The 72,089-nt window shown below is 33.8% G+C and overlaps 1 pseudogene; it reads right to left on the bottom strand.

Annotated features, from left to right (window-relative positions):
• Positions 1–28,505: 28,505 nt before the first annotated feature.
• Positions 28,506–30,299, bottom strand: LOC120138393 (annotated as a pseudogene).
• Between the last annotated feature and the right edge of the window lie 41,790 nt (positions 30,300–72,089).

The following is a 72,089-nucleotide window of genomic DNA, read 5'->3' as shown; positions in this document are numbered from 1 at the left end:
ATGAAACAAAATAAAGAAACAGAGATCAAGTTCAAATAAATCAAAGCAAACAAGTGATGACTAAATTGAAACACATAAGAATAATGAGTCAAAACCAAAATACACCAACAAAACGAGACCCTGTGACCAAAACGTAAGAACACGACAAAGCTAAAATGACCTGAAAGCAAATAAACCAAATGTTAATACTGAGAACTAACAATGGAAAATAACAAGATAAAGACATTCATTTCAAAATAAAAATGAAAAGAACATATCATAGTTACCAAAATGCAAACTGATGAAACTTGGTATGGTTGCGGACATGATCTGACCTCTAGGGACCAAAACGCACGGGTATAGTTCAGAACGACGCCGTTTTATTTTTGGGTATAAACACCCTTATATTTTCTCATTTTCTTCATTATTCTCTCGTTCTTTTTTGTTTTTTTAGAGAGAGAATCTCTCTCATCTCTCTAAATCATGACCGTCTGTTGCGTAACCACCGTCTCAGGTGGTCGTTCGGCCCAAAATTACACCGGCGGCTTCGTCTCGACATAAGGAACATAGATCGGGGCTCGGTTTTGCATGAAATAGCCTCTAATGCCGTGAAATAGGGTCGAAGCTCATCGCTTTCGGTGCTTCGATCTACCTTCCCCATTGTCGGATCGAGTCGATCTTGAAGTATGTTGCTCCCCTCTTCCATATGCTTCCCCTCACCGCTCGGATTTGGCGATGGAGACTCCGAACGCAGGCGATATTCTGATCAAGAGGTAAAATCCCTCTATTTTCTCTTCATTTTTTTCTTGCTTCGAAAATAATATAAAATAAAAAATGCTTATGCTATTGATTGTTTCGAATACGAGAAAAGATTACATTGTTTTTTAAAATTGGGGGAACCCCATTTTACATTCTCTTTTTTTTCGAGTGAGGAGCCTCCTCTTTACATCTTTTGTTTTTGGGTTTTATACCCAGCCTTTACAGAGATATGAAAAATATTTACAAAAGAACCTAATCTCTACTGCCTTATGATATTCACTGTGCATAGTGACAGGGAATGACCTCCCAATCGAGTAGGTGAACTGCATTGATTTTCTGTTAATTTTTTTAGATTTGTCACTGTTAAACTCATTTTTGATGGGAAATAATGGTGACCGGGGTTGTTGGCTTCTTGGCAGGGGCTGTCACGATGGTCGGAGTAATTATCGGTGACGGCAGTAAAGATCCTCGCTGGCGGCGACGGACATGGAACCCTAGGGTTTCAGAAAACCCTTACTCAGTAGTCCTAGGCTTGTTTTATAATTTGGGTATTGGGGCTTTAATATTGGGCCCGAGTTAGTAATAAATAATAATAATATTATTATTGTTGTTGTTGTTATTATTGGTTGAAAAATGGTCGTAAAACACAATTGCTCGAATTCATGACCTCTAGAGAGAACAACACTTCCTTTAATCACTGAGGTCAGAGTTTTGATAAAGAGTAATTTTTGCAAAAGTATGAATTGTTTTTATTTATGCCAACATTCCTAATGATATATAGCTTGCCGTTTCGAACCTATTTCATCTGTAACCTACAAATGACCTAGAATGTTATATTGGATTCCTATCTTTTGCTGGTTGTAATCGTTGTCATACTTTATGTTTTTGAAAGAAGGAATGTTGACTTGTATAATTTGTGCCAATGTTCGGCATCTCTCTCAAGGCGTGAAGTTGGTCTTCATTAAACCTTTCCTTCAAGCCTTACCAACTTATCAGATGTGTAAACATATTCGACGAACAGGTAATGATGTTGCTCACGTTAAATATAAATAAATCATTGATTAATACCAAAATATTAATCTTCCTAAAAACCGTTAAATATCCTTACAAAATCGGAACTTATTATACATAATGTAAATCTACATATAAAAAGCGTATCATTTGCTCATTTATAAGAGATCATCTTTTTTGTAGGTTGTAGGGTATTTCGATTATAATTTTTGTTTAATGCCAAGATAGCAAGAAATTTATATCAGATTATATTCACATGCTAGGTGGAGGATCTATATCTTAAATAAAGTGTCAAAAAAACACTTGTAACTTCTTCCATTAGGACAAAAGAGTTTATAGCATGCTATGAGACTCAACATAAAATATGACAATGAAACTTTGTCATTGGGCTGTGTACTTTGGAGAATATAGAGAGACCACTCTGTTGGAATGGTACTTAAGTTTTTTGGGCTATACCGGGGAGCGATCCAACTTAATTTTGGAAAGGGTTGGGTTTTAAAATAAATGTATAAATAAATAAATTTAGAGTTGCTATCGACCTTTGAGTTAGGTAGGTCGAATACCTAAAAGTATCTTTTTAAATAATTTTAAAAGATAAAAAATGATATGCGTTTAACCAAAAATTCGTTTTGAAAAAGGGTTCAGGAGTCGATTACGTGTGGGGAAGGATTAGCACCCCCACAACGCCCGAAATTGGTACCTAAGAGATTATACGTCATCTAAATATCAAAATTGGCATATTCGAATATACATTTAAATTATGATCCTTTTTCAGAAAAATAAAAGGGTTGTTATTTTGCATTAACAATTCTTGAAATACCTTCATTGTCAGTTAAGGGGGCATTTCCATGGATTCCCCATACAAAATAATATTGCCCAAATTTTTAGATAATATATATATTATATAAAAAAATTCATTCGAATATATAAAAGGTATTATTTTGTTCGAACATTTCTTGGAAACACACTCCTTGTCAGTTAAGACGCATTTCTATAAATTGTTCGAGTAAAATAACATTTGAAAATATTACAAATAGAAAGAAATTAACAAAAATGTAAATGATGAGTCAAAATAATAAAGATGGTGACTTTAGGGATTAAACTATACAACCAACAAGAAATCAAGGCAACCATTGCAAATATTTCACAAATTAGGCGTTGCAATCATAAATAAACAAACTTTAATCATTCATGACCAAAATAGAAATTATTAAAATAAGGCGCTCAAATTAAAATAATCATAAAGATAAAATAACAAGTAGAAAAGGACTAAAATGAAATAAAAATAAAAATAATAGCCAAATCATAATCATTCGGTGACTAAAATGAATAAATTGAAGATATCGTATCTAAATTATAATAAAATAATAAACATAATCTAAACATTGGCCAAAATGAAAATAATATAAAAAAATGGCTAATTTCGAATAAACTAAGACAATAAAAATGACTAAATTAAAACAAGCACAAATTATAGAAAAAATTATATAAATAAAATAAATAGAGGACCGGTGAATGAAATGGAAAAATGCGCGTAAAGTAGAGGGACCTGGAAGAAAATAAATCAAAAAGTTAATACCGAGAAATAAAAAGGGGAAACCACTAAATCAATCCATAAGTATTTTAAAAAAAATTAAACATTCACTACACATGACCAAAATGCAAAACACGCATAAATATACAGGGACTAAATAATAATGAAACCAAAAATATATAACATGCATTAAAAATGGGTAAATTATAAAATCGGTCCTTACAAGTGACCATTTTGCAAAAACACGTATAACTTAGGGGGACCTAAGTGTAATTTTCCTCTAAAGTTTTCTATAAATAAAAAATCAGTTATCGCCGGCAGCTTACCCTCGTCTACCGTCGTTCCATTTGTCGCGCCGCCGCTGTCGTCGGTGGCCGTTGGCCACCAAATTACACCGGAAGACTCGTCTCGACGAGGGTGGTTCGGATCCGGGGTTTGTTTCTCTAAGGGATGCTTCGAACGTCGCTAAATGGCCAAAGATCTTTCGACTTTCCCGGACTTCGATCTCTACTGTCTGCCGTCGGATCATCACAATTTCAGAGTATGTTGGTCACCAACTCCTTTTATCTCTTCTCACTGTTCAGATTGGGTAACGGAGACCCCAACTGTCGGTGAGGCTTCAGCCAAATGTAAGGTTCCCTCTTTTCTTCTTGGTTTTTATCCTGTGTTTATTTTGCTTAATTTCGAATGAAAATTGAAATGAGAGAAAACAATGATATTTTTGTTCTATGTTAAGTTAAAAAAATAAAAATAAATCCGTTGGAAATTATTTTTATTTCTTCCAAAAATGGAGGAGAGTCCCATTCTTACAATATTGGTTTTTTCGAATCCGGGAGCTTTCTCCTTCCCTCATATTACAATATATTTTTCCTGAATCAAGGGTCCCCTCCTCACTGCTTTTTTCTTGGGCTTTATATCCCATTACATGATAGAATAAAAAATACATTTTCTGCTGATTTTGTTGCATAGAACGTTGGGATGATAGAGAATGGTTGCTGCAGGTGGTTGGTGGTGCAATTGTCGTTGTTGATGCTGATGTGGAGGCATGGGGCAAGGGATGGTGGCACAGTGATGACAGAAAGCTGTATGGTGTTGGCAGTGGGTGACCAAATCGGGTTGGATCCTAGGCTTCGGGTCAACAAGATCTGGGTTGTAACCGGGTTGGATTTGGGCTTTTGGGCCTTTAGTTGGTTGATGTAATTTGGGCTTCTAAGAAATAAATAATAATAATAATAATAATAATAATAATAATAATAATAATAACGTTCCAGGCGAAAATGAGTGTCGACAGCTGCCCCTCCTTACCCATTCTTCTGTTAACAAGGATAGGGCAAAGAAGAAGAGACATTGAGTTTTCGTTCGGCCAAATATGTGCTTTAAAATCTGCTAAGGGGTCTGCTCTACTATTTCTTCAGGGTATATCAGATCGAGAAATGTTGATTCATTTCACTGTTCTTCAGGGAAGATTGAATCGAGTTAGATTTGTTCCACTGTCACTTAGGGAATATCAAATCTTGAAAAAGAGAGATATGTTCCGCTTCTTTTTGAGGGAAAATTAGATCTGGGGATGTTGATTCATTCCAATGTTACTCAGGGAAGATTGAATCAAGGCAGATTTTTTTCGCTGTTACTCAGAGATTATCAAATCTGAAAAGAGGGGGATCTATTTCGCTTCTTCCTGAGGGAAAATCAAATATGGGGATGTTGATTTATTCCACTGTTGCTCAGGGAAGATTAAATCAAGGCAAACTTATTCAGTTGTTACTCAAGGAATATAAAATCTGAAAAGAGAAGGATTTGTTCCGCTCCTTCATGAGGGTAAATTAGATTTGGGTACGTTGATTCATTCCACTATTCCTCAGGGAAGATTGAATCGTGGTAGACTTGTTCCACTATTTCTCAGAGAATATCAAATCTTGAAAGAGAGGGATATGTTCTGCTTCTTCTTGAGGGAAAATTAGATATTAGGACATTGATTCATTCCGATGTTCCTTAGGGAATATTGAATAGAGGCAAACTTGTTCCACTATTACTCAGGGAATATCAAATCTTGAAAGAGAGTGATCTGTTCCGCTTCTTCTTGAGGGAAAATCAGATCTGGAAATGTTGATTCATTCCACTGTTCCTCAGGGAAGATTGAATCGAGTTCGATTTGCTTCTTTTGTCTTCAAGAATATCAAATCTGAAAATTAAACATTAACTTTTGTTAGTATGTGTTTGAGACTTTGAAACATCATACCTGAAAATCTTGGGATGATAATCTTTGGAAAGTGATTTCTCTTGTGGGAGCTTGTCTTACCGCCACCAAACATGGAAATTTGAATTGGTTATTTTTCAAAAGTTCCATTTTCAGGAGAGACTTAAATGAGAAACTTTGGGAATTATTTTCTCATTTTTTGAAAAAAAACATGTGAAAACATCCTGCCCGAATGTCTTATGGATAGCTCGAAGGACTTATTATCTTGTTCGAAAGACTTACAGATGACTCGAATGATTTAAGCATCATGCTTGAAAGACTTACTTATGGCCCGAAGGACTTACCAATTTTAGAAATTTTTGCAAATCAAGCTTGGTTTTTTAAAAAATCTATCATGTCCAGAAACCTCTGAAAAGCATACTTAGCTTCTTTGAAAACTCATTTAAAATACATTGTTAGGAAATCTCTGAAAATTAGACTTAATTTCCAAAAAAACGCATTAATTGGATAACCTGTCCCACTTAAAAAACGATGATTGTCATGTGCATTGGGTTCCTCAATTATTGGGTTTCCACCACTCTTAATGCAATTCCCTCCATTTAAAGCTTGAATTCTAATTTTTATTCTCTTCTTTTCTTGAAGAATCTATAAGAAACATGTATACATGTATAACAAGATGAATGCACTTAAATATCTCTAAATGTAATGCATGAATTTCTTGTATGCAGAAATGTTGATCAATCTTTTTCTCGCATCAAAGTGGAGACCTCAGTCTTCCTTCACTTGGTCATTTTTGCATAGAATCTGTAACTATTCTTCAACTCACGTTTACAATCTTCTGGGAATCAGCTTGATCCTCATGTGATCTTTTTTTTGTCTCAAATTTTTGAGGAAATGTTTTCTCTCTTTAATTCTTGCTGCGGTCAATAATATGATCTTGATGCCTCTTTCTATCCTTTTCTCAATTACGCTTTCAGATTTGTTTTTCTGAAACTCTACAGTTAATTGATGCTCGAATGGTTTTCTTTACCTGGTAAGCTCTGCTCAAACTCATAGTCTGCTCCTAACACTCCAAATCGTGAGACTCATTATCAATGCCTTTTCGGTCTGAACCTTGTTATCTTAACATGATATGGGGGTTTTTAGTCATGCCCCAATGTGCGTGTTTTTGTGGCTCTTCCCTACTTGGGGACCAAAATTCATCCTTGACTAGTCACACTCTTGCATTATTGGCTTGTGCAATTTCTTTTTACCCCAACAAATTTGTGCTCCTGATAAGATTGGCTTTCTCTGCTTGAACTTATGTAGAAATCCAATAGAGCTTTTATATTTGGAAAGAGGATCCACCATTTCAAGCTTTGGAAACTGTGTATGCCGTTATTGCCCTGTAGCGGGAAATAAAAGGCCACTTCCTGGAGCTAATCATTGCAATAATTCATAAAATATCATACTACCTAGGAGAGCCATAAAACACATCCATACCAAGGATGATGGTTTGAACCTTAAAAATAAATGGAATTGAAGGTGTTTGCTCAATTGCTAACCTCAAACTTAGTTCTCTTAGTTTTGCATTATTTTTAGAATAAAACTCGTAAGGTACTGCCATACACTTGTGTGACTATACCAAACTGTAAAGATCATAATTTTTCTTATCAAGTAAAACAAAAAGAAGGAACTGTGGAGCTCCAGGAAGTTTAGATTGGATGTCCTCAACCATTTTATCCACTATATTTTCAAAAGAACAACGTCTATTCTGATTTGACTTTTGAAATACATAAAATGGAGGGTCTATCCTAATTCCCTTCATGTCTCCAAATCTAATCAAATCTTGATCAAGCTATTTGTTTCACATCATGCCGAGAAATTTAACATATCATCGTTCAATCTTAGTTGGCTCTAATTGTTTCTGGCTATTAACATTCCATCACCCATTTCATAGAAAGAAATCTTCACCATTTCTCATTTTTAACCTCGGGGTTGTAGAAGACAACCTTCATCTTGAGAAAATTAGAATTTATGGAAACACCACATGATCGCAACATTGGTTCAGCGCCATAGTTACTGGTTCGTAAAACATTTGACAACACATTCATAATTTCCTGTGGCTTCTGCCTAGATTTTTCAACCAGGGAAGCTCTTTGCATGGTGTTCAAAGCTTTTGTATAGTATTGAAAGGACACCAAATAAAAAAGCTCAGTGGGATGCTTTGGCTTACTAACATTAATGCATGCGAAATTATCCAAAATAATGCAACTGTATGTTGTGATGATGGACAAACAATCATATACAATAAGCTCCACTATCTTATTAAAAGTAAATGTCTGCTCAATTCAATGATCTTGTATTCCTGGATGATATGGGCCTTCAAAAAAATGACCCAACATTTATTATTTCCTTGCTCCATCATTGATTCTAATGAACTCTGTGTCTGAGAGACACGTTTTGACTACCAAGATTTACTCTAAAAAGATTGTCTTGTTTGATATTTTTTTCTTATTCTTTTTTATTTCCAAAAATTAAAAAAATCAATTAAAAGAATTTTGAAAAATGTTTAATCAGTAAATTTGAATGAACATTGTCCCTTTCTAGGTTTCACAATCGAGACAAATAATAAAACATGAGTTTAATGAATATCAAACAAGTCAAATACTCTTTTAATCTTTCAAAAAATCATATCTCATTGGCAAGTGTCAAAATTATTGACAAATTTAAGGTATGGGTTGATTATGAGAAGGTAAGGTCTCTCAAGTTGTCCTTTTTTTTATTATTATAGCATATTTCGCTCTTTAGGCATCTACTGACTTGGGGAAGTGGTTGTTATGATCGTCTTCTAGAGATACTCACTGGTTCCAAACTTTCAGGGACATATTTGGGATGTACAGTGCTTCATCAAGAAGTTTGTAAGACCGCCTCTTATTTCATAGTTGCACAATTTAATATTCAAGCTGCCCTTTTAGGTTTTCAACTCGAATCCTCCTTTGGTTTCAAGACGTTATTCAAAATTTTACGTCTTGAACCCCCTTTATTATTTTCCCTTTCATGCATTAAATATTTTGGAAAACCATTTTTTGCAAAAAAAAAATAATCCGAAGAAGCGGAATGTAACATGAAGATTGTCTCTTTCACTTAGAAATCCATTTATGATTAGAATGGACTTTTCAGGCACATAACATAGGTCATGGCTCATAGTTATGAAAGAAATGGATAAATATGCCCAAACAAGTGTTTAAGGGTAATTGAACCTAAGAGCAATTCATTCTGATGCCTTAAATCTTGCATTGCTTGGCATGGATCTACTTGCTACATGTCATTTATTTTCTTTTTCTTTTTCTGGATCCCTCTAGATTGCCCGTTTATGCCCATTTTTGGGTTTTCAACCTAGAGTTCATCTTCATTTTCTTATATCTTTGGCATTTCTCGTACTTCTTGTTGAATCTGAATCTTTGAAGTGATTTCACTTGATCAACCTTGTGGCTTGAGGCTCAATGAGTCACTCATCTTGAAATACTTGATTTATTTTCTTTCTCATTTTTCTTTTTCCTTCTTTTCCTTTTCTCTTTTTTCTTTTTTTTTTATCTTTTCTATTTTCTTTTTCTATCTTTTCTATTTTCTATCTTTTTTATGTTTTATCTTTCTTTTATCTTTTTTTATTTTCTTTTCTCTCTTTTTTATCTCTACATTTTTATGAATTTATTTTATGAGTATATGACTTCAATTGCTTTGAGCACCTTCTTGTTTTTTTTATTGTATTTGGAACTTCTTTTGTTGTTCTTTACTGGATCTGATCTCCAAGCACTTTACATTTTATCTACCTTGTGGTTCCTTGTTATTCCTCTTCATTTCACGAAGACTTGCCCCTGTAATAAATCTTGGATTGACGGTCTTTACTCCTGCGAGCAAATATCCTTTAACTTCCCCCCAATGTGGAGGGTGATCCTTGGTTAGAGTTGAATCAGAAGAAAAATAATTCACGCTCAAATGGGGACAATAAGGGATATATTTTCTCTTTTTGTGAAGGGATAAATGAAATATGGTCGTTCATCATTTCATACACAGAAGTCCTTGTAAAAAGAGGTATCCACAGGGGATTAATATTCAAGATTAACTTTTATTTACATGAAAACAATGTAATTAATGCATGATAGAATTATTTAAATCATTCCTTTTATTTCCTCTTCTTCTTTCTTCGAGCATGCCCCAATTATTTGAGCTTCTCTTCAAAAAGTTAATCCATGATGCCCTATCTCGTTTCTTCTTACAGGAAGATTCACGGAATAATGAAAATTTTGCACTTGAGGCCTTTCAGTTTTACTGGTATAAAGAAAAATGATGGTTTAGTGTCTGAAAGACAAATATGTTATTTTGAAGTCATGTATATGAAGAAAGGTAGTGTTATAACCAGATCACTCTACTCGAGAAGGTAAAAGTATGAATTTGGTGTCTTGAAAAAGGTAAAGTTATGACTTTGGAGTCTCAGATAAATACTGTGTTAAAATTTAGTTTTGGCAGTGACTGTGAATTATTTAAGGTTAAAAAAATCAAGTAATTGTGTTTTTTTGCTTTGGAAGGGATATGAAAGGTCTAATTTTGCCACTTGCCAAAGATCTATAATTCTTGAAAAATTAAAAGAATCTTTAATTCATTTGATACTCAAAGAACTAACATATTAAAATTTTGATTCATTGCTCATAACCTTAAAAAGTAGCATAAGTTCAATCACCAAACGTTTTTACAAAATATTTAGGTAAATAAAAAATTAGGAACAAAAACAAACTCAAACAAGACACTGCAATTGAAATAAAGCTTTATGATGGATGAAATGATCTCTTCTTAATTAGGATGCCCCATTATTCATCAGACATATGGATGCTCGATTGGATCTTCAGGGTTGTTACAATCTAATGCCCCATTTGCTCATTAAAAAACTATATCCCAGAATCGATCAGATTATGTAACTTGATCTTCGGTACCCCACAATTCTTAGTGCTATGCCCCAAGCTTCATATCCATGGCTCTCAAATCTTCTCTAGGCATGAACGAGGTGGCCTCAATTTATTTTCAATATTTCTGTCACAAGACTCTTCGCGAGTTACTACCAGGATCCATGATTAATGCATGATAAGATGCAATGTATATTATGCAATTTATGACGTATATATGTAAATGTAAAGATTCAACAATGCACATACGAACGCAAAAATAAAAAAATAGGAATGCAAAATGTGCGATGCAAATGTATGTATGCAAGAGGTGTCATTCCAGAGTGACCATCTTAAAATAAATTTCATTGAAAATAAGTATTTCGATATGTCAAATAAACTTTACATAATAGGGATAGCTTTAACTCCTTCTCTCTCTCTCTCAAGAGCCAAGTTAACTTCCACTCATATTCAGGTGTTGAGTTGTCAATATGCTTTAGTTCTCTTGCAAAGCTAGCTAAATCAATCAACTTGTGAGCCGTGTTGCTTGCTTGGATCATAGCTTTTTTCAAGCCGTCTTCTTTTTCCTCCATCTTATGTGTCAATTCTCGGAGTTGTAGACATTATTGTTCATTTTACTTGTAATAAAGTCTTTGTGGTTACAAAGTTCTCATGCAATATCTCCATAATCATATATTAGTCTCATCAATGTATTGTTCTTGATTCTAGTGGCTTCTAGCTCACTATCATTCTCACACTTGTGGTGATGATATGAAGCTTCCATATTGGCTATGGACATATTCAAAACCTGATTTTCAGCTTGTCATCTTCCCAAATCACTAACAGTTGTATTGCGTCTTTTTTAAGCAATATGTAAATCATAAGAGAACTTATTGACTTGACCTTCATGTGTCTTTCAATTCTTTCTCCAGTGTTCAATATAATTTTCCAGTTTAATGACCCATGTTGGCCACTTTTCTAGGGCATTCCCTATACCTGTATTTTTAAAGGCTTGATTAATCATTTGAAAACCATCACACATGGCTTCCATATCTCTGTTTACTTTATCATTTCCAATCCTTAAATGACGAACTTGATCTTTGTACTTTAACAAATCTTTTTTCTCCTGGATGCCCCCACTGATATCCTTACATTTGAACACTTTTGGCTCCAACCTAAAAGGATAATCAGTTACTGAATTGGGTCGACCTTTTTTCTCGAAATTCAATACTCCATGATCCAAAAGATATTAGACTTTATTCTTGAATGCAATGCAATTCTCAATAGGATGTCCTTGAGCTTCATCATGATATTCATAATGAACATTGATATCATGCCAATTTGGATACGGAGGCTGCCAAGGTTTCACATAATGCGGGGCCACCTCCCGGGCTTCTAAAAGCTTATCATACAACCCTTTCTATGATAAAGGGATAAGATTAAAATGAGAGCCACCTCTCATCTTGGATTGAACTAGAGTCTTCAGATTTACTTCTCCTGGCGTTGGGAGTATATCCTCAAATACCCACGAGTTTTGATTGCATGGCTTCTTTTCATGTTTCTGAACTTCTACAGTTGTCACCATTTCCTTGGTATCTCTAGACAATCTGTTGATGCGAATAGTGACTGTGTGTGATTCCACAGATTGGCTAGGATTAGCTTGTTCTAAAGTAGTCCTTTATGTACTTGACATCGCATGATTGTTTTCATCGAGCTCTTTCTTTTCTCTTGTAGAAGTCCCTTTCCCCTTGGCCAAAGCAGCTATTCTATCCATCATCTTGGAAATTTGCTCTCTTATCTCATTTTTTTCTTCGTTAGACACACGATCCTTGGGCTAATAGCTCTCCACTATTCTTAGAGTTTCCTCAAGATGTCATTCCCTAGCGGTGTTATCGTTTACTTGATCATGAAACCATTTTTCCATCATGAAAACCTTTTACTTTGATGACCATTCACAAATCAACACCTATGAAAAATGTTACGATCATTCGATGCAAGTAGAAAGAAAAACAACATGAAAGAAAGTTAGTACAAATAAGATAACAAGATTATTATAGAAGAAAATTGAAAAATTAATAAGCTAATGTAAAATGAGAATGCAAATGGAGATGCAAATGCAAATACACAAGGTATTAATTCCCAAAAATGTCCACCATAGAACAACCTTCATCAGACCGTAAGTGTTCCTTACACTAGACAAACATGCTTTATTTTCTTCATTTCCTTGATCTAAGTCTTTCTCACGATTTAATGTTGTCTTTTTAGTCGTTGTTGGACTCCTCAAAGTGTTGACTAACATTTCTTCGTTTTAATTCACCCATTGTGATTATGGGATCTCTAGACTTCCATTTTCGTAGGATTCTCCAAGAGGAAAGTGGCATTGATATCTCGATTAGAATCTTCTCACTTTTGATTCAAGTATCGTCTGGCTATTTGATACCATCTTGATCTTTGTTTAATGGGAGTCTTCGATCAATTTTTGAGCTCTTCTCTCGTCTATCAACTTTGTTTGTAAGTCGTCGCCCTTACAAAGTTGACTATCTAATTATGGAACTCTTATGTTGATATGAAAGCCTTCTGATTTGATCAATCACTTATGAATTATCACCTTGTTTGGTTATGATGTGAAAATGCAAATATAAGGTAGATAAAAATAATATAAAATAAAAGAAATTGTTAGTACCACTTAACCAAAAAGCAGAAGAAATATTTACGAAAGGAAAAGATCACTCAATCATATTTTCTACTCTCATTCTTTGTTCAAGATATAAATCCTAACTTCACATGCTTCGTATGGAAATATAAAACCTAACCGCATACTCTTCTAGTTCTCATGCTTTTGCAACATAAATAAATAAATTCGAGGAAAATGTTAGAGTGAGTTTCCCTTTTGTGACTTTTGAAGAACATCAGATAGAAATTCAGTATGAAACGGGCAGAGCTTCAATATTACTAACAAGGTCCTAGAATTGTCCTTTGTCGGTACCCCTTGGGCCTGCCAGACCCTCGATCATCACCCATTATAGGCTTAAATTGGTCGAGTTGAATTTGAGAGGATGCATTTCCTTATGTCCATGCGAGAAAACTCAATGTTTATCTCATAAACACAATGCATATGTACCCCAGAGGTTGTTTGCTAAAGCCCATGTGGATAAAAATAATTTTTCTCACATAAGCGTAGTGTTCACCCCTACCTAATGGGATAGAGCACAGTTAGAAGGCTCTTAATACTTGAACAGTCACATCACGAGTGGGGGAAACTCACAATCCTTTGCCTCGATCCAAAAACCAACAGATTAAAACAAAAGTCAGAAATCTGAAACATGAAAATCCCACGTTAGTACAACTAATAAATAAAAGATTGACAATGCAATGCAACCAAAACTTGAGAATCAAAATTTAAATTTAATTCGAATTTACCATTTTTGACTAAAACTATTACTTATAATCGATTACAACCTGGCTCTCTAATGTCCCTAGTGGAGTCACCAAGCTGTCGGAACGATCCTTAAGCTTTTTGGGGCTATGGCGGGGAACGATCCAACTTAATCTTGGAAAGGGTAGGGTTTTAAAATAAATGTATAAATAAATAAATTTGGAGATACCATCGACCTTTGGGTTAGGTAGGTCGAATACCTAAAAATATCTTTTAAAATAATTTTGAGAAAAATAATTTTAAATGATAAAAAATGATATGCGTTTAACAAAAAATTTGTTTTGAAAAAGAGTTCAGGAGTTGATTACGCGTGGGGAAGCATTAGAACCCTCACAACTCCCGAAATCGGTACCTAAGCGATTATACATCATCTAAATATCAAAATTGGCAAATTTGAATATGCATTTAAAGTATGATTATTTTTAGAAAAATATAAGGGTTATTATTTTGCACGAACAATTCTCGAAATACCTTCCTTGAAAGTTAAGGGTGAATTTCCATGGATTCCTCATACAAAATAACATTGCCCCAATTTTTAGATAATATATATATATATATTAAAAAAAATTCATTCGAATATATAAAAGGTATTATTTTGTTCGAACAATTCTTGGAAACATACTCCTTGTTAGTTAAAACACATTTCTATAAAGTGATCGAGTAAAATAACATTTTAAAATATTACAAATAGTAAGAAATTAACAAATATGTAAATGATGAGTCAAAATAATAAAGATGGTGACTTTAGGGATTAAACTATACAACCAACAATAAATCAAGGCAAACATTGCAAATACTTCACAAATTAGCCGTTGCAATCATAAATAAACCAACTTTAATCATTCATGACCAAAATGGAAATTATTAAAATAAGGCGCTCGAATTAAAATAATCATGAAGATAAAATAACAAGCACAAAGGGACTAAAATGAAATAAAAATAAAAGTAATAGCCTAATCATAATCAATCGGTGACTAAAATTCATAAATTGAAGATATCGTATCCGAATTATAATAAAGTAATAAACAAAATCCAAACAGTGGCCAAAATGAAAATAACGTAAAAAACAGTAACTAATTTCGAATAAACTAGGATAATAAAAATGACTAAATTAAAAGAAGCACAAATTATAGCATAAAATTAAAGAAATAAAATAAATAGAGGACCAGAGACCGAAATGGAAAACATGCGTAAAGTAGAGGGACCTGAAAGAAAATAAACCAAAAAGTTAGTTCTAAGAAATAAAAAGGGAAAATACTAAATCAGTTCATAAGTATTTAAAAAAAATTAAATAGTCATTATGCATGACCAAAATGAAAAACACGCCTAAATATACAGGGACTAAAAAGAAATTAAACCAAAAATATATAACATGCATCATAAATGGGAAAATTACAAAATTGGTCCCTACAGGTGACCATTTTACGAAAACACATATAACTTAGCGGGACCTAACTCCAATTTCCCCTAAAGTTTTCTATAAATACAAACTTTTTCTTTTTGTTTATTTATTTTCATTTCTTTTTTTTTTAAAAAATTCTAGAGAGAGAAGGTCTCCCTTTTCTCTAGAAAATCGATCGTCGTCGGCCGCTACCTTGTCAGTTGTTGTCCCGTCTGCCGTGTCGCCGTCATCTCCAGTGGCCGTTCGGCACCAAATTATACAAGCTGACTCGTCTCGACGAGGGTAGTCCGAATCTGGGGTCCGTTTCACCAAGGGATGCTTATGATGTTGCGAAATGGCCAAAGACCGTTTGGCTTTCCTGAGTTTCGATCTTTTTCGTCCACCGTCGGATCGTTGCGATTTCGGAGTATGTTGGTTACCAACTCCTCTTCTCCCTTCTCACCGTTTGGATTGGGTAATGGAGACCCCAACAACTGACAAGGCTTCGATCGAAGGTAAGGCTCCCTTTTCTCTTCTCGGTTTTTTTCTGCGTTTATTTTGCTTGATTTCGAATGAAAATTGAAATGAGAGAAAACAATGATATTTTTGTTCTTTGTTAGGTTTGAAAAATAGGAAAACAATATGCTGGAAATTTTTTTATTGCTTCTGAAAATGGAGGATAATCCCCCTCTTACAATATTGTTTTTTTTAATCCAGAAGCCCTCTCATTCCCTCATATTACAATATGTTGTTTTTAATCAGGGGTCCCCCTCTCACTGCTTTTTTCTTGGGTTTTATATCCTATTACATGATAGAATAAAAAATAAATTTTATGCTGATTTTGTTGCGTGAAACGTTAGGATGACAGGGAATAGTTGCTGCAGGCGGTTGGTGGTACAGTTGTCGTTGGTGATGCTGGCGTGGAGGCATGGGTCAAGGGATGGTAGCACAGTGATGGCAGACAACAGCATGGTGTTGGCAGTGGGTGACTAAACCGGGTCGGATCCTGGGCTTCGGGTCAACTAGGTCTGGGTTGTAACCGGGTTGGATTTGAGCTATTGGGCCTTGAGTTGGTTGATGTAATTTGGGCATGTAAGAAATAAAATAAATAATAATAATAATAATAATAACGGTCCGGACGAAAATGGGTGTTGACACACTCAAATTATTTTGTTACAATAAATCAGCAATATTGTATTCCTACAACAATTAAAGCTCTTCTACGTCAAAACCTATTAACATAAAATTTTTCAGTTTTGAAAAGAGAGTGCAAAGTGGACAAATATTCAGAGAACATGTCTACACAAACTACATAAAAGTGGATCCGCTCACAAAAGATAACACTCAAGGTCTTTCATGAACACACTGCTCATATAGGTGTATATCACTTGAGGATATCATTGTTTGAGTGAAAGTTTTTAATTTGTTTGTTGTGTTTTTTTCATGATAATTATGTATATGATTATTTTTATCACAAATAAAGTATTTAGTTTATTCACTTTCTTTTATTGTTTAGAGACTGATCTCATTTAGGTTTAAAGATGACTAGTTAAAAATAGACATATTTGATTCACATTACATGTAATTTCTATAATGTCTCATGATTGTCTATGTAAGTTTGACTATATTTATATATGTGACCATTGATGAGTCTATTCATAATTGATATGACAAAGATTTCTTTGATCCTATATAAGTATAGTTGAATGACGATATTTTTTAAGAATACATATAATATTATAGAAAATTTTGAGCTATTTATCATGAAATTGTTGCCTAAGTGAGAGATTTTTATGTTATGATTCATATACGCTTTTGTAAATTTTAATATTTTATTCTTAAAATTATTATAATTAATCGATAAACGAAGTGTGGGATAGGGTCGTGTTAAATGTAGCTATTTGACCTTTTTAAATTTGAATGGGTTGGATGAACATTAGGATTAAATTTTATAATGTGATAATTTTAGCAAAATGATTAAATCGATAACTAATTGTTTTCTTTACCTATACGTTAAAATTAGTATAAATATGATATAGTATATGTGTATGTATATAAATTTATTGAGAAAGAAATCAATTGATCATCTATCTTCTTACCATATGCAGCTGCCCTAATCACAAACAGTTGACCGCCTAAATACCTCAATAACATATTAGAATGTACTGAAAATTATGAACTTACTTTAATGTCTTGTTTCTTTAATATTCAATGCTCAAATTAAGACAATTAAAAAATCATTTTGGGGTATTATTATTTTTTCCTCACTCAACTAATATAAATAGTTAAACAATGTTCCACCTCAAAAAATAATAATTTAAACATTTTTTAATGCGTAATATTTTGTATTGTCCGAGACGTTGATGGACAGATTAGTTAATTAATACTCACTTCGTCCCATAATTTTTGTTTCATGTTAACCAAACACATAGTTTTAGAAGACAAGTTTGATCACGTATTGACCGATTTATTTTGATAAGTGTAAAAGAATGAGACAAATAATAATAAAACATAAAATATATATCGTTATTTGTTAACTTTTCTAATAAGATATTTCACATGATACAATTTTAAAAATTAAAATGGACAAATGTTATACGACGAATCATATCATATCGAGGTGCAGTATATAACTATATAACTTTAGTAATCACATGTCATTTGATGGAAAGCATTGGTAATAATCCCTAAATTTGAAGCATTACACTTCAATTAACAAGAAATTCCTAACCAAGAGAGAGAGAGTGTGTGAAAATTATCGATTAGGGTTTTTAGAAAAGCAAGTGCTTTTCAAATATGGATCAATTATTAAACGTTTTTATCTACTTTGGTACGAAAGAATAATGTTCATTATGACAAAAGATTAGGGTTTTCAAGTAGTCAATTTATCTTAATTTCCCAATAAAGATCGTTTTCTTCATTTAAGCGAATCAATGGTGCGTTAATATGAGACACGTTTATTATAATGTAAACCTTTGTCATATTTAATAAAGGTTCAAAGCATAGGATTTAGGAAGGAACGATAAAATAAAGAGAAAATCGCCTCAGTGACAAAAAATGTCTTATAATATACGATTTTAACCAACTTTTTTTGGATTTGCCAAAATGACCAACAAAATCGCAATGCGAAATAAAAATCGCAACGCGATCTCCAGAATCGCAAATCAGTTCCCAGAATCGCAACACGATTATGAAGAATAGCAATGCGATAGTACAAATTCGCATTGCGATTTTCCAGAATCGCAATGCTAATATGAAAATCACAACGCGAACATATAAATCGCAACGAGTATCCGTAAAATCGCAACGCATATCCGTAAATCGCAACGACAATACGTAAAATCGCAACGCGTATCCGTAAATCGCAACGAGAATACGTAAATCGTAACGCGTATCTGTAAATCGCAACGAGAATACGTAAATCACAACGAAAATACGTAAAATCGCAACGCGTATCCATAAATCGCAACGCGATCGATAATTCGCAACGCGATCTCCGGTATCGCAAATCAGTTTCCAAATTCGCAACTCGATTTCTGAATTCGCAACAGGTTTTAATTTCGCAACACAAATGTTTTGGGTATATAACTACGCATCAGCAGCAACTCATAACCTAAATCCCTAAATCGCAACTCATTTCATCTCCATCTATCACTCTCTCCGGCGACATCCGTTCCTATATCCAACGACATCCTCCCCATCCGGCAACATGTTTTAGTTTACAGCTCGTTTGTTTAGTAAATTAATTTACAATAATGAAATCATCTAATGTTGATCATGTTTGGATAGATTTGTGTTTTGGAGGGTCATGGGAGAATGTTCATGGTGTTTTACAATATATGCCTTTACCCATGAATCTTCAACTAAAACTGTCATTAAAGAAGTTAACTTATGAAACTCTAATGTTACGTGTTGCAAATAACTTGAATTTAGAGCTCCTAAGTGGATTTAGGCTATCTTATCAGAGAAATAGTAAGGTTTATTTGTTAACCGACAATGAAGATGTTGAACGATTCATTGCTTACATTAGTGTTTCAAGTGAGGATGTTACATTGTATGTTGTTGAACCTAGAAGTAGTGAAGTTGGGTCAGTAGCGGGTAGTAATCAACTAAGTTTTTCAACCCCAGTTTATGGTGCTCAAAATTTAATGGTTCCACCATAATTTCATCACCAAGCAAATATTGTTTCACCACATTTCCAATACCAAACACAATCTCAAAACCCACAACCTTTCCCTAATCCAAATCCCAATCAACTTTCAGCACCAAATTTCGGTTTTCGTATTGACCAGTTAGACGATGATGAGCCAACAGAAAAAATTGTGAGTACTAGTCAGTATTCGAAATTTGATCTTGTTCAATACCCGAACTTTGATCTTGGTCAATACTCGGATTTTGATGATTTTTCAGAAGAAGAAACAGACCCTGCGTGTAATGATTTTGATATTGGTCAATACCCAAATTTTGATGATGAAACAGCCGTTGCCAAGGAAGATGTTGTTGATGATAATGAGGAGGAAGTTACGACTGTAAATGAACATGTTGAACATCCATTCTGTAATTCATATAACACAGAAGAAATCCCCAAAGAAAAGTCCCCGAAGAAAATGCCACGGGAGTATAACTGGAATATGCCAGAATTACTTCAGATACCAGAAGAAGAGTTGGTAAAGATAGCAGTTGATTGTTACACAAAAAATTATTCGTATCAAGAAAGATGATTGTTTTGATACAAAGGAAGACTTGAAGATAGCTTTGTATACGAAATGTGTGGAAGATGGTTATCAACTAAAAGTTAACAAATCAAGAAAAGATCGTTTCGAAACAAGGTGTATGATTGACAAAAACTGTATGTGGCGTATGATTACAAAGAGGATAAAAGATTGCGAAATGTTTTAAGTTAGGACTTTTATTGATAAACATACATGTTCAAGAACCCAAGTTTTTCCTCACCATAGACAGGCAAACAAAAAAGGTGTTGGGTGGTTTTCTGGCTGAGTTAATGTTTTTGAATGGTAGGGTATATCGGGACATGAAATTATGACTGACATGAATGCTCGGTTCAAGATTAGTATCTCATATTCTCAAGCTTGGAGAGCCAAATGTTATGCCTTGGAATTGTTGAGGGGGTCGCCAGAAGCATCGTTTGCCCAACTGCCGGCTTATTGTCACAATTTAAAGCTGAAAAATCCTGGGTCGGTAACTCATATCAAAACAGATAGAGATGGACGCTTTGAGTTGTTGTTTCACCATTGGTGCTGCGGTTAGTAAATCAATATAATTTTGTTGACTCATTTTGTTAGTTACATGAATTTCACATTTAAATGATTATATTTCTTGTGTATATGATTTTGTAGATTCGTTCGTTATTAATTGCATGCGCCCAGTTATTATAGTTGACGGAGCACATTTAAAAGGTCGATACCTTGGAGTAAACTTATTAGCATTAGCCATGGATGCTAACAATGAGATACTGCCAATAGCTTACGGGGTTGGCAAATCTGAAACCTCTGATTCATGGACATGGTTTATGGGCATTTTAGGGATTGCATAGGTCCTATAGCAATCTGACAATCATATCCGATAGGGCAAACTCAATTGTTGTTAGAAGGTGTTCCCAGATGCTTTTCATGGACTTTGTGGTGTTCATTTGTATAGAAATCTAAAATCAAGGTCTGCTAGTATAAAAAATCACAAATGGACATACTGGAAGGCTGTAAAAGCTTATCGGGAAGTGGATTTTAATAAGCATATAAATTGTTTAATACGTGTTTTGCCTCAGTGTGCTCAAACACTAGAAGATGTCGGGTTTGAAAGATGGTCAAGTACATCAACTTGGAGCAAGATATGGTTTCATGACGTCTAATAGTGCAGAATCAATCAACGCTCTAAGTTGTCATTCCCGGAAATTACCCATTACTATGTTAATGGAGTTTTTTCGAGCCTCTATTCAACAGTGGTACTACAAGAAAAGAAACCATGCATGTATTATTTCTTTAAATTCGTAACTTATCATATTTTTACTAAGTATTATTATTTAAATTTACAGGAACATTGGAACATCGTGTTACACCATTGACAGAAAAAAGATAACGAAACGTGTTGTGAAGTCAACGTCATGGAGAGTTGAACCATGTTCAAACACTTTGTTTGAAGTACTGGATAATAACTTAAATGGGCTTGTCGATCTAAATGCAAAGACGTGTAGTTGTATGAAATGGCAAACATCTGGTTATCCGTGTGGCCATGTTATAAAAGTTTCTCTTCATCTAAACCAAGATGATTCAAGCGCATACGCTATGGATTGCTACACTACAAAAGTATATCGACAGACTTATGGCGAGATTGTCTACCCTATTCCACACCCTTCTGAGTGGGACATACCAGATGACCTACAAACAGTTTTGCCACCAGCCATGGACAGAAGGTTACCTGGCCGACCAAAAAGTCACGATCGTATACCGTCTAAGGGTGAAGAGAAGAAAAGATCGACATGTAGTCAGTGCAAGGAAAGTGGTCATACAAGGTTGACATGTGGATCACTAGTGCCATCACAATCATCTTTTCCTCTACCAAACTATGGATCCTCATCAAAATCCCAATCACAACCGGCTTCACCTTTTGGGACTGTTAACTTAGGTGATTTTTAAATGCAAACGTTGTATTATGTGTATATTATGTGTGAACTTTTAACATTTTCAGTTAGGCATGTATTAGTAACTTGAGTTTGAACATTGCTATGATAAGTTCAGTTGTTATCACTTATTAGACATTCATTTGACTATCGCAACGTGGAAATCGCAACGCGATTATGACTATCGCAACACGAAAATGACTGTCGCAATGCGGAATTGACTATCGCAACGCGGAAATGACTATCGCAACGAGAGAATCGCAATGCGAAATGAAAATCGCAATACGAAATGAAAATCGCAATGCGAAATGAAAATCGCAACGAGTTTCACGTTGCGATTTTCATTTTCGCATTGCGATTCACTCGTTGCGATTTTCATTTTGCATTGCGATTCTCTCGCAGCAAAACAGACTTTCACGTATACATCCATTTCATGCAGCTCACTTCAGGATTAACCTGCAGAAACCAAACATTGAATCAACAACACTTTCTACACATCTAAAACCTACAAACAGCAAATTATTGAATTCTAGCTACTTAACCAACATTTTCAAACCAAAAAGAGTAAATGTGTTTAACAACACTTGCATTTGACTTACAAATTGTTTATGGACACTTTCATAACGCGGATGCAGGTAGGCAGCGTCTCGTATATATCGCTCTAGCCATAAAATGCTGAAACCACAAGCCTACTGCACTTCTATCTCTATCGGTGGGAGGTAGAAAATGTTTACTTCATGTCGTCAAACGCTCCAAGCACATGCATACGAGAGGACCACAATCCCCTCTGGCTTCCTTCGTTTGTTGTGGTGCGGTCTCGTCTCTGATAACTGTAACATTGAACTTCTTTGGCTTCTTGTTTCCAGACTTAGTCCAATAATCAATTGCATCCAAGAATTTAGCCAAATGAGAGCTCCATCCCTTAATCATATCTCTCAAACGACGAGAAGCCAATGAGTACGGTCCAAAACAGGGATAAACACCTGCATCGAAATGTAATAATTCAAATTGCACACTTATTTATGAACACCTTTAAAATATTTAAACAAATATATTAACCTTATCAACCTCCCACCATGCAGGATAAAGTTTAGCTTGTCCATTAGCCAACATATGATTCCTGTCGTTGATTCTTTCAAGTGAACTACGTGAAAAGACGTCGTATAATTGTATATCGCGTTTTTAATATTTTTCTTCAATTTCCTTACAATTAGAAGACGTGTCACCCATGAATCAATGTGTTTACAAAAAAAGACATATATTAGTGAATTACATAAATTTTAAAAAAATTAATCAAACTGAAAATAAAGAAATATAAGACTTACCCCCCCATCGAAATAGTCGTTATCTTCAACCCCTAATAATACACCCCACCAAGACCGTTCAATCAACAAATGCATATCATCGTTGAGTTTGTATATGTCAGCGTAACACCCTGGCTCCGTCATGTAGATAAAATCAACTGCGGTCTTAGCCCAAAGGGTATTATCCAGAATTGTTTCCGGCAGTTGTTTTCCTCTCCACTTCATCTGCCGGAATGGTACTGGCCGTAACTTATACGAAAGCCAACAGTCATCCACCATGTCCACGTGAGGGGGCTTCTCAATAATTCGATATATTACGCCGTGTGAATCGGGCTCTAGAATGTTGGGAGGGACCTCTTCAACATGACAGTGGCCTCTTGAACGGTGGGAGGGGACTCTTGAGGGATGATAGGGGCCTCTTGAACGATAGGGGAGGCCTCTTGAACGATGACAGGTGAGTCGGGCTTTTTCTTACGGATTCTTCGCCTATGGGGTGAACGGAGACGTAATGGCACGTGCACGCCATCTGATGCGTGAACTCCGTCTTTCAAGAAAACCCGACGTAGAGCATCCACCTTAGCGGGCCGCTAAAATAATTAATACATAAATCAGTAAATAAACAGACAGATATTAAACATGAGAACAAAGACAAATATTTCAAACTTGCACGGTATTCACCCAAGTCATTATTATATCCATTGTTCACAAAATGCATCAGATAACTTTCCAGAAGTAAGCACATATATAAAACATTTAAAAGGACAACATATAGTTTAGTGCAGGTTCAATGACAACATAAAGAGTAGTAGTTTATTCTTGAAACTTAAATTTTCAACACTGTGAAGTAGTATTTGTCTTTTGGTTGAAGTAATGCAATTCATTCAAGTTTCAATTTGCAGAAGAAGAATAGAATCTGAAACTTAAAATCGCAACGCGAAAATGACTATCGCAACGTGAAAATGACTATCGCAATGCGAAAATGACTATCGCAATGCGAAAATGACTATCGCAATGTGAAAATGACTATCGCAATACGAATTTGACTATCACAACGAGAGAATCGCAATGCAAAATGAAAATCGCAACGCGATTATAGTTTCGCGTTGCGATTTTGGTTTCGCGTTGCGATTTTGTCGTTGCGATTTTGGTTTCGCGTTGCGATAGTCATTTTTCACGTTGCGATTTTAAGTTTCATGTTGCAAAAGTAAACTATTTCTTCTTCTACAAATTGAAACTTGAATGGATTGCATTACTTCAACCAAAAGACAAAACAAAGACAAATACTAACTTCAGAGTATTAAAGAATACACAGTTTAGCAGAATTGGCAGCAACCGAACAAATTTACTTTCAACCAAAAGACAAAAACAAAGACAATATAACTTCACAGTGTTAAAGAATACACAGTTTAGCATAATTGGCAGCAACCGAACAAATTTACTTTCAACCAAAAGACAAAACAAAGACAAATACTAACTTCACAGTGTTAAAGAATACATAGTTTAGCAGAATTGGCAGCAACTGAATAAATTTACTTCAACCAAAAGACAAAACAAAAGACAAATACTAACTTTACAGTGTTAAAGAATAAACAGTTTAGCAGTATTGGCAGCAACCGAGTAAATTTACTAAGCAATCTAAGTGAAATGGTTAATCTAAGTGAAATTACGAGTAAATTTATCATCAAGTTAAATATGGAAAATCTTAAACTTACCTCGTTGCGTAGAGTATGAACCTCATTCTCCAACGATACTACCATCTCACATAGAGCCGCAACCTCACCACGTAAAGTAGATACCTCCACACGCCATGCACCATCGTTATCGCGTAGAGTACCGATCTCCTCACGCAAGGCATTGACCTCATCACGTAACTCCTTGACTCATCCCGTGGAGGTGGGAGAACAGGAGATAGAAGTCGTGGCATCTTTGCCGGTCACCTATCATGAGGTGATGGTGAGAAGAGGCTCGATGGTCGATCAGGTGATGGCTCTGGGTGAGGTGATGGCTCTCGAAGTGGAGGAAGTGGAGGGTGTTCATCATTCGTGCCATTAAAAAAACACTGACTAGCTTGCCACCAATCAGTGGCAAGCTCAGCCTCCGTGGATGTCAGTCTTTGTAATGGAGTGTTGGCCTCCTAAAAATATAAAAACTCAAACAAAGTTAAACGTCTACTATTAATAACTTGTTTATATATGATAGTATTTGTGTTAACTTACATTATTTATTGTCGCATATGGTATTAAGTCTTCCCAATCCAACAGACGTTTCCTCTTCTAGGAAATAGCCCTAGGAATATCATTTGAAGTTTTTAATGCATATGCCCGTATGCTGGGGAAAGCCTCGAATATCCAAATCTATAAACAATGTAATAACAAACATTAGTAATTGTTAAATAATTAATTATAATTTTGAAAACATTATATAGAAATTCTTACCTTAAAGGCCCAAACAAAGACTGACAAAGTGTATTTCGACCCATCGCCACGCAAACTTTTGCGGTCATCAAAGGCAGACGACAACTTAGTCCAGGTAGCTTTCCATATATACGAACCCCCGTAAACAGATTCCATGCATTTAGGTCCTCTACCAATAATATTAGCTCTTGAGGAATAGGTTGTCTGGCCTCTCTGCCTAGAAAGCCGGCATACAAAAGTGCTAGAAGGCATACTCGGACAACATCGACGTCATTCATCCGAGTAAAACCATCTTTCTTATTAAACAATTTCTTCAGGTCATCGACGTGTAAGTTTGGCTTCTCTATTGACTCATCAGGAAAAACCCGGGATAACCATGATGGGCGGGTGATATGACGAGTGTACCGGCCTACATCATCGTGTCCGAATCGTAGACCAGTGATTAAGCTGAACTCCTTCCGCCCAAAACAAGTATACGTCGGTGGAAAATGAAACCATATCTCTTCCTCACCACGTTGTATACTGTCGGGTAGATCGCTAGTCATGGTCTGAAGCCACAAATTGGTCAAATTAGCATCTCCACCCGAATACTGTACTCTCAGCCATGGCCCGAAGCAGGTTTCCTCAAACAATTTTCTTTGTGCAGGTGAAAGCTTCGAAGCAATTGTAGTGGCTAGGCTAACTTTATTCCTTAATGTCAATGAAGCCGAAAAAAATTTCTATAAAAACAATAAACATACCAAGTTAGATATACCAAAAACTACACTGTGAAGATATACCAAAAACAATAAACATAAAGAGTAGTAGTTTATTCTTGTAACTAAAATTTGCAACACTGTTTTGTCTTTTGGTTGAAATGAAAATCGCAACGAGAGAATGAATATCGCAATGCGGAAATGACTATCGCAACGAGAGAATCGCAACGCGAAATGAAAATCGCAACGAGAGAATCGCAACGCGAAATTAAAATCGCAACGAGAGAATCGCAACGCGAAATGAAAATCGCAATGCGATTTTGGTTTCACGTTGCGATTATCTCGTTGCGATTTTCTCGTTGCGATTTTCATTTCGCGTTGCGATTTTCTCGTTGCGATTTTCATTTCTCTAGTTGCGATAGTCATTTTCGTGTTGCGATTTTCATTTTCATGTTGCGATTTTAAGTTTAGAAACTATTCTTCTTCTGCAAATTGAAACTTTAATGGATTGCATTACTTCAACCAAAAGACAAAACAAAGACAAATACTAACTTCACAGGGTTAAAGACTAAACAGTTTAGCAGTATTGACAGCAATCGAATGAATTTAATAAGAAATCTAAGTGAAATGATTAATCTATTATTGAAATTACCAGTAAACTTATCATCAATTTCAATATGAAAAACCTAAAATAATGCAAAAATTTCAAATTAAAAATAATTAAAAAAACTAACCCTCGGAGGTTGATTTTCTATTTTTGAATGATTGTGAGGGATTTCTGACCGTGAATGGTTGTGAGGGATTTTGCTGGAGATGGGGACGAAAATCTTCGGAGATGGGGACGGATTTTGCCGTAGAGAGTGAGAGATGGAGATGGGACTGAGTTGTGATTTTAGGTTTTAGGTTATGAGTTGCGATTACGGGATATACTGTGGACGGTTCAGTGTTCCGATAATTAATTTCGTGTTTGAAATTTGAAAATAAAATACGCGTAGCAATTCTAATGGCGCTTTAAAAATCGCGTTGAGATTTACGGATACGCGTTGCGATTTTACGTATTGTCGTTGCGATTTACGGATACGCATTGCGATTTACGTATTCTCGTTGCGATTTACAGATACGCGTTGCGATTTACGTATTCTCGTTGCGATTTACGGATACGCGTTGCGATTTTACGGATACTCGTTGCGATAGTCAGAATCGCGTTGCGATTTTCATATTTGCGTTGCGATTCTGGAAAATCGCAATGCGAATTTGTACTATCGCATTGCGATTCTTCATAATCGCGTTGCGATTCTGGGAACTGATTTGCGATTCTAGAGATCGCGTTGCGATTTTTATTTCGCATTGCGATTTTGTTGGTCATTTTGGCAAATCCAAAAAAAGTTGGTTAAAATCGTATATTATAAGGCATTTTTGGTCACTGAGGCGATTTTCTCTAAAATAAATAATCAAGGAAAGTACTTAATTTGAGATAATTAAAATGATCCTGCAATATTACTCAAATTTAAGAATGAACGTTCGATATATAGCACGAAGCAAACAACTTCAGTGATTAAAAAATTATTATTATTTTTTGAGATTTCAGTTTCGAGAACCATGTATGTTAGGAGTATATACGTCAATGTCAAATGGGCGATAGTCTTTGAACATATATTACCTTATACTAACTCAGATAAGTAAAAAAAAACGTTGGATATAAAAAATTATTCTCGTTTTCTTTTCAATATATATATACTCGTTTTTAAAGATTTTTTGTATGTTTAAAATATACTTGATATGTCGTGCATAAATCGATTATATTTTAATTACAAATATAATAATTAATATTTTTTTCAATTAAACTTTACTTTTCACTTCATTTGTACTGAATTTTGTAAATTTTACGAATGGACTAACATGAAAAATAAATAAATAAGATGGTAAGAAATTTTCGTACTTGATATTAGAAGAATGTGACCTGAAACTACCCGCAATAAAGTCTATCATAAACGCATATATATATATTATCCGTCGTAGTCTAACAGAAAGGAAATGAACTTCGACGGTAAATTTCAGTTTAAGATTAAAATTTAGAGCACAAGTAAATTGTAATTTTAAAGAGTTAAAAGATAATATAGGTGTAGATATATATATCAATTTTTTTTTATTTTATATTTAATATATTGACCATGTATAAAAATATATAGTATAGATATATCAATTTTTTAAAAATGAGATTAACTATTCATATGGTCCAGTGAAATATAGATGTAGATATATATTATATGATGGTATTTCACAGCTTTAACAACAATACAATTACTTGTTCAGAACATTGGTGAATCAGATGGTGAAGAATTCACCAAATTAAGAATACTGTTCCAATAATTCTTGTTATCTTCATAATAATCACTGCCATCCCCGCTGCCTCCGCTGTTTTCGTCGGATTCCTTGCCGCTATCATATAAAGTCCGGTCGATGGAATCATTAAGAAGAAGATTAGTGAAGCCTTCTTCCATTATGCCCCCAACATTAACATTGATGTTATTTGGCTCCATGGAAACTGTCATAGCATGAAGACTAGAAGTGAATGGTGACAGAGAATTCCCCATACCCTCTTTGTAATCAGCCAAATTGCTTGAATTTCCTAGCTCCTTCCACTCCTGTTTTCCTTCTTCTTTGACAGTCCTGGCCGGTTCTGACGATCCCGAAGTCGTGCCCACGAACTCGATCATCGGCATGGGACTCACTCCAAGCCCTGTGATGAGTGGTTCCGAGACAGTAAGAGTAGATGTAGGAGACTCAATGGCAAAACCAGGAGGGTTGAGGTGCTGACGTTGAAGTGAATGAGAACGAATCTTTGATTCTCGAACAAGTCTAGCTTCAGCTTCGAGCCTGGCACTTTCCCACTGAGCCGTATGGCTAAGGTTGGCTGCGTTCTTGGATTGGCCATCAGCAGTGGAGATTAAAGCATCATTTTTGGGCTTGTGAGTGATGGGATCGATCCCCATTTTAGCCAACCTTTTCTTCAGATGAGTGTTCCAGTAGTTTTTGATCTCGTTATCTGTTCTTTTTGGCAAGTGAGTGGCGATGGCAGACCACCTGATGACCAAATAAAAAAATCCTTAACATAATAGAAACAGTAACCTCTACACAATTCCCTTGAAAATCTTCAATCTTTCACTCATCTAAAGACAAAAAAAAATGTTTAAAAGACTAATTTTATATGGTATTTTAATGAAGAATTGAAGACCCATTTTTTCATTTAAAGTTATCATTCTATTAAAATCATATGTCAGAAGAAACAGAAACTTATTGCAAAATGGAAGAGACAACAAATTCAATTAATATATGTAAGGGTCGAAACCAAAACAAAGAAGAAAGAACAAAACAAAGTTCAGAAAACTCTGAAATATTTAAGATTTTTTTTAAGAAATTAACTTTAATTACCTGTTCCCTAAAAGGGCATGAAGTTGAATGATATTGTTCTTCTTGCAAAACTAAACTTTCCTCTCTTAATATCAGGTCTTAGATAATTAGTCCATCTAAGCCTGCAACTTTTCCCACATCTTTGAAGACCTAAAAACAAAAGGATGTCCAGAATGAGCCGAGAACTGAAGAATTGATGAGGAATAATGGGGGGTGGGGAAACAAAGTATCTAACTTGTACTATTAGTGATGCAATAAAATTTAGGGTTAGGGTTTAGTCACCGGCTTTGGCCGGCAGCGAACGCCAGCTTCCACGACCATGTTCTTCGATGTAAGCTAAGAGTTTCTGATCTTCTTCGGTTGTCCAAGGTCCTTTCTTCAACCCTACTTTGTCACAGCAGGGAGATCTCCCCATAGTAAGTGAAGAATTGGATCAGCAAGGGAAGAAGAAAGTTGGGTTGTCTCTTTATATAACGCTTGAAAGGGAAGAGATAACGTTGATGAGGAATTAAAAGTAATGAAGAGAAGCGAGTGACAGTGAGAAAGGGAAGGAACTCTGTGTTTGTAAATGAAGAGATGGGAGAGAAGAAAGGTCAGCGAAATAAATGGGATAGACAGAAATTAATTTTTTGATCAGAGTATATGCTAAAGTCACAGATGAAATTAAAACCGACCGTTTTTCTAGTGCAAAGGAGACTTCGGTCTGAAAAAAGAAAAAAGAAAATTGAAGTACTAATACTTGGATCTCGATTTGGTTTGACATAATCTTTTAAAGGCAATTATTTGAATTAATTATACAAAATATTAAGATTATTTAAATATTATTAACGATGGAAATAAGTTTATTTCATTGGTTGTTACGTTTTAATCTTTTTAATTTTCACAAAGAATCGCAACAGGTGAAGATATATCTATTGGAAGGTTTTTTTTTGGTGAGAAAAATAAAAACAGATGGGATCATGGGATGATTCAGGAATAGAAGAGAATGAAGTGTGGAGAATCCCTTCTTAGTTGTGATCGAGGGGTATTTATATTTTTAAAATTTGGAGTCGATTAAAAAATGAGGAATTTGTATAAACGTTCGTCTGAAAAAATTTGGGACTCAAGTTTAAAAATAAAATAATAATTAAAAAAACATAAATAGAGATTTTACTATATACACGTAATTTATGTAAATTTAAAAATATATTACACATATACAAATTGGAAATATAAGGATTATAATAGAGTATATATATATATTATATAAACATTTTATACGAAGATCATATAAATATACATAATATAATAAATATATGAAACAATATACAAACCAAATGTACAGTCTTATGATTAAATAAATAAAAAGAAACAAAAACTTTAAAGGTAAAATAACAAACATGGCAAGGATAAGGATTTAAACGTAAATAACATAACATATAAGTACTAGGAAATGGAAATATTTAGGACTAAAATAAAAGTTTTTAAAATAACACACCAGAAATTAAAAGAAACATAAGCATAATTTATAAGCTAATATGACAAAAATGAAACATGGGAAAAATAAAGAATCAATATTCAGAAATGTAAAAACCTCAATAGAGGACTAAAATAAATTAATTCAAAGATTGGAGTATTGTAAATATGAACTTCCTATGGCTAAAATGCAACTGCCATATACTCTGAGACCCTTCCCACATAAATAACCCCACACTCAAGGGTTCAAAAACCCTAACCCAAAATGACGTAGTTTTGGGTTCCATATATATATATCTAGAGATAAGGCTAAAATCCTTTAAGCCTTCTCATTTTCACCTTTTTCTCAAAACCAATTTGAGAGGAAAATCCCAAAAACATCCCTTGGTCTCTTGCCGACGCATGGTCATCAATCCTTGATGCACCGTCATCGGTGGCCGAAAAATCTCAATCAAACCCAAAAGATTTCATTTTTTGCTTTCCTAATTCAAATCCGAGACTACCCTTGCCTAAATTTAAACCCAAACACTTAGATCTAGGATCATACCTTTTGGAATCTCTAAAATCGGGTGTCCCTTCGGCTTTCCGACGAACTTCGAATTAAGGTGAGAACTTTTATTTTCCTCTTTTGTTTTCCCTTCTTTTTTTATTTTGAATCTAGTTGGTTCTTCTTCTTCTTCTTCTTGAAATTCTCTCTCCTTTTTTTGTAACCAAATGCTCCTTTTTTTTTCTTTCTAATTTGGTTCTTACTCTCCCCCATTTATTTCCGAATGGTCCAATTTTCTTTTATATTCCCTATTGCATGCTGATTTGATGATATTTCGTGATGGTTTTGGTGGTACAGTGAATCTATGACAGAGGGAATGATTTCCCTAAATCCCATTAATAAAAGCCATTTTTTATTTTTTATTTAATCTGATTTTAATGGGTTTTTGGTATGGTTGTTGATTGATTTCCCTTCTTTTCACTGTTTGCAGAGATGATGATGATGGCACAGTGATGATGACGGAATGATTCATCGACGACGGGCGATGATGGGAAACACTGGTTGAAAATGGTGGTGGCAGAAGTTGGAAACTGTAGGGTTTTAAACCCTAATTGTTTTGGGTTATATTAGATTAGGGTTTAGGCCTACTATAATGTTAGGGTCGGTTGGCCCTTGTAATTGGGCTAATTTGGGTTTGTAAGGGCCTATAATAAAAAATAATAATAATAATAATAATAATAATAATAATAATAATAATATAAACAAAATATCCGGGAAAAAATGAGAGTCTACAGTTGCCCCTCTTTGCTCTTGTTTGACAAGGTTAAACAAAGCAAATAGCAAATTTTTGTTCAGTCGCAACCAGATTTGAATGAATAAGACAGTGTTAGTCAACTTCATGGAGGTTAAATTGAGGTTGATTTGGTTCACTACTCTTCAGTGAAGATCAAATATGCTAAAAGGGATATGCTCTGCAACTCTTCAGGGAATATAAGATCTGGAATATTGATTAACTTTACTGTTCTCTAAGGAAGCTTGAATTGAGGTATATTTTCTCCACTGCTCTTCAGGAAAGATCAAATCTCAAAAAAGAGTTTTGCTCCACTGCGTCCCAGGGTAGATTAGATCTGGACACTTTGATTCACTTCACTTTTCTTTAGGGAAGATTGAATCGGGGTTGATTTGCTTCGCTATTCTTCAAGGAAGATCAATATGAAAAAAGGGATTTTCTCTGCTACATTACAAAGTAGATCAGATCTGAAGACTTTGATTAATTTCACTGCTCTTTAGTGAAGATTGAATCGGGGTTGATTTGCTTCACCGATCTTCAGGGAAGATCAAATATGAGAAAAAAGATATGCTCCATTGCGTTTCAAGGTAGATTAGTTATGGAGACTTTGATTCACTTCAATGCTCTTCAGGGAAGATTGAATCGGGGTTGATTTGCTTCATTGTTATTTATAGAAGATCAAATCTGAGAAAAAAATATACTCTGTTGTGTTCCAAGGCAAACCAGATCTGGAGACTTTGATTCACTTCACTGTTATTTAGGGAAGATTAAATCGGGGTTGATTTAATTCATTGTTCTTCAGAGAAGATCAAATCTGAAAAAAAGTATATGTTATGTTGCTTTCTAGGGTAGATCAGATTTGAAAAGTTCGATTCACTTCACTGCTCTTCAGGGTAGATTGAATCAGGGTTGATTTGCTTCACTGCTCTTCAAGGAAGATCAAATCTGAAAAAAGAGATATGTCTTGTTGCGTTCTAGGGTAGAGCATATTTGAAAAGTTCGATTCAATTCATTGCTCTTTAGGGAAGATTGAATCGGGTTTATTTGCTTCACTACTCTTCAGGAAAGATCAAATCTAAAAAAAGGGATTTGCTCTGCTGCGTTCTAGGGTAGATCATTTATGAAAACTTTGATTCACTTTACTGTTCCTCAGGGAAGATTGAATCGGGGTAGATTTGCTTCACTGCTCTTCATAGAAGATCAAATATGAAAAAAGGGATCTACTTCACGTTCCAAGGTAGATCAGATCTAGAAATATTGAGTTACTTCACTGTTCTTCAGATAAGATTGAATCAGGGTAAATTTGCTTCAATGCTCTTCAGAAGATGAATTGGGTATATTGCTTCACTGCGCTTTAGAGAATATCAAATCTTAAAAAAAATGCTCAACTGCGTTCCAGGGTAGATCAGATCTGTAAACTTTGATTTACTTCAGTGCTCTTTAGGGAAGATTGAATCAGGGTAGATTTTCTTCACTCTCTTCAAAGAAGATCAAATCTGGAAAAAAGGGATCTACTCCGTTGTGTTCTAGGGTATATCAGATCTGGAACCTCTGATTCACTTCACCATTCTTCAGGGAAGATTGAATCGGGGTAGATTTTATTCACTACTCTTCAGAGAAGATCAAATATAGAAAAAGGAATAGGCTCCACTGCTCTTCAAGGGAGATCACTTATCAAACTCTACCATGAATCTTGTAACTTTTCACCTTCTCCATCTTGAAGATTTTGGACTGGTTCTTTTTTTTTGGGTATCTTCCATCTTTAAATTCGAATTTCTCTTCATGAGGTTTTCTTGTCATAAATCTTTAATTTTCTTGAAAAATATATAAAATGTTAATCTTGAAAGTGCAATGTATTTTCTATCTGAATAATGCTCTCATGAATGCAGTGATGTGATTTATTTATCTTTGCTTCGTTAAGAATGTGAAAAGGTCTTTAAGAAAGACAAAATTAGAACTTTCAAATAAAAGACCCAAAATAGATAAAGTTGGTTTCTAGAGAAACAATCTTATGAAAGATAAGGTTGAGGTTTCTAGGGAAATGATCTTAAGAAAGACTAAATTGAGGTTTCTAGAAAAATGAGCCTAAGAAAATCAAGATTAAGGTTTCTTGGGGTATAATCTTTAGGAAGACTAAACTGAACTTTATAGGACACAAGTCCTAAGAGAGTCAGGATTTGAGATAATATTACTGAAAGATTATCTTATCTACATGAGAAAGTCATGTTGAAGTTTATAGGAAAATTATCTTTAGTAAGACAAGATTGAGTTTTCTAGAAGACACGTACTAAAAAAATCAAGAATGAAGTTCCTTGGGGAACAATCTTAAGAAAAACCAAATTGAAGATTCCAGGGAAACGGTCTTGAGAAAGACTAAAACAAATTTATTGAGAAACGATCATAAGAAGGACTAGAGTGAGTTTTCTAGGAGTCATGTCCTAAGAAGATAACGATTGAAGTTTCTAAGGAAACAGTCTTAAGAGAGACAAAATGATTTCTCAAAATAGATTTTAAAGACATCATCATGAGAGGAGAAACTATACTTGCTTTGATGAAATGGTGAATAATGGCCATATACATATCCATGTAAAATGCATGAATGCTTGTTTTCTTTATCTGGTGGGAATGGTTGCAAGAGTAGTCTTCATTCTCTTTCTGGTTCAGTTGTCTTTATTCTTTTTCTACACTAGAGTGTACCATTGCAATTCTTGACTAGTGACAACTTGTTCTGCTTGCCTCATCTCATTTTGCCCCAGAAATTGTCATTTGCCTTAGTTTTGATAATGAGCTTTCATGTCTGAGAGACACTTGACATTTTCCAAGATCTACTCTAGAGATATTGTCTTGTTTGAAAATGTTTTTCTTCCTCTATTAATTTTTCAAAATGTGAAAATGTTTGATAAAGAATTTTTTAAAAATGGTGCCCCATACAGTGGGCTCACAACTGAAACATATTATAAAACAAAAGCTCATTGGGTATCAAGCAAATTAATTACTCTTTTGATTCTTCAAGAACTATAGCCCTTTAATAAGTGTCAATATTAATGAAAAATTTAAGGTATAGGTTAATTCTAGAAAGGTAAGGTTTCTCGAGTTGGCCCTTTGGTCTAGATCTAGCATCTTCACTTCTCTAATGTTCACTGATTTGATGAAGTAGATTTTATACTCATCTTCTGGAAGTGCTATCTAGTTCTCATTTATCGTGAGCACATTTGGGTTGTATGGTACCTTATCAAGAGATTTAAGATCACTTCATATTCATCAACTGTACATTCTTCATATCCGAGCATTTTTTTAGGTTTTCAACTCGAATCCTCCTTTGGTTTCAAAATGTTATTCAAAATTTTATGTCTTGAACCCCCCTTTTTCATTTTTCCTATAATGCATTAAAGATTTTAGAAAACTTTTTTCAAATAAAATATTAATCTTGAGAGGAAGAATGAAATATGAAGATAATCTCTTCTGCTTAGAACTCCATGTATGATTAGAAGGGACTTTTAAGGCATTTAATATAGGCTACGATTCACTTTTACGAAAGAAATGGATAAACAGGCTCAAACAAGTGTTTAAGGGTGATTGAACAAAGGATCAATTTATTATGATGTCTTAAATCTTTCCTTGCTCGATTTGAATATGTTTGCAATATGTCTTTTATTTTCTTTTGCTTTCCTTTGGTGTTACATAATCTTCTTATAAATTGGATCTTTGAAACGATTGTACTTAATCAACCTTGTGGTTTGAGGATCACTGTGTCATTTCATTTAGAGTGACTCTTTGTTTGTTTTTCTTGTTCTTTTTTTTTGTTGAGTTAATGACTTCAATTGATCTGAGAACCTTCTTGTCTTCTTTATTTCTTGCATTTGAAACTTCTTTTTTTGTTCTCTACTGGATTTAATCTTTGGGAACATTGCATTTGATCTACCTTGTGGTTCCTTTTTATTTATCTTTATTTGATGGAGACTTTCCCCTGTAATAAAACCTGGATTAACGGTCTTTACTCCTGCGAGCAGATATCTTTCACCTTGCCCCCCAAAGTGGAAGGTGATCATTGGTTAGGGTTGAATCAGAAGAGAAAAAATCTAGGCTAAAATGGGGACAAAAATGATATATTTTCTCTTTTTGTGAAGGAATAAATGAAAAAAAGGTTGTTCAACATCTCATACACAAAAGTCCTTGTAAAAAAGGTATCCCCAGGGGGATGAATATTCATGATTAACTTTTATTCACATGAAAAAATGTAATTAATGCATGATAGTATTATTTAAATCATTCCCTTTATTTCTTCTTCTTCTGGCTTCAACCATGCCCTAATTATTCAAGCTTATCTTCAGAAAGTTTATCCATGATGCCCCCATCTCGTCTCTTCTTGTAGGAAGATTCATAGACAAATGAAAGTTTTGCACTTAAGGCCTTTAGGTTTTATTGACATAAAACAATATGGGTTTTGTGTCTGAGAAGATGATGATGTGACTTTATTACCTTAAAGAAAGCTAATGGTATGACATTGGTGCCTCAAATAGATGTAATGTCAAAAATTGGTTTTGGTAGTGACCATGAATTATTTAAGGTAAAGAATCGAGTAGTTGTATTTTTGGCTTTGGACGGGATATGAAATGTCTAATTCTTTCACTTGCCAAAGATCTATAATTCTTGAAAAATTAGAAGAATCTTTAATTCATTTGATACTCAAAGAACTAACAGATTAAAAATTTGATTAATTGCTCATAGCCTTATAAAGTAGCATTTTATTTCAAGTTAAAATGTCAAGTGACTTTTCAAACTTTAAAACATAAAAATGAAGAAAGAAAAATAAGTTCAAATAGGACAATATGCTTGTAAGTGAAACATATACTCATGGTATATTCAATGGATTTCTCTCTATTCACATCAGAATGCCCATTCACGCATTAAAGGACCATGCCCCTGATTCAATCAGATTCTAAAACTTGTTCTTCGGTGTCCCACTGTTCTTAGTGGCATGCCCCAAACTTTGTATCTATGGCTCTCAATTCTTCTCTAGAAACGAACGGGGTGGCTTCAACATACCTTTAATATTCATGTCAAGGAGTCCTCCACAAATTACCCATTCTTCAGGATTGATGCATGTAAAAATGCTTAAATTAATGCGGTGCTAATGCAAATGCAGATGCAAAATGTGTTAATTACAAAAGTGACCACCATATAACAACCTTCATTTAGACAACAAGGTTTTCATTACACCAGGTAGTCAAAATAAACTTGTGATTCTTCATTTCTTTATTTCCTTGAGTCGTACTCTTCATGGGATCTAACATTGTACCCAAAGTTTTCGGTGTACTTTATCACATTTGATGACGCCTGATCCTCATAAATTGATTATTGTCGAAGAGCCTTCTCATTCTTTATCTGACTGCATCTCTTGAGAAAGCATCTTGGCTTTGGTGCCTTCAAAGGAAATCTTCAACCATCTTCAAATTTCTTCATTCATCAAATGTTTTTCTTCATGGATCTTTAGAACATACTTAGATCCCCTGGTTTTGACTACATGTCTAAGAGTTTCATATTTCTTTATAAATAGCCTTATATTTAGTCAATCACTTACAAATTAACACATTTGGATGATATGAAGATGCATATGCAAGAAAATAAAATCAAAATAAAATAAACACAAAACTTAAACGGGTTAGTACACATAAGATAAACAACAAGATAGTAAATACTATAAGCATCGAATAAAACATACCCTCATAGTTTGACTACCCATACATGGTATAATAAATTATACCCAAACATGCTTTCTACCCACATACATTGTTATTCATAAAAACAAATTCTAACTACATGATATCTAATTTGCATGCTAGTTTGAAAAATAAACCTAATAGCATGATATCTAGTTCTAAGGTATTTATTCAAAACATTAAATTATTCTACCAAAGACTCATAAAAGCTTTTCCTTGTGTACACTCCTCATGAGATTTCTAAGGATAGGTCAAGCTCCACTGTTGGGTTCGTCTCTAGGGCAAGAGGTACTCGAATTATCCTTGTCGGTGCCCCCTTGGGCTTCCAGACCCTAAATCATGGCCTATGATAGGTTTATACGAATCAATTTCAATTCGAGGGGATATACCTTCCTATGCTCACACGAAGGCAATTACCATCACGAGGACCATAAGGCGTGTTCCACGAGAGTGATCATCTATCCCATGTGGAGGTGAAAACAATCACGAGAGAGTAGTTTCTCACTCCCACTTAAGTGGGATGAAGCGGGGTTTTAGCTCATGTTATGCAAATGCAGCGTGTAGTGTGTGAGGAAAAGCAAAAACAATACAAACAACACAAAATAGAGTTCTCAAATCCTTAAACATTTATTTAATATGAAAACATTAGCAAACAAATCAATAAAACCATTTAGTGGTTAATCAAATTATAAACATAAAACAAATCAAAACACCCAAGGGATCTCAAATTAAATTACAGCTAATTTTCAATTTTTATTGCAAAGATAACTAATTCATTAATTAATAGCATGACTCTTGAATGTCCCCATCGGAGTCGTCAAGCTGTTGAGACGTTCCTTTTAAAATCTGGTGTCGATTAAAAAACTCAAGATTTTGTAAAAATGTTCGCCTCAAATAATTTGGGACTCGAGTTTAAAGAACAATAAATCGGGTGATAGAGTCGCCACCAATATTTGATTAGGGTGTGATTGGGCACCCAAAAATATATTTTTCATTTTAATAAAATGTTAATTTTAATTAAAACAAAAATTTTACGATTTGCGTTACCAAAAATTTGAGTTCGGAAGTCGGTTACGCGTGGGGAATGATCAACACCCTCACAGATCCATAAATCGGTACCAAATTAATTAATTAGTTGTCATTGCAATAAAACTTAAATGTTCGAATACAATTTATTTTGAGATCCCATTTAAACACATACAAAATAAGACGAAAATTAAATACATACATCAAAAAATATGATTAATTAATTATTTTACCACTTTGAATAAAGATATTCATTTATTTAAAGACATCGAGACTATACCTTAGATCTTATCTAATAGTCTTTTCTCGGTGAATTTAATTAAAAGAACATAATCTTTTTCTCAGTCCCAAATTTTAAATGAAATCAATTTTATTTGTTTTTCTTGATAGGATATCCTTTTATTTTAAGTAATTGGAAGTGACCTCTTATTCTTTAAGACAATCACTTACGATGAACTTAAAATAAAAAGGTATTACCTTTAATCCCATTATTGATTTGAATCCAAGTAATGCTTATGAGGATATCATACAAATTAATTCAAATTAAAACCTAAACATTTATATACATACATCACATAAATATAATAATATATATATAATACTTAATTGTAAACCTATACATAAAAATATGTAATAAAAATTAATTCATACTTTAACTTAGTATATCATGTAAATAAAATAATAATTAAAAATATAATATAGATTTTATTATACACGTAATTTATGTAAATTTAAAATATATTATACATATATAAAATGGAAATATAAGGATTATAATATAGTGTATATATATATATAAACATGTTATACGAAGATCATATAAATATACATAATATAATAAATGTATGAAACAATATACAAATCAAATGTACAATCTTATGATTAAATAAATAAAAAGAAACAAAAACTTTAAAGGTAAAATAACAAACATGGCAAGGATAAGGATTTAAACGTAAATAACATAACATACAAGTACTAGGAAATGGAAATAAACCATAAATATTTAGGACTAAAATAAAAGTATTTAAAATAACACTATAAATTAAAAGAATCAGAAGCATAATTAATAAGCTAATATGACCAAAATGAAACATGAGAAAAATAAAGAATCAATATTCAGAATGTAAAAACCTCAAGAAAGGACTAAGATAAATTAATTCAAATATTGGAGTATTGTAAATATGAACTTCCCATGGCTAAAATGTAACTACCACAGACTCTGAGACCCTTCCCACATAAATAACCCCACACTCATGGGTTCATATATATAAGGCTAAAATCCCTTAATCCTTCTCATTTTAACCTTTGTCTCAAAACCAATTTGAAAGGAAAATCCCAAAAGCCTCCCTTGGTCTCTCGTTGGCGCATGGCCACCAATCCCCAACGTTGACAACCACCGTTGTTGGTGGCCGAAAAATCTCAATCGAATCCAAAAAGTTTCCTATTTTGCTTTCCTAATTTAAATTCGAGACCACCCTTTCCTAAATCTAAACCCAAACACTTAGATCTAAGATTATACCTTTTGGAATCTCCAAAATCCGATGACCCTTAGGCTTTCCGACGAACTCCAAATCAAGGTGAGAACTTTCCTTTTCCTCTTTTGTTTTCCTCTTTTTATTTCGAATCTGGTTGGTTCTTTTTTTTTTTGGAAATGCTCTTTTTTTTGTAACCGAATGCTCCCCCCATTCTTTCTGATCTCATTCCTTCCCTCCTCCTTTTTTTTTCCGAATATTCCCTTTTTCTTTTATATTCCCTACTGCATGCTGATTTGATGATATTAAGTGATATTTTGATTTAATCTAATTTTTTTAATGAGTTTTGGTATGGTTGTTGATTGATTTCCCTTATTTTCATTGTTTACAGAGATGATGACGATGGCACTGTGACGATGACGGGAATGGCTTCACCGGTGTCGGGCGATGACAGTGGTGCCGGGAAGCACTGGTTGAAAGTGGAAGTGGCGGAAGCTGAAAACCCTAAGGTTTCAAACCCTAATTATTTGGGGTTTTTCTAGGCTAAGTTTGGGTCTGTTGTAATGTTAGGGCCGGTTGGCCCCTTGTATTTGGGCCAATTTGAGTTTGTAAGGGCCTGTAATAAAATAAAATAAAAATACAAGTAAAAATAAAATAGATAAATAATAATAGTAACAAAGGATCCAGACGAAAATGAGTGTCTTCAATCTCATCTGATGGTGTCATGTATATAATCATAATAGCTACTCGTAGGTTAATATGCTAAATAGACTTGACTGTCAGATTTTAGATTTCGCTCTAGTAGATTACATGAATTTGTCAAAGATTTTGTTTATGCAGTGCAACTATCTCGGAGGATATGAACTTCTTAGAAGTTCTAGTAAGTATAGAAGTCTATCCGAACATCTTAACTGGTGGAAAGCTAGTATTTTTCGAAGGTTATCTTTGAAAGAATAATAATTATAAAATAATAATAAATTTTGTAATCATAATAAGTTTTAATTCATTAGATATGTTTGATTGGCGCACACAATTCGATTGGAATTTTTAATTGAAAATGATAAAAATGATTGAAATTCATTATTACTATTTGCACAAGTATTTCTCTCATTCTCAACATTTGTACAAATTCAAGAGTGTAATTTAAATATTTTAATCGCATTCAATTCAGTATCCACCGATTGCATGGCTATCAAAATATGACATATATATAATTACAAAGAGTTAATTATATGTTTAAACTCTAACTCTTATTTTAAATTAATATTTAAACTTTCTAAATATTTTAACTTTATTTTTAAACTAATTATAATTTTATTATGACGTTATCTAAAGCATTCTTACAAACACCCTTAAAACATTTACAATTATTTTATTGACATACTTTTAATATTTTAAATATATCTCAATAACGTTGTTAATATCTTAGAATGCTTATATGGTTATTAAAAAGTTTTAAATAATCAAAAGAAAATCATTAAACCCCAAAAAGATCATAATTAGAATTTTTATCTTTACAATTAACCATCAAAGAATCAGATCTAGAGATGAATCGAAAGAGTGTTGGAGGCGACCACATCCTTAAAAATTTTAAATTTTTATAATTTTCAGATATTTTTATATATTCTTTTGAGTATATAATTTCATACTTTAAAAGTTTCTGATATATATATTTTTTAAAGATTCACACTCTAATATTAAATCCTATATATCCCTGATCAGATACCAAATTTCAAGTTTCTCTCTAATTATTTCACTACAAAATAATATTGTTACTCATCCTGATGGCGACTTTTCATATTATAAGTTATGAACTCTTTCTTAATTGTGTAATAGCTTGTAAAGTCGAATTCAATTAAATATAACTATAATAAATAGGTTTTTTCTCTCTCTCTCTCTAAAATGTGTATTAATTAGCTTACAAAGTTGAATTAAAAAAATAGAAGTAGAAGAAGAAAAGAGTGTTTTTAATTATTTTAGGAAAAGTTTTGTTAAGCAAAAATGGACTATATTTTTTTGTTAAAAACTTTCAATGTTGACACAAGAATGAGAATACTTTCATTCATTTGAAATATAAAAAAAAATCTAAAAATTACTAAAATTTAACATAAAAATATATTTGATGGATACCGTATTTAAAATATAAAAATCTTTCGGTATTATTTTAACTTTTTTATTAGTTTGTGGTGAATATAATGTAATATTTATTTATAGACTTCCAATTATTTGACATTGAATGCTCATACATCTATGCATGTGCGATGTTTGAACCTGAGACTTCAAAAAATAATAACAATTCCTTAACTACTGAGGTTGAATAGTTCATAATTATAAAATAATTTCATAATCTATGTTTTGAATGAACTTTCTTTGCTGAACTTGAACTAGACGGGGGAAATTTGAAGTCCATGAATAAGTTTGCATGGTAAATAAATGGATGAAAGAATATTGACCATTAGGACCTCAAATATCGAAGCTTTAGAACCCTACCTAGGAAATAAAATAAAAATTTCACCTGTCTTGGAGACTATAAGGTCTTTAAATTGAATCAACATCTTAGCAACCAAATATTACAGCAAACCCATGCTTTTTTCTTTTAAAGTAATTAAATAAATCAATATTGAGATTATACACCAACATTCAATTGATCTGGTAGAATGAGACATTAAATCCTTTAAACAAGATCAGAGATTTGAATCCTAGCAAGTTAATGGAACAAATTGAGGTGGAAGAGTCGTCCTTACCTCTGCAATATCCGATCTACATTTATTGATCAATAGATTGGATACCGATGGTTATACCAAATATATATATATATATCGAGTTTTTCCGAGATTTATTTTGTGGACTGACTCCGTAGCACCTAATGAGAACTGCTCCCAAAACCCTTTGACTGAAAACAAATCTCTTTCAATGGCTATATCTAACAAATAGGGTTTTCAATTTAACAACTTTGTTTTATGGCACAATAACTTCGCACTTAATTCATTGTTCCAATAACTTCGACACTTTCTTTAATACACATCTTGTGGTGTTAAAATAAATTACTTTAATGAAAAGATGCTGCTCTATGTGAAAAAGTGGCTCAAAATGTGATAATGTAATCTCTTTAACATCTCTTTTCATATAATAAAAATACATGTTTAATTTTTAAAATAACATATCTTATTTCATAGTAATTGCATAAACTGAGTTAACATCTCTTTTCATATAATAAAAATACATGTTTAATTTATCTCGATTTGAAAAAAAATCAAATAGAATTTGAGTTATAAAATATGACTCGAATAACTCAAATTTATTCAGTAAATAGTGGATTGATTTCCAGTTCAAATCGAGTCTCTCTACTTTACATAATATAAGTATATCACATATGAAAAAATATAACAAAAATATATGTATATCGAAATCGATTAATACTGTGACATTATAAATATTTTATAATTAAATTTAAATAGGAATCCGAGCAACTCGACTCAGAAAAATTTTAAATAAAGTTTGAGCTATGATATAAGACTTATTAACTAAACTAACTCAAAAAAATGTCAACTCTACTCTATTGAATACACACTTTTATTTCCATTATATAATATAGATTAATAGCATGAGACAATTTTTTAAGTAAGTTATAGAAAGTGGACCAATTAAATTCGTAATATATCCAAGAAAATAAATATTTTTGATTGAACCCTAAAAAATGAACAACTAATTACGTCTACTACACCCCACTCCCACATGACATTTTTCTCATTTAATATATGTTCCTGCCTATGTATTCATCTGGTCCCAATCTAAATACCAAATATTAAATTTGCAATAGAAATAGTTAATTGTATAAGAGACATCTACTTATTTGAGCTTTAATTAATTCTTTTTTTATTGTTTTTACCCTTAGCTTAATTAATTAGCATTTACTTGTATGAGCTAAGAGATAACCCTGAAATTAACTATTATAAAGTCTAAAAATGTAGGTAATATTATCCAAAATTATTGGAGAAATAACTATGGATTTTGTGTTTTTGTGGGATGGTTCATCAATTCATTGCTGTAAATAATAGGTGTTAATTATAGATTCGCATAATGGAACACAACTGTGTACTTTGGATAGGATAAGATTACCTTTTTTATTAAAGAAAAAGATTGTGTGGCCATATTCCAGTACACATAAAATATTAGGTAAACTAAATCAAACGTTTTTTTAATAGGTACAATAAAAGATTATATAATCGTTTTTTTATTTAAAATACTATCGATACTTATGATATCTGAAAGTCTCAAATTTTTACAAAATAATTAATGTGATTTCTGAATTTTTTTATACTTCGTGTGGTCCTTAAACTAATTTTTTAATAATTTATTTTTATAAATAATTTTATATTTAATGTATTGAATACCTTAATTTTTTATATTCCTTAATTTCTTAATATTTTTATATTTTAGAGTTCCAAAGGGTATACATTTTAATTTTTTGACCGTTGGATTGACCATTGTTCAATGTTCAAAATTCTTTTAAAATTTCAATGGAACTCGTCACGCCGGTGTGACGAGTTCTAACAGAAAAAAATATGTCTTCCCTTTAAGTTGTGCACATCATCTTCAATCTCTCACATAACACACTCCTTTCATCTTCAATCTCTTACAAAACAAACTCCTTTCATCTAACAAAAAACATTTCAAACAATGACCAACAAATTCTTCACATTTGTCCATTATAATGGTGAAATTCTACAAACTGATGTTGGTGTTGTGTTTAAGTCACACAGGCCCATCAATATGATGTTCCCTGTAGATGTATCTCATCGCCAAATGAAGCAAAAAATTGAGAGAAAACTTGGAGCTTATGTTTTATGGTTAAATTATCGGCACCTGATCTCCTAAAATCGAATTACATATGGAAAAGCTTAGCTTAATGATGATGACGATGTTGTTGTTATGGTTGGACTTCATCAATCATCAAATAATAATATGGTGGAGATGTACTGTAACACCCCAATTTATGGGCTAAATTTAAGTAATTATAAAGTGGTGAATTTAATTGGTATTTTTGGAAGAAATTGGGGATTAAATTATAAAATCGTAAAGTTGGCAGACCATTTTAAGAAGTGCAGGAAATTTAGTGGCTAAACTATTAATTTAGCCAATTTTCTATAGGAGAGAATTATAAACTCTCCCCCCGGTCAATTTCCAGACATTTTTCCAGTTTTCCCTTCCCCAACAACCCAACTTTCAACTCCGATCTACTCGCCGTCCGACCTCCGATCGACGAGCCGAAACCACCATCGTATTTGTTGTCAACCGAGGAACAAAACCCCTCAAACCTTTCGTCGTGAATCGTCTCCGTTCGTCGTTAATTTCAGTTAGAAGTATCGTCGGTAATAACTCGATTTCAATTGGTTTTTCGGCGATTCACGACGATCCGATGATCCGTTTACGACACCTCCCGCACCATCGTGTTCCTTGCATCGTTTCGAGTCTGCTGGTGTCATCCTTGGTCTCCGTCGACGACGGCGCGTGAGGAGGTGAAGCGGTCAAAGTTTCCGATTTGTTGAAATCGAGCTCTTCGCCGTTCAAAATTGTGAACCGAGCTTTGTAAGTATCTCGAAATCGCTCAAAATAAATTTTAGGAATTTTTTCGGGAATTTAGCACTGTTCACGCACCGCCACTGCGCGTGGGGAAGTAAAAGGTGACCGGTTTGACCGGTTTTGGAACTGTTTTGACCGGTTTGACAAGTCACAACCCGACCAAATCGTTGACCTGACCCGACCCGCTGACCCGACCCGACCCGATCCGTTGACCGTTGACCTACGTTGACCATTGTTGACCAAAACTTTGACTGGCTTTGACCGAGCATTAAACGACCTTTGACTTTGACCGAGTATACCTATCCTGACATTTTTCGACGTTCCAAATCCGATTCCGCTATCAGTTTTTCAAAATTCGAAGCCGAAGACCTCGAAATTACCGATCAAACCCGTTAACTTTGATTTTGACCGAAAATTCCAAATTTTTGAAAAGTCATATTTTATGCTTTCGACGTCCTGAATCCGAATCCGAAGTCCGTTTCGCCAAATTCAAACCCGGTAAGCTATTTTTCACTGATTTATCATCCGATTCGATCCGTTTATCTCAATTAAGCTCCATTTCTGATATAATCTTTGTTGATATGTATCTAAGGAATTATTGGAAGTTGAATTGAAGATTGAAGTTGTTCGAATGGAAGTTTTATGGTCTATCAGTATTGCACGGAAATCAAGGTAATACTATACTATCTCTTTATGCTTTATGGAACATGTGAATATTGGTAAATGCATGATTAAGATAATGTTGGTCTCATTTGTGCAGTTAATTAGTTTCTACACTCGATATGAATGTGGTAGAAATTCAGTATCTGAATACGGATCGAATGATTAATATAAGAGATTAAAGGGTTGTTAGAATTAAATTACAAGTTCTGTGCTCAGTGATAAAGAAATCAACCTGGATCTGAAATTTATAATTTATTTCATCAAAGGTTATATATTAAAGGTACTAGGATGAGAAATTATAAGAATATTCCGGTAGGGTAAAATTACAAAAATACCCTTATGTTATAAAAAGATAAGATTTGACTATGGAAGTTGGATAAGAGGTTTTTAAAGACATATTGATATGATAAAACTACTGATGTGCATAAGAAATGCTAGTTTTGCTTAGAAAATATAGATAATCGGTTTTTAACCCAAGGGGAGTTGAGCAAGATGCTAGAAGTCTGTTAAGGAATCTTTTCAAGATTAGAGAATGTTGGAGAAAGCAATTAATCATAGGATCTTTAAATTATAATTATTTTCCTTAAGAGCTAATATCGAAATTATCTGGTTAAGAAATTACGAAAATGCCCTTGAGAGATAAAATAGTCTGAATTGACCTTGAATGAGAAAGTACTTTGAGGATTTGTACTTAACTCGATTAAGTACGAATTTAATTGTTAAGATCCTGTCATTGTACATAAAAATTCATGATATTCCGTTTGTAAAATCTGAGAAGACACTTGACCCGAAAATATTCGAATAATGAGTAAATACTTGAAGAGTAATTTATCGGGGGTATTCTGCTGTCAGAATTGTTCGAAAGGACTAAAGTAAATGATAAGATTGAATTAAATAATAAGACTGGATGGAAGGAAAAGATTGAAATACCGTAGATCTATAAAATGACCAAAATACCCTTGTAATGAAAATGACCCAAGAATATTACCAAGCTCAAGAATGATTGGATATCCTCGAGCTCTTAAATGAATGGAATAAAACTGAATACCAAAATTACCAAAATACCCTTATGGCCTATATTAAGTAAATATCTTGGATTAATTAAGGAATCCAAATAAGCATAGGTGTTGGACTACCTTTAGAAGTTATGGAACAGAGCTTAAGTGAGTTCATCAATCTTAATGATATGTCAGTACCTGAACGGCATAGATGTTACTTGAATGTTTGTTCGCCTTCTCAAGTTTGGTTCGATGATAATTTTGGAAGTACTGAGCCCAGCTCAACTCTAGATTGCATTCGGTACTAAGAATTGGATATTTGTTCGACAAATCAACCACGAAGACCGAACTGAACTAAACGGAAGTACAATATGTATCTGAAATTCAGAAACGTCCAGAATTAATCTGGAAAATCCCGAAGTAACTGGAATAGACTTGAATGCTAAATAAACTAAGTAACCTCAAGCAGTAAGGATTAAGTAAGTGATGTGAATGAGTCTGGAAACGTTAATGAACATACATGATGTAATGTTCTTATGAACATTGAACTACAAATCAAGCACGTCAGCATTTCATGATATAGTGGAAGCGTGAACATGAAATAAAGACATTGGAAGATTTATTCAGCGTTGATTCTGAAGATTATATATGGACTAGAATTTGTGGTATTAAAATGTAAATACCCTGTAATGACAATGAATTGATCAGTCGATAAGCATTAATTCTGGGAGATATTCATATGAAGTTGTTTGATAATGAAATCAATCGACATAGACTGTAAATATCCTGAATCTTCATTTATTCCTTATCAGCCAAGTCACATTCTGAATAACTGGTGATTTCGTCAGTTAATGAACTCTTCCCATGGTGATTCGAAATTCCAACATTCTATCGACATACTAAAGATCCATGTTTCTCTGCCTTATAAGATTATCCAGTCCCTCTAAATAATATCCATAAACTCTGGTGTGTTCCCTACTCACATGAATATTTTATTTGATTTTTGATTTGAATTCTGATCTGATACTTGACATGGATTCTGATCGGATATCTGACATGGATTCTGATCGGATACTTGAATTGGGTTTTGATCTGTTACTTGACCTGATTTCTAATATGATACTTGACTTGAATTATGTTTTGATTTTTGATATATCCGTTTACGGACGGAACATGTTTTATTGGGGGTATTGTTGTAGGAAGATTACTTGGAGGCCCCTCGGCTTTGTGCTCAGGGCCTTACTGTTCGTGACGGGGTTGTATGGTTCTGGGAAACCTACACATTTTGTTCGTGATGGATGGGGTATATATATATATATATATATATGTTTAAAAAAAGATCTAAAAAGTTACATGGTTTTTGGGAACACACTAGAAAACCTATTCTGATCTCCTGAACGTAGACATCCAAAATATTTCTATCTGAAATGAATATTATCTGTTACTACATGCGATATCAATGGACCTCAGCTCAGCCAAAGAAATCTGTAAATATATGAACCAATAAGGAAAAATACGTTTATCTGTATCTGCATGTTCATCAGCATCATCTGGTAGTTCTGTATTACTGAGCTTTCCAATGCTCACTCAATTACTCATCTTTGCAGGTTAAAAGAATCGTACCAGTATATCTATCGACTTCAGTAAAGGAGTTCTTCCGGCATTGTTGCAGAGTATGGTACATGTGATTAGGGGGCATGTAATTGTATTTTGATTTATATACGAGTCTGAAAATCTGTTTTATTTTTAAATAGTGATAACTGATTTTATAAGTTACACGTTTCAATAAAAGTTTTAATTTTCTGTTATTTTTACAGTGGGTTGCTTCGGTGGTCCTAATGTGACACTCCAGATCGGATCGGGTTATCCACATCGGTATGGGGGGTTTCATTTAGTGGTATCAGAGCTATGGTTTGAGTCAAAAAATTTTCAAGATAGACCGGCTGGTCGAATGTCAAAATATGTCTGATCAGTACATGCCCTTAGACTACAATCATACTTCTCTGAGCCGGAACTCTAAGGTTGAGTCTCTATCTGTAACGAGCGAACCGAAATTTCTATCCGTTAAGGCTATACTTGTACAAAAAGGAATACTGGTAACATCTATCTAAACGCTCTAAAGTACCTCACGAGCCATGTGAGAGTTATTCATTTAAGAAATTCTGACTCGACTCCGGAAATGAATTTGAGATATGCTACTGCTCTATGAGTATATTCTCATGACAAAGACTGAACTGATTACTCAAGGGAAATTTCGTTCGGATTCTTTTATTGAAATAAGGAAAATTTATGATAAGAATGTATGCTCAGCTGGTTAAGGATTAGTGGAGGATCCGTACTTTTATAAAAGTTACTTAAAGATATGAGAGAACTGATGAAAGTTTTATTTATGCAATTATGTGATATGAGTGAATTTCGAGGACGAAATTCTTTTAAGGAGGGGAGAATTGTAACACCCCAATTTATGGGCGAAATTTAAGAAATTATAAAGTGGTGAATTTAATTTGTATTTTTGGAAGAAATTGGGGATTAAATTATAAAATCGTAAAGTTGGCAAACCATTTTAAGAAGTGTAGGAAATTCAGTGGCTAAACTTTTAATTTAGCCAATTTTCTATAGGAGAGAATTATAAACTCTCCCCCCGTCAATTTCCAGACATTATTCCAGTTTTCCCTTCCCCAACAACCCAACTTTCAACTCCGATCTACTCGCCGTCCGACCTCCGATCGATGAGCCAAAACCACCATCGTGTTCGTTCTCAACCGAGGAACAAAACCCCTCAAACGTTTTGTCATGAATCGTCTCCGTTCGTCGTTAATTTCAGTCGGAAGTATCATCGGTAATAACTCGATTTCAATTGGTTTTTCGTCGATTCACGATGATCCCGATGATTCGTTTACGATACCTCCCGCACCATCGTGTTCCTTGCATCATTCCGAGTCTGCCGGTGTCATCCTTGGTCTCCGTCGACGGCAGCGCGTGAGGAGGTGAAGCGTTCAAAGTTTCCGATTTGTTGAAATCAAGCTCTCCGCCATTCAAAATTGTGAACCGAGCTTTGTAAGTATCTCGAAATCGCTCAAAATAATTTTTAGGAATTTTTTCGTGAATTTAGCACTGTTCACGTGCCGCCACTGCGCGTGGGGAAGAAAAAAGTGACCGGTTTTGGAACTGTTTTGACCAGTTTGACCAGTCATAACCCGACCCGCTGACCCGACTTGACCCGTTGACCCGACCCGATCCGTTGACCTGCGTTCACCATTATTGACCAAAAATTTGACTGGTTTTGACCGGGCATTAATCGACCTTTGACCGAGTATACCTATCCTGACATTTTTCGATGTTCCAAATCTGAGTCTGCTGTCCGTTTTTCGAAATTCAAACCCGAAGACCTCGAAATTGCCGATCAAACCCGTTGACTTTGATTTTGACCGAAAATTCCAAATTTCTGAAAAGTCATATTTTATACTTTCGACGTCCTGAATCCGAATCCGAAGTCCGTTTCGCCAGATTCGAACCTTGTAAGCTATTTTTCACTGATTTATCATCCGATTCGATCCGTTTATCTCAATTAAGCTCCATTTCTGATATAATCTTTGTTGATATGTATCTGAGGAATTATTGGAAGTTGAATTGAAGATCAAAGGCGTTCGAATGGAATTTTTATGGTCGATTAGTATTGCATGGAAATCGAGGTAATACTGTACTACCTCTTTATGCTTTATGGAACATGTGAATATTGGTAAATGCATGATTAAGATAATGTTGGTCTCATTTGTGCAGTTAATTAGTTTCTACACTCAATATGAATGTGGTAGAAATTCCGTATCTGAATACGGATCGAATGATTAATATAAGAGATTGAAGGGTTGTTATAATTAAATTACAAGTTCTGTGCTCAATGATAAAGAAATCAACCTGGATCTGAAATTTATAATTTATTTCATCAAAGGTTATATGTTAAAGGTACTTGGATGGGAAATTATGAGAATATTCTGATAGGGTAAAATTACGAAAATACCCTTATGTTATAAAAAGATAAGATTTGACTATGGAAGTTCGATAAGAGGTTTTTAAAGACATATTGATATGATAAAACTACTGATGTGCATAAGAAATGCTAGTTTTGCTTAGAAAATATAGATAATCGGTTTTTAACCCAAGAGGAATTGAGCAAGATGTTAGAAGTTTGTTAAGGAATCTTTTCAAGATCAGAGAATGTTGGAGAAAGCAATTAATCATAGGATCTTTAAATTATAATTATTTTCCTTAAGAGCTAATATTGAAATTATCTGGTTAAGAAATTATGAAAATGCCCTTGAGAGATAAAATAGTCTGAATTGACCTTGAATGAGAAAGTACTTTGAGGATTTGTACTTAACTCGATTAAGTACGAATTTAATTGTTAAGATCCTATCTTTGTACAGAAAAATTCATGATATTCCGTTTGTAAAATCTGAGAAGACACTTGACCTGAAAATATTCGAATAATGAGTAAATACTTGAAGAGTAATTTATTGGGGTATTCTGTTGTCAGAATTGTTCGAAAGGACTAAAGTAAATGATAAGATTGAATTAAATAATAAGACCAGATGAAAGGAAAAGATTGAAATATCGTAGATCTGTAAAATGACCAAAATACCCTTGTAATGAAAATAACCTAAGAATATCACCAAGGTCAATAATGATTGGATATCCTCGAGCTCTTAAATGAATGGAATAAAACTGAATACCAAAATTACCAAAATACCCTTATGGCCTATATAAGTAAATATCTTGGATTAATTAAGGAATCCAAATAAGCATAGGTGTTGGACTACCTTTAGAAGTTATGGAACAGAGCTTAAGTGAGTTCATCAATCTTAATGATATGTCAGTACCTGAATGGCATAGATGTTACTTGAATGTTTGTTCGCCTTCTCAAGTTTGGTTCGATGATAATTTTGGAAGTACTGAGCCCAGCTCAACTCTAGATTGCATTCGGTACTAAGAATTGGATATTTGTTCGACAAATCAACCACGAAGACCAAACTGAACTGAACAGAAGTACAATATGTATCTGAAATTCAGAAACGTCTGGAATTAATCTGGAAAATCCTAAAGTAACTGGAATAGACTTGAATGCTAAATGAACTAAGTAACCTCAAGCACTAAGGATTAAGTAAGTGATATGAATGAGTCTGGAAACATTAATGAACATACATGATGTAATGTTCTTATGAACATTGAACTAAAAATCAAGCACGTCAGTATTTCATGATATAGTGGAAGCGTGAACATGAAATAAAGACATTGGAAGATTTATTCAGCGATGATTCCGAAGATTATATATAGACTAGAATTTGTGGTATTAAAATGTAAATACCCTGTAATGACAATGAATTGACCAGTCAATAAGCATTAATTCTGGAGATATTCATCTGAAGTTGTTTGATAATGAAATCAATCGACATAGACTGTAAATGTCCTGAATTTTCATTTATTCCTTATCAGCCAAGTCACATTTTGAATAACTGGTGATTTTGTCAGTTAATGAACTCTTCCCATGGTGATTCGAAATTCCAACATTCTATCAGCATACTGAAGATCCGTGTTTCTCTGTCTTATAAGATTATCTAGTCCCTCTAAATAATATCCATAAACTCTGGCGTGTTCCCTACTAACATGAATATTTTATCTGATTTTGATTTGAATTCTGATCTGATACTTGACATGGATTCTGATCCGATATCTGACATGGATTCTGATCTGATACTTGAATTGGATTTTGATCTGTCACTTGACCTGATTTCTAATATGATACTTGACTTGAATTATGTTTTGATTTTGATATATCTGTTTACGGACGAAAAATGTTTATTGGGGGTATTGTTGGAGGAAGATTACTTGGAGGCTCCTCGGCTTTGTGCTCATGGCCTTACTTGTAGGCTCCTTGGATTTGTGGTCAGGACCTTACTGTTCGTGACGGGGTTGTATGGTTCTAGGGAACCTACATATTTTGTTCGTGACAGATGGGGGTATATATATATATGTTTTAAAAATGATCTGAAAAGTTACATGGTTTTTGGGAACACACTAGAAAACCTATTCTAATCTCCTGAACCTAGACATCCGAAATATTTCTATCTGAAATGAATATTATCTGTTACTACCTGTGATATCAATGGACCTCAGCTCAGCCAAAGAAATCTGTAAATATCTGAACCAATAAGGAAAAATACGTTTATCTATATCTGCTCGTTCATCAGCATCATCTGGTAGTTCTGTATTACTGAGCTTTCCAAAGCTCACTCAGTTACTCATCTTTGCAGGTTAAAAGAATCGTACCAGTATATCTATCGACTTCAGTAAAGGAGTTATTCTGGCATTGTTGCAGAGCATGGTACATGTGATTAGGGGGCATGTAATTGTATTTTGATTTATATACGAGTCTGAAAATCTATTTTATTTTTAAATAGTGACAATTGATTTTATAAGTTACACGTTTCAATAAAAGTTTTAAATTTTCCACTATTTTTATAGTGGGTCACTTCGGTGGCCCTAATGTGATACTCCAGATCAGATCGGGTTATCCACATCGGTCTGAGGGGTTACATGTACGTCAAAACCATGAATGCAATTGATATTTGACGACATCAGTACCAACTCGAAGAACATGAGAAGCATAACCCTCTGAACCACATGTAAGTTATGGTGATGATAACCTTGTTGGATGGTTTCGGTGAAAACCTTGCTGAATTTAGCGATGATGATGAAGATATTGTTCCGTTGGTAGACGATGATGAAACACCATTAGTCAACTAGTGTGATTTTTTAGGATGCTTCAGAGGGACAAGGTTTGGATGTTGAGGCTGATGTGTGGGAGGAAAATGTTTCATGATGTCAATGATTGCAGAATGCTCCAAATGTATGGGCAAGGACAGACCCTCAACCTAAAATGCCTCACCATAATTTACCTCGGTATCATCATACAGTTGCAATGCATGACATTAACTACGATGCTATACGGAATCCTAAAATATTTGATATGCCAGAGTTATGTACTGCCCACTGGGGTTTTTCTGATGAGTAGTTATCTGAGTTGGCTATTGGGTCTCTGTTTGAAATAAAAAAAGAGGCACAACTAGCAATCAAGGAGTCGTGCATCAAAGTTTATCTCCAATTCTATGTCGTAGAGTCAGATCAGAAGACTTATTTCGTAAGGTGTATACACCATGATGTTGGCTGTAAATGGAGGATACAAGTATCATACCTACAACGGAAGATATTGTGGGAAGTCACAAGGTTCAATGTAGAGCACGCATGTACAAGGACCACATTGACACAAGACCAAAAACATTTAGATTCGGATGTCATATGCTCTTATGTGAAACTGTTGGTGAAAAAATCTAAGAGTGCTCTTTTTTGTGCTAGTGAATCCATTCGAAATACATTTGGTTATATTCGGTTATATTCCGACTTATTACAAGGCATGGATGGCTAACCGGAAAGCAATGACCTTGTTGTATGGTGATTGAGATCAGTCATATAATGAGTTGCCACGTCTGCTGCAAGCAATAAAATATTCACCCCTAAAACCATTGTTAGGTACTATACTCATCCTGAAGTCACGCTTGAGGGAGACGATATCCCCGGGAAGAGAATTATTGGTGGCTTGTTCTGGGCGTTTAAGTAAGCTATCGAAGAGTTTAGATTTTGCAACAAATGATTCAAGTCGATGGCACTTTTCTGTATGGCTCTGTAGATACGTCTTGATGATAACCGTTGCACAAGATGGAGACATAAATATTTTTCCCCATTGTCTTCTCCATTGTTAAAAATGAATCGGAGGAAACTTGGAATTTCATTCTCTCCAACTTGTGTTCTAATGTTGTCACTTAAGAAGGGGTTTGCATGATCTAAAATCGGTCGCCTGGGTTGTTAAGCATAATTGGTATACCAGAAAATAGATGGATGCCACCGCACGCATATCCTGCATATTGTATACATCATATCGCATCGAATGCAATGAAGAGGTTTAAGCAGAAAAAGTTCAAAAAGGAGATTATCAACATGGGTAAGTACTTTAGCATTTGTCATTAATTATTTATGCTTCATTAATGTTTTTTCAATAACATTTAATTTACTACTTTCTAGGTTATACTTTACCCCAACCAAACTTCCGTGCACAACTTGAAAATTTGAGAAGATACGAAGTTGATATGTATGAGTTCACAACTGAAATTGTAACATCCTCAATATCGAGTTAGTGACTAAATTAAAATATTTTAGAATCCATTGATCAAAGTAGATAAATTGAAAAGTTCAGGGACTTATATCGTAAATTTGTATAGGATTAAATATCAAAGAAGGAAAATTGGAATGTTAAAAAGGTCATTTGATACTAAGATAATTTTGAGAGGGGTTATATATAGCTACACGTGGAAGATGAAGGGGAAAGGAAAAACTTTCTGGAGCATTCTTCTTCCTCTTCTTTCATAAGTGAAGGTTAAAGCAAAGGTGAGATTTCTTGTTAGCTAAATTCTTGTTGAACTTAAGGTTGTTTTATGATTATTAGGTGATAATTAGGCTTAAGGAAAGCTTAAATGGTCTCAAAACAATAAGATGAAGAAAATAGAAGGGATTAAAGAAAAAAGAGGAATAAGTAAATATTGGAAGAGGGTTATTTTATGAAGTTTGAGACTAAATTTGACTTGTCATCAATCTAATTAGGAAGAATGAAGTGTTAGAATTAGAATTAGAACATGTTGAAAAGTTGGTGTAATTCTTAAATTTTATAGGGATGATAGGATTTTGAGATTTAAGAGGTGATAAATGAGTAGTAATGGCTCTAAGCATGTTTATGTGACTTAGGAATATGTAAGGGAATGAAATATGAAATGTAGGAGTTGAAGTGAATAAAATTTCGGGTTGTAACCGTGATATCTAGGCAGGGTGTACCGGTACCCTATAAATAGGTACAGATACAATAAAACATATTTTGAAGAATATCTTCATGGTGTATCGATACATTAAGGGGTGTACTGATACCTGTGTATCGATACACACAGGTAGGTAACAATACATGTGAATTTCAAAATCAATTTGGGCACTGATACACCCATAGTGTATCGATACCCTCCTAAAGGGAAAAATAAATTTTGGCTCATTACATTAACTTAAGTTATTAACATTGAATTATAAGGTTTAGGCTTCTAATAATCATCTTGAAAATTATATTATGTAGATATTGAGCCTAACCAAGTTCCAGAACAATTGACGACTAGGATCGATCGAGGAAAGACAAAGAGATCTAGGTGAGTGCATATTATTTAGCATATGATGTTTAATGGGAATAAGACGTGCGATAAGTCTATTTTCAATGATAAAATACATGAATTCAAAGATAGAAGTATGTGTTGGTTATGATTTATATGGGTGTATTAACAAATGTGTTTATATGTTATTGTGAATGTTACATTATATAGGTATATATATAAATTTATGAACTTATATGACTATGAGATATGAATGTGATATGTGAAGATAAAAGATTAAATGATATGAGCTAAGTGATCATATGAAAACAAGAACATGTGAAATGAAATATATGATAAGGAAATATGGAACTCTATAAGAGTATTACATGATATGTGATAAAGAGCTATAAGTTATGTGCCTATGTGATAAAATAAATGATAAATCTAATAATAATGCCCATGTTATGTGATATGACAACCATAGGTATAGTTGGCATGCCAAGAGTCGATAGTTCATAGGTCTTTCGAGACATACAGAGATCCTTTGGGATATTAATAGGTCCTTTGGAACAAGATTTCACATACAACATATGTGCACAACCTCAATGTAGTCACATACCTTAAGTTCTCAGTAATGTAAATGGGCCTATAAAAGATATGAAAAGGGTTTGCATGATTGTATGTTATCATGTTATTATTGATTATATTGAATCACATATGCACATGAATTAATAAAGAGATAATGATAAATATATGTTATGATATGAAATATGTTATAGAAAGTATAAGAATATGTGGTTAAAAGGATAAGAAGGTTAATGATAATCGATGCATATGTCTTTATTTCTTTATATTAATCTGATATGATTATATAAGATATAATGAAATGAAGTGAGTTTGGATAACATGATAGAATAAAGTATTCATACATTGTTATATGTTATAAAGTGTTTTATATGTTTAATTATGCCTCACGAAGTCTATGACTTAGCATGTAAGCATTTTACACATAGATTTAGAAGAGCAAGAGGATCAAGTATAGGGATTTACAGAAAAACATATCTCCACTCAAAGAGCAGATCAGAAGTAAATTCACAGTATGTATTTTGTTGGATCAAAAGTGTTGGCATGTAGAAATGTGTAATTTATGAATGCTCTGGTCAATTTTTGTAATGTTTTGAACTTAACTATGTAAATATAGCTTTTGTGTTAATAAATTTTTAATTTCATATAGTTTTTACGAATGTATATGCTTTGAAAAGTCAATGTGACACCTTGGACTCGTATCCGGGTCGGGTAAGGGTTGGGGTGTTATAGTTAATGGTATCAGTGCTAAGGTTTAGTCGATTCTAGGTGTAAACCTTAGTCTAGAGTGTATTTACATGCCAACATAGTAGTGACAACTTTTGATCTGATATGAGTAATAAGTATGATAGTATGCTAATAGAGTTATTTGGTCATATCTTATTAGATGTTCGACAAGGTGAAGATAGTTCCCGAAGTGAAGCGAGAGATGATAGATTAGCTGAGAGTAGTAATTCACCTGCCCTGGCCAGGCATGGTGAAGATCGGGCACCTTCTAGAGTGCTTGCACAAGACCAAGATGACTTTTTCAGGACGTTGGACGCAATCTTGACGCGTTTTCAACCTCCTACCTCCTCAACTCAGAGGATGAATGTAACAAAGGAGTTGAAAGTGTTAGAAGCTACTGGGTTTAGGGAGAATTCGAAGAAGGTCGTGTTACTGCGGACCTTTGGCTCAATGATGTAAAGATCATGGTGATGGACTTCATTTTTCTGATATGGAAAAGTTAGACGGAGTAGTCTCTTTGCTTCGTGGGCAAGCGAGAATCTGGTGGACGAATGTCACTATGAGAATGACAAGTAATCAAGTAACATGGTATTCATTTTTGGAAGAGTTTAAGATTAAGTATATAGGAGATCAATTCATCAAGCAAATGAAGCAAGATTTTTTTAACATAAATAGTTGAACCGCACTGTGTATGAATACGAGTGCGAATTTAATAAGTTAAGCCGTTTTGCGGCTGAGTTGATTCCAATAGAGAATAATGCGTGTGATTGGTTTATGGATGGCCTGCGCCCGAGATTAAAGGAGATGTTAATTGCATTGAATCTGTCCTCGTTTCAAGAGGTAGTGAATCGTGCAAAGGCTCTTGAAAGAGCTTAAAATGAACGGTTTGGGGAGCAAAAAGCTCAATCTTCCAAAAGCATGGGAGCTTCATCAGCTATGTACCACCCAAGAGAGGTAAAGATCATGGTTTCCGATCTCAAGCACGGTCAAAGTCAAGTGCATCCTTTGATAGGGGATCAAGTCATATGAGAGTTAGACAGACTCAATCTGTAGGGTCTGATGATGAGCGAGCACAGCATGGTCAAATTAAACAATGTCAGCTTTGTTGAACAAGCCATAGTGGAATGTGTAGGTGGTTACTGGAGCTTGTTTCTGTTGTGGGGAAACAAGGCATTACCTGATGGATTGTTCATTGAGGCCTAGAGAGTTTTCACAGTTGAAATGATATGCTTTGATGTCTCAAATAGGAAGGGGTAGAGGTAGAGAAAGAAATCAGATAGAATCTTCTACTCAGCGAGAATTACGCTCCACTACTCGAGTATATAATCTCAAGACTAATGAGGATTCGGATGATCAGAGATGATAGAAAGTACCTTTCTATTGTATAATAAATGTGTTATGATAGTGGTTGGTCTAGAAGTTACGTATATGTATATAGATATTAATTGTTAAGAGAATTGAGAACTCATTTAGCAGTTACAAATAGTGATATTGTTGTAACAACTTCATTAGTGCGTAGTGCTTGAGTAAATATGATATGTCAAGGGTGTTCCATTTGGATTTAAGGGATCGAATTCTCTTCTAATTTTATGGAATTACCCCGTGAGGGATTTGAAACAATATTAAGAATAGATAGGTTATATCGATATCATGCAAATGATAATGGTGGAGTGAAAGATTAATACAAAATATTTCAGTCGAATTGGAAATTATAGTATTAGAGGATCTCTATCGTTCTAAAATAAAGTAGTTCATTTGCTACATTGATAAAATAGAGTAGAGGGGGTAGATGTTAACAAGAAAATATTAAAAGAGTAAGTAATGTGGATATTGTTTTAAAAGAGTTTAAGAATGAGTACATCAGCGATCAGTTTATAAGACAAAGGTAAATGGAATGTTTGAATTTGAACAAAGGAAAGTATATTATGGATGAGTAAGAAGAAGGTTGGTAAGGATAAGTATAAGTGAAATGAAATGAGTATATGAGCATAAGGAAAAAGATATGATCTATGATATAGAGAGATATTAATTTGAGATGAAATAAATAAATAAGAAAATTTTAAAAAAACCAATATGATAAGAATATAGGGGAATGCAGATTATAAGTTTGATATAGAAGTAAGAAAAATGGTGTATAGTGTGGTAGAAAGATTATTTGATTTCGAAAAATGGATGTTTAAAATCAACTATGATGAAGATTTAAGGTTGTAGTCAGAAAGATAAGGATTTAGTTATATGAATTAATAAAGTTTAAAATATAATTGAAGGATTATTTTATCCTGGTTTAAGCTGTGAAGGATAGGTGTGTTATGTTAAAAGGATATGAACGTATAAAGGAAAAAGGTAATATAAGAATTAAAGTAATTGAATAGGTAATATGACTAGGAGTATGGAGATAGTATCTTCATCTATTAATATGGTGAAAATTCGAGGACGAATTTTCTTAAAGGAGGGAAAATATTTCAGAATTCGTTGATCAAAGTAGATAAATTAAAAGTTTGGGGACTTATATGGTAAATTTTGTATAGGATTAAATATCAAAGAAGGAAAATTGGAAGGGTCAAAAGGTCATTTGATAGTAAGATAATTTTGAGAGAGGTTATATATAGCTACACGTGGAAGATGAAGGGGGAAATGAAAAACTTTCTGGAGCATTCTTCTTATTCTTCTTCTTTCATACATAAAGGTTAAAGCAAATGTGAGATTTCTTGTTAGCTAAATTCTTGTTGAATTTAAGGTTGTTTTATGATTATTAGGTGATAATTAAGCTTAAGGAAAACTTAAATGGTCTTAAAACAACAAGATGAAGAAAATATAAGGGATTAAAGAAAAAATGGGAATAAGTTAAATCTTGGAAGAGAGTTCTTTAATGAAGTTTTAGACTAAATTTGACTTGTAATCAATCTAATTAGAAAGTATGAAGTGTTAGAATTGGAATTAAAACATGTTGCAAAGTTGGTGTAATTCTTAAATTTTATAGGGATGATAGGATTTTGAGGTTTAAGAAGTGATAAATGAGTATTAATGGCTCTAAGCATGTTTATGTGAATTAGGAATATGTAAGGGAATGAAATATGAAATGTAAGAGCTGAAGTGAGTAAAATTTTGGGTTGTAACCATGATTTCTGGGCAGGGTGTACCAGTACCCTATGAATAGGTACTGATACACTAAGACAAATTTTGAAGAACATCTTCATGGTGTATCGATACATTAAGGGGTGTATCGATACATTAAGGGGTGTACTGATACCTGTGTATCGATATACACAGGCAAGTAACAATACCTATGAATTTCGAAATCAATTTGGGTACCGATACACCCATAGTGTACCGATACCCTCCTAAAGGGAAAAATAAATTTTGGCTCATTACATTAGCTTAAGTTATTAACATTGAATTATAAGGTTTAGGCTTCTAATAATCGTCTTGAAAATTATATTTATGTAGATATTGAGCCTAAACAAGTTCTGGAATAATTGACGAGTAAGATCGATCGGGGGAAAGACAAAGAGATCTAGGTGAGTGCATATTATTTAGCATATGATGTTTAATGGAATAAGACTTGCGATAAGTCTATTTCCAATGATAAAATGCATGAATTCATAGATAGAAGTATATGTTGGTTATGATTCATATGAGTGTATGAGCATATGTATTTATATGTTATTGTGAATGTTACATGATATAGATATGTATATAAATTTATGAACTTATATGACTATGAGATATAAATGTGATAAGTGAACATAAAAGATTAAATGACATGAGCTAAGTGATCATATGAAAACAAGAACATGTGAAATAAAATATATGAGAAGGAAATATGGAACTCTATAAGAGTATTACATGATATATGATAAAGAGTTATAAGTTATGTGCCTATGTGATAGAAATGAATGATAAATCTAATAATAATGCCCATGTTATGTGATTTGAGAACCATAAGTATAATTGGCATGCCAAGAGTCGATAGTTCATAGGTATTTCGAGACATACAGAGATCCTTTGGGATATTCATAGGTCATTCAGAACAAGATTTCACATGCCCCTAGTGGGACCCTTATACTAGCTGTGGTGACAGCATATATGCACAACCTCAGTGTACTCGCATACCTTAAGTTCTCAGTAATGTAAATGGGCCTACAAAAGATATGAAAAGGGTTTGCATGATTATATGTTATCGTGTTATTATTGATTGTATTAAATCACATATGCACATGAATTAATAAAGAGATAATGATAAATATGTGTTATGATATGAATTATGTTATAGAAAGTATAAGAATATGTGGTTAAAAGGATAAGAAGGTTAATGATAATCGATGCATATGTATTTATTTCTTGATATGTAATCTGATATGATTATATATGATATAATGAAATGTAGTGAGTTTGGATAACATGATAGAATAAAGTATTCATACATTGTTATATGTTATAAAGTGTTTTATATGTTTAATTATGCCTCACTAAGTCTATGACTTAGCATGTAAGCGTTTTACACGTAGGTTTATAAGAGTAAGAGGATCAAGTATAGAGATTTACATAGAAACATATCTCCACTCAAAGAGCATATCAAAAGTAAATTCACAATATGTATTTTGTTGGGTCAAAAGTGTTGCCATGTAGAAATGTGTAATTTACGAATGCTCTGATCAATTTTTGTAAGGTTTTGAACTTAACTATGTAAACATATCTTTTGTGTTAATAAAAGTTTAAATTTCATATAGTTTTTACGAATGTATATGCTTGGAAAAGTCAATGTGACACCTCAGACTCGTATGCGGGTTGGTACGGGTTCAGGGTTCAGGTGTTATAGTTAATGGTATCAGTGCTAAGGTTTAGTCGATTCTAGGTGTAAACCTGAGCCTATAGTGTATTTAGATGTGTACATGCCAACATAGTAGTGACAACTTCTGATCTGATATGAGTAATAAGTATGTTGTTATGCTAATAAATTTATTTGGTCATATCTTATTAGATGTCCGGCAAAGTGAAGATAGTTCCCGAAGTGAAGCGAGAGATGATAGATTAACTGAGAATAGTAATTCACCTGCCCTGGCCAGGCAAGGTGAAGATCGGGCACCTTCTGGAGTTCCTGCACAAGACCAAGATGTCTTTTTCAGGATGTTGGATGCAATCTTGATGCGTTTCCAACCTCCTTTCTCCTCAACTCAAATGATGAATGTAGCAAAGGAGTTGAAAGTGTTAGGAGCTCCTAAGTTTAAGGGAGAAGTCGAAGAAGGTCGTGTTACTGTGGACCTTTGGCTCAATGATGTAAAGATCATGCAAGATGGACTTCATTTTTATGATATTGAAAAGTTAGACGGAGTAGTCTCTTTGCTTCGTGGGCAAGAGAGAATCTGGTGGACGAATGTCATTATGAGAATGACAAGTAATCAAGTAACATGGTATTCATTTTTGGAAGAGTTTAAGATTAAGTATATAGGAGATCAATTAATCAAGCAAATGAAGCAAGAATTGTTTTAAAATAAAACCGTTGAACCGCACTGTATATGAATACGAGTGCGAATTTAATAAGTTAAGTCGTTTTGCGGCTGAGTTGATTCCAATAGATAATGATGCGTATGATTGGTTTGTGGAGAGCATGCGCTCGAGATTAAAGGAGATGCTAATTTCGTTGAATCTGTCCTCGTTTCAAGAGGTAGTAAATTGTGCAAAGGCTCTTGAATGAGCTCATAATGAACGGTTTGCGGAGCAAATAGCTCAATCTTCCAAAAGAATGGGAGCTTCATCAAGCTATGTACCACCCAAGAGATGTAGAGATCCTGGTTTCCAATATCAAGAACGGTCAAAGTCAAAGGCATCCTCTGATAGAGGATCAAGTCATATGAGAGTTAGACAGACTCAATCTGTAGGGTATGATGATGAGCGAGCACAGCAAGGTCAAATTAAACAATGTCAGCTTTGTGGAACAAGCCATTGTGGAATGTATAGAGTGGTTACTGGAGCTTGTTTTTCGTTGTGGGGAAACAGGGCATTACCTGATGGATTGTCCATTGAGGGCTAGAGAGTTTGCACAGTCGGAACGATCTGCTTTGATGTCTCAAAGGGGAAGGGGTAGGGGTAGAGAAAGAAATCAGACAGAATCTTCTACTCAGTAGGAATTATTCTCCACTGCTCGAGTATATAATCTCAATACTACTAAGGATTCGGATGATCCAGAGATGATAGAAGGTATCTTTCTATTGTATAATAAATGTGTTATGATAGTGGTTGGTCTAGAGCATAAGTATATGAATATTGATATTAATTGTTAAGAGAATTGAGAACTCATTTAGCAGTTACAAATAGTGATATTGTTGTAACAACTTCATTAGTGCATAGTGCTTGAGTAAATATGATATGTCAAGGGTGTTCCATTTGGATTTAAGGGATCAAATTCTCTTTTAATTTGATGGAATTACCCCGTGAGGGATTTGAAACAATATTAAGAATAGATAGGTTATATCAATATCATGCAAATGATAATGGTGGAGTGAAAGATTAAAACAAAATATTTCAGACGAGTTGGAAATTATAGTATTAGAGGATCTATATCGTTCTAAAATAAAGTAGTTCATTTTCTACATTGATAAAATATAGAGGGGGTAGACGTTAACAAGAAAATATTAAAAGAGTAAGTAATGGGGATATTGTTTTAAAAGAGTTTAAGAATGAGTACATCAGCGATCAGTTTATAAGACAAAGGTAAATAGAATGTTTGAATTTGAACATAGGAAAGTATATTATGGATGAGTAAGAAGAAGGTTAGTAAGGGTAAGTATAAGTGAAATGAAAGGAGTATAAGAGCATAAGGAAAAAGATATGATCTATGATATAGAGAGATATTAATTTGAGAAGGAATAAATAAATAAGAAAATTAAAAAAAAAACAAATATGACAAGAACCATAGGGGAATGTAGATTATAAGTTTGATATAGAAGTAAGAAAAATGGTGTATAGTGTGGTAGAAAGATTGTTTCATTTCAAAAATAGATGTTTTAAATTAGCTATGATGAAGATTTAAGGTTGTAGTCAGAAATATAAGGATTTAGTTATAGGAATTAAGAAAGTTTAAAATATAATTAAAGGATTATTTTCTCCTGGTTTAAGCAATGAAGGACAAGTGTCTTATATTAAAAGGATATGGATGTATAAATCAAAAAGGTAATAGAAGAATTAAAGTTATTGAAGAGTTAATATGAGTATCGACCCTGATTTATTTAAATCCACAGAAAAAAAATAGGGATAACAAGATTTTAGAGAGGGGTCACCTAACCGTACATCATCCCAAAACAATATACTTCTGCCATTTCCCACATGCAATGATAAATTTTCTACGTCTGTCTTCTCAAAATCATCTACATTGTGGAAAGACTTCAAAACACCATTCCATATCCAAGAAAAATGGCGAGATAAAGCATTAGGAAGGAGTAAACCATTTGAGCCTCAATGAAATTTGCAGCCAATAACTAGATGCCATAAACTATACTGTTCATTTTCATACCTCAACGCACATTTGCTCAATAATGATCTTTTTAAAATTCCTAGATTAGCAATACCGAGGTCCCCCTCATGAACTGATTTACACACTGAATCCTAACGAACCCAATGGATCTTAGACTTATCCACATCTCCTCCCCGCAAGAAGTTTGACATAAGCTTGTTTAGGTAATTAGAAATCGAGGCCGACATCCGAAACAATGACAAGTAATAAACTAGAAGGCTTGTAAGCACGGATTTGATAAGAGTTAATCTTCCACCATAAGAGAGTAATTTAGTTAGCCTTCCAAACTTCAAGCTTCTTAGAAAATTTTCTGACCACCGATTCCCAAAGAGCTATAGAATTCCGGCTAGCTCCCAATGGTAACCCAAGGTAGCTAGGAGGAAATCGATCCACCAAGCACCTAGCTGTTCCATCCCACACTTGTAAAGAGGACTCCTCAACATTAATTCCCAATATTTTACTTTTCTTTAAATTGAGTTTTAGCCATGATGCTAGTTCAAAAACTCTAAGCATTCGCTTAATGTTCCGAACCTGATGTTCAGCAAAACCATAAAAATTAATAGATCATCAACAAATTATATATGAGATATTGAGACGCATTCATTCATCCAACCAACGAAAAAAAACTCAAAAACAACCCTAGATTCATCGGCTTTTGGAGCATCAGATTCAATTCTTTGCTAATCATATTAAAGACGAGAGAATATAAAGAACACCCCTGTCTTAACCCCCTCAAGATGGAAAAAGCCTTAGTCGGGGCCCATTTACCAACACCAAAATTATAGAAGAAGAAATACAATGGAGAATCCACCTACACCATCTATCACGAAACCTCACTTTTTCATAATCAGAATCAAGAAGTCCTAGTCGATCGAATCATATGCTTTCTTAAAGTCAATTTTAAAGGCTATACCACTCAGACCAGATCTAGAAACAAAATATATAGCCACATTTGCGATAAGAGATTAGTCAAGAATTTTTCAGTCTGTAATAAATACAAATTGTGATTCCCTAATAATCTGCACTATACAACCTCGCAGCCTTTTCATTAGAACTTTCGATAACATCTTGTACAACCCCCAACCAAACTGATAGGTTAAAAATCATCAAGGGACTCTGGATTAACCAACTTCGGAACAAGAAAAATGAAGGAGTGGTTAATTCCAAGTTCCAAATCAAGCCCAACATAGAAGTCATCAAAGAATCGCATAATGTCACCTTTTAGTTGTGGCCAGAATTTTTTGAAGAAACCTAGATTGTATTCGTCTGGTCTAGGAGCCTGATTACTATTTGAAGAAGAAAGCGCTATCCAAACCTCTTCCTCCGTAAACTTACTTTCGAGGAAGGAAACTTCATCTGAACTAATATTCTCGAAATCAAGGTCTAAATCCAGTAACTCCAAAGGAAGCTTATTGTTATAAGCTTTTTCAAAGTATTCAAAGACATGTGCTTTTATACTAATAGGATCCAAAACCAATCTACCCTCATTTTTCAGCATATTAATGGCATTCGTTATCCTTCTGGCTGAGGCAGTTAAATGAAAAAACCTAATATTCTTGTCTCCTTTATTAAACTGTCTAAGTCTTGATCTCTGAAGCCAAACACTTTCTTCATTTTGATACTCTTTCCACAGCCGAACCTTAAGATTAGCAAGGCACTTTGGCAACTATGGCTCAAAATTTGGGTTTTGAAGATTATCTTTAATACCAAAAATCTCTTGCTCAAGACTGTTTATAACCTTTGAGGACACTCCAATCGACTTACTTGTCCATTCCTTTAAAGCCAACTTTGAATCGTTAATCAAATCCCTGATTCTAATATGTGGATTCCTCTTCTTTGCCTTGATTATGGAACTTAACACAACATTGTCAAAACCTTCCTCCTTGAACAAAAAATTGAAAAATCTAAAGGGATTTGGCCCCTAATTGCAAGATGAATCCAATAAAAGAACATCATTATGATCCAAGAGCGATTTCTCCATTAAACTTTGTAAAATACCAGAAAACACTAGCTCGAAATCTGATAACACCAAAAATCTATCCAATCTCATAGAAGTATGAGGATATCGATTATTGCTCCATGAAAAGTTACCTCCATGGAGTGGAAGATCCTTAAGTCCTGCTTCAAAAACAAACTGCTTGAACAACTCAACAATTGACAAATTAATAGTAAACCCCAACTTTTCTTCCGGATCAAGAAATATACTGAAGTCTCCCTCGACACACCAAGGATTTTGCCAATTCTTCATAAAGTCTAATAATTTCGTGAGAAAGTTTCCTTTGTCTGAATCAATAGCATGACCATAAACATTAATCAACCCACATCTGAGTTTGTCCGTAGTCACCGTCCTATAAACCTACTTATTATTGGGCAGTTTCTCCGTGGTTTCCTTGTCCCTCAACTTCTTGGCTCTCTTCGACTCTTGTCCACTAGTCTTTGAAGGATTGTTCCTCACTTGAACATCCTCGGCAAGCCCTTGCTTCGACCTTTCTCTTAAGATGGTCTCTGAAGCCATGTTCTCTACACGAACATGCTCGACAAACTCCTTGGACATGGCTAACTTCTCCTGTACTTGGCTTCTACTTGCCTTGGCAAAAATTAATCGTATTGAGACAACTCTCAATGCCCCCTCGATCCTGGGTTCGTCCTCTTCTCTGAACAACTCGATCCTAGGCTCATCCATCACCTTGGATGACTCAACTCCCCTCGGGTAATCTTGCAACACCTTTGGCATTTTAAGTCTGTGTCCCCTCGTTTGCTCGACTCTTACCCTCGGTTTAGCATCTTTGACACTTAAACTTGTGTCAAGACTACACACATCTTCTCCAGATCCACCATCTGGTTCATCATTGAGTGGACTTTATCTGCCACTCGAGGAACAACATTTCTCATCCTTTGACTTGCCTTCATTACAGAATCTCTTGTCGCTACCCTCGACTTTCGGCTTTACTTTAGAAGTCTTGTTCTTCTTGACTCCAAATTCTTTGATGGACTCGGCGGTTGTCAAGGCTTTAGACAACTCATTGACTACCCTTCGCTCCAACACTTTCTTCGCCCATGGCATCAATCCGAACATGAAGGTGAAGAATCCATATTCTTCAGTCAAACTTGGCACTTTGAGCATGAGTTTTCTGAATCAACTCACATACTCCTTAAGTGTCCCTTTATGCTTGAGACGTTTCAACTTGGACCACGCCTCCATCCTGGCATATTGTGAGCAGACATGCTCACTTTGCACCCTTAGCTTGATGGTTTTATGTAACATCCTCAATACCGGGTTAGTGACCAAACTAAAAATATTTCAAATTTATTGGTCAAAGTAAAATAGTTGAATAGTGAAATGATTTAATTGGGGATATTTCCTTAAAGTTGTTACTAATTATCCAAAGAATTAAAGGGCAAAATGGACATTTGTCATTAAAGATATTTTTATCCCCTTTAATAGGAGATAAAAATGTGGGAAGATGAAAACATTTCATCTTCTTCTTCCTTTCTTCTTCTCCAACCGTGGAGGCTAGACAAAGGTAAGAGTTTTCTATTTTGTTGATTATTTGTTGAATTAAAGGTTGAGTTTTGATCATTAGATGATAATTAAGCTTAAGGAAAGCTTAATTTGTTCTAAAACAACAAGATGAAAGGTATAGGAGAGATTCAAGATTTTGAGTTCTTGAATGAAATCTTGAAATAGAGTTCATAAGTTAAATTTAACTTGTCATCTATGAGAATAAGAAGATAAAAGTGTTAGAATTAAGTTTGGATAACATGGAAAATTTGGTATGATTATTGATTTCTATATGGAGAATAGAATTTTGAGGTTTAAGATGAAATAAATGGATATAAATTAGTTTAAGTATGTATATTTGAGTTAAGAATAGAAAAATGAATGCAACATGAAGAATTTAAGTTGTTATAGTGAATTTTTGGGCATGAACGGTGATTTTCTGGGCTTGAACGAAAATTTCTTATTGTGCAGGGGGTACAGATTCCCCCCTGGGGAGTATCAATTCCCCCTAAATAAAAAATGGAATTTTGGTTCATTAAACCGGCTTAAGTTATTAACATTAAGTTTAAGGTTTAGGCTTCTGATAGTTATTTTGAAATGTTATATTTATGTTGATATTGAGCCTAAACAAGTAGTGGAACAATCAAAGAATTATGATTGAATCAAAGCAAGGCTAAGGTGAGTGCAATTTAATTTGTGCTTATGTTATAGAATGAACATTGGCTCGCGATGAACCAGTGACAGAGTTACCATGGTAAGAAGTAACTCTTAAAATGTTATGGTATGTGACATGATTTACATGATTATATATATGAACATAAGTAAACAAGACATGACATAGGTGCTTAAATAAGAACATGAGAAATAAAATAAGTTGTGTGATAAGGATACAGAGAATGAAATAAATGACATGAAAAATATGTATGTTTGATTATATGAGTGATATATGTGATGTATTGGAAATATATGAGAACAGGAGATGACATGATTTGTATGATGTATGAATTCATGAGTAAAGGCATATGTGAATATAATTTGTATGCATTATATGTCATGTGAACATAAGAGGATAGAGCATGTTATATGATATAAGAATAAGACATGGATCAAATGATATATATCTTTATGTGAATTCATGAAAAGTGATACGAACTATGTGACATATGGATATGAAATCATATGAAAAGTGATATGAATTATATGAAAATAAACTACATGATTATATGCACATGTGATATGAGATATATGCTTACACATACATATGGTATATGACAGAAGAGAGAAATATGTGATCATATGAAATGTGATAAAGAGCTATGTGAAAGAACAAGTGATATGATATGTATAAATGATATTGCTCATGTTATGTGATATGAGAGCTAGTGGTATACTTAGCATGCCAAGGGTCGAGGGTTACAGTGGTCCTACGGGACATAGTGGTCCTTCGGGACAATACAGTGGTGTCGTAACCGTCTTTCGGTTGGGCCCCAGAATTGGGTTTTGACTTAGGAAAAATGTGGATTGGGAGTCGCCACCGATTATTTATTTAAAAATAAATAGGTTAACCGGATACCTTATTTCTTACTTGATCTGCGTTTTACCAAAGATATGTCAGATTCGGGAGTCGGTTACAATCAAGGAAGGATTAGCACCCTTGAACTGCCCTTTCGATACTACGTAATTTCCAGTTGTCTTAAATTAAGAAAATTGTAATTTAAATTAAAAGGTAAAATATCGATCTGGAGCTTACCATTGATTGATTGAAAGTTCTAGAAAATAAAAAAAATGTTAGATTGAAAACATATATATATATATATATATATATATATATATATATATATATATATATATATAAGAAAAAAGAAAAAAAAGTATTAATATAATAAAAGTGGGAAAGAAAGACTAAAGTAATATTTAACAATTTAAAAAAAGAAAAAAACGAAATATAAAAAAATGAAATAAATAAAAAAAGAAAAAAACGAAATTAACAAAATAACTAAATAATTGGCCCACTACCTAATAAAATAATCAACACTACATATTAAGAAAAAAACCAAACCACTACCTATTAAAATAATAAACCACTACCTATAAAAATAATCAAACCACTACCTATTAAAATAATCAACACAACATATTAAAACTAATCAAATCAAACCCACCACCAAATTAAAAGAAAAAAAGAACATATATATATAATAAATATAATATAGTAATAAATAAAAAATATATGTAATAATAATAATAAACGGAATATATAAAAAAATAATAAATAAAATTAAAATTAAAACATGAAGTGAAGGGCTAAATTGAAAATTAAAACGAATTGAGTGCTCGAATTAAAAGAAAATCATAAATGTAGATCGATTTACAACGAAATTGGGACCAGAATATAAGTTTTCAAAATGACGTTGATCAAAGCAGAGTTTTCCCCACTTTTCACGAAAACACGCGGGTCTAGGGGTTATGGATCGGGTCGCACGGATTCAATACGGGCTATGTATAAAGCCTAAAAAACTCTTTTAATTTTCATTGTTCTCATTTCCGGATCAAGGCTCCCCTTCATTCCTTTGTTTTCTCTGGTTTGTTCTTGTGTTCTTGATGAACACATGAGCACCGCCGTAAATTCCAGATTCTGACCACCGTTGTCGCCTCGCCGGTC

This window comes from Hibiscus syriacus, unplaced genomic scaffold, assembly GCF_006381635.1.
Source record: "Hibiscus syriacus cultivar Baekdansim isolate YM2019G1 unplaced genomic scaffold, ASM638163v2 tig00110691_pilon, whole genome shotgun sequence".
NCBI classification, from domain to species: domain Eukaryota; kingdom Viridiplantae; phylum Streptophyta; class Magnoliopsida; order Malvales; family Malvaceae; genus Hibiscus; species Hibiscus syriacus.
This window is presented reverse-complemented; position numbering and strand designations above follow the sequence as displayed.